The sequence below is a fragment of the Cervus elaphus genome, chromosome 13 (assembly GCF_910594005.1).
Source record: "Cervus elaphus chromosome 13, mCerEla1.1, whole genome shotgun sequence".
Lineage (NCBI taxonomy): Eukaryota > Metazoa > Chordata > Mammalia > Artiodactyla > Cervidae > Cervus > Cervus elaphus.
The window spans coordinates 44,825,387-44,897,475 of NC_057827.1; the positions used below are offsets into that span (position 1 = coordinate 44,825,387).

Below are 72,089 nucleotides of genomic sequence, written 5' to 3' on the forward strand. Positions count from 1 at the left end.
CCAGCATTTTCTTACTTTCCAGAGCACTGTCCTCATTATATATTGTGAAGATAAAACTAGGTATCTGTTGAAGGTTCTTGGAGCACCTTGGGCCAGGAGAGCTATAGAAAGACATAGTACAGTTATTTTCAAATCTACTATTTCTCTTGCTTTTTCCCTCTTGTTCTAGCCTCCTGGGAAATGAAACAAACTTGGGTGTCATCTTCTGCTTAATAACCTTTCATGTAGTTGAAATTGCTATTCTCCACAAGTACCTCAAGCAAATTTTTTTTAAAGGAGAATTGCCTGAACTATAAAATAGCAATCTAGGGCTGTGAGTCAGCATTTCACCCACACACATCAAAATGATTTAAAATAGGTAACACATAATCTTTTTGAAAGACATACACTTCTTTGGAGAAACTCTGAGAAAATTGGAGTTTGCAAGTTTTTGAATAGTTTATTACATTTCAATAAGTGTATTGTGAATCAATAAAGCAAAAGTTCAGGACAACGAGCTCACTACCAAGCCAATTATTGATCCTCAAGTTCCAAAATAGAATAGTACAGGAAGGGTACAGAGAAAATAGGACTTTTTTCTTAAGACACTTTAAGAATCTAAGGAACCCAATCCTAAAGAAATTGTATAAGACACAAAGAATTTTCAACAGCTACTTAAGATATTTACTCAACTCAATTTTTCATCTTTTGATAATTAGAAACTCTATTTCATTTTCTGTCTTTAAAATATCTGATTCAAGTCAAAGGAGTTTGCAAAAAATGAATAATACCTTTTATTGATTCATTTGTTCTTTCAGCTTCTTACAGATCTTCCTCTCTTGGCTTTGAAAAGCCTACCTTACTGGCTATTTATATCACTGTCTTAGCTTGGGCTGTTAGAACAAAATACCATACACTTACGGTGGCTTAAACAACAGAAATTTATTTTCTTATAGCTCTGCAGGCTAGAAGTTCAAGATCGGGGCACCAGCATGGTCAGTTTCTGGTAAAGGTTCTCTTCCTCGTTTGTAAAAGGCCTCCTTCTCACTTCATCTTCACATGGCCGGAAGAGAAAGGGTGAGTAAATTCTCTGGTGTTTCTTCTTCTGAGGACACTAATCCCATCATGAGGGCATCCATTCTCATGATGTGTTAACCCTGATAACCTTCCAAAGGCCCCATCTGAAAATACCATCACTTGGGAGACTTCAACATATGCACTTTGAGGGGGAAGGACACAGAAATACACTAAAAGAAAAAATGACACTGGGTCCAAATCACTAAGTCAATAAAATGGAAATAAACAAATCAACTTGTTATCAAGTAATTCCAGTAGAAAGCTTCCCTTTTTATTCCTGTTATATAGCAATCTAAATCAACAAGAAAAGAACTTCCTAAAAAATTTATGAACACTAATTTAATTAAACAGTAACTTTTAAAAACCAAAGACAAACAATATGACACACACTGTTTTGTTAAAAAACTGAGAAACAGAATATTAACCAAGAATATTAAACAAAAACAACTTTTAGTCCCCCATCCCCTGTTCCTATATCAACTAAAGATTCTTAAAATAACTTAAAAGCACTTGGATATTCTTGGAAAGTAATATTAAAATGTACAATAACACTTCTGCATTTTCATAGATAGAAGAATAGTAAACTGCATATTCGTTTATTCAAAATACGGAAATCTGAAATATTAAAACAAATTTGACAGAATTATAATTTGTTTGTACTGGGTTTTACCTACCTTTAACACAAATAGTGATTTTTATTACATACCACATATATTTGAAGGCATAAGAAATATATTTTTCTTGATCATACAAAATGCTTCACTGCAAAAAGCTTAAATACAACTCTCTAGGAACATTTCCATGTTCTTACCAATGACCATAAAGTGAAGAGAAGGATTTTTCAAATTTCTGAGTGTCAGTGTAGGGGAAAGTGGGATGGAAGATGACTGAGATCCACAGTTTAGGTGACTGGCAAGGTCATCCAATTAGGAGGCTGCAGAGTTGTGGATGGAACCCAGGATTTTCTTATCTAAAAATGCTGCAGATTAGTGTACTCAAGAATAAGGGGCTTTGGAATCTAATTATGGCTGTCAAAACGTTCAAAACTCAATTAGGTGTGTGTATGGTCCATTGGTGTCGAGTTTTAACACCTGCCTATTACCGTAAGTACCGTGTTTCACGACAACCCCAGCTTCAGCACACTTGCTATTAGCAGCTAATTCTTTTTTACAGAGATTCACAAATTGGGAATAAAGTTCTAATCCCTCTTCTTTTCCAGAGTTACAGTGATACTGCATGCTTCTTCCTTTTACTCTACCCCCAAGGGTGGCTTGAGGGATGATAAGAATGTTGCCAGGTAGATCCAATATAGAGACGTGCTTGCCATTTTCTGTTTCACTTAATTTCACATTTAACAGTGTATTAACTGGGTGAGGAAGAAAGGGAAAACATTTTAAAGTAAAAAACAAGCATGAAAAAAAAAAAACAGTTTTCTACTCAGCAAATTTCATGTTGAAAATCCAGTTTGTCAGCTCATGCTTTTAACCCAAAGTCTCTATTTAGATTTCAAAAATGGCTTCAGTAAGCTAAATGATCTAAGCATGAAAAACAAGGAAGATTTCAAGCAGAAAATGGCATAATGTTTTAAATGTGACTTGGCAGTTAGGATCTTCCTGCAATAAAATCATCCAGGAAAGACTACAGAATTAAGCATATACCAGAACTTAAAAATATTGCTTCCCTGAGGGATATATGAGAAGATTTTGCCTTTTTGTTCCTTTTTTTAATCTTAAAGCAAATCCTACTGGAAAAGACCATGACAGATCCTCCACACACATATTATGCTTTATAACAAAGAATATTAAATAAAAACCTTAGTGCATTTATTATTTTAAACTTAGTTGCCTAGAGTTCTAAGCTGAAACAAAGATTCCAGGTTCAATTCTGTTACAAACTAGCTGATTTTGGAGTTTTATAACCTCAAAGGCATTATTAACATAGACTAATCATTTCATCAATACAAACATCACCAGTGGAGAAGGATCAAGGTGAAAGGTATAATTATCAGAAATTCATTGTCAAAAAAATAAAAGAAAAGAAATTCATTGTCAACTGGAAAAGTAAACCCAAAGGCATAGAGTTACTGGCATTATCGTCACATACATACAGGAAAATATGGGATTATTACTTTTAAGCCATTTACCAAAGTACACTCACAGCTAGTAAGAAGTGTCAAAATAACCATAAATATTTATGTGAGCTAAAAAAAATGTAAACTTAGAGAACTTTTATATTTCAATACTGGCCAGTTTTCAAAACAATAAGCAAAAGATATGCCTAATATAAACACTCAGGGTCTTTCTACCTCTACAAAGGGTATAAATAACTTCTGCTTATAAAGAATAGTCCTGAGAGGGCACAAATGGTAAAAGAATTACTGAAACCTCACATTCCTTTGTGAATAATCAGGCTTGAAAAGCTATGGTTTCTGGTGGGGTATCAATGGTTTCAATTTTAGAAAGCCTGTAGCAAATATCAGCAAGGATTCAATAAGGCTTTTACTCTACAAATCAAGGAATTAACCTGGTGAAAACCTGCCAAGGTGAACACCCTTGCATGCTAAGCTATGCATTAAGCACTATCAATTTTCATTTAACTAATACCTATTTTAAAATACTTCTAATTTTCTCTATTATAAATAGGACTTTGCTATATAGCCAGCGGTCCTTATTGATTGCTTTTAAGGAAACTCTAATTCTCCAGAGCATTTCATTCCACAGAAATCACTACCCAGCTATCCAGGCCTCAGGCCAGTGACAGACTAAGAAGGCAGTTTTGAAATAACAGGCCAGAAAGGTAAATATAATTTATTATACTTCCATACACCTCCCTCTACTGGCTCTGAGAATTCAATTAGTGCTGTTGGCATACAAACATGGGCTTCCCCTATGGCTCAAGCAGTAAAGAATCTGCCTTCAATGCAGGAGACACAGGAGATGGGGGTTCAATTCCCCAGTCAGGAAGATTCCCGTGGAGAAGGAAATGGCAACCTACTCCAGTATTCTTGCCTGGAGAATCCCACAGACAGAGGAGTCTGTCCAGAGTTGAAAAGAGTCAGACATGAGTAAGTATGCATGCACTGATGATTGATAACACAAATATCAGTTGTTACTGTTGTTTAGTTACTAAGTCAACGTCTGACTCTTTTCGGACCCCAGGGACTGTAGCCCACCAGGCTTCTCTGAGCATGGATTCTCCATGCAAGAATACTGGAGCTGGTTGCCATGCCACGGGATCTTCCCAATCCAGGGACTGAACCTGTATCTCCTGCATTGCAGGCAGATTCTTTACCACTGAGCCACCAATATCAGCATGTAAAAGTAAACACAAATACAAATGTCAGTAACTGGAATTAAAATGAGATGATGAATTAATGGCATCTTGGGGCTTCCCTTGGGGCTCAGCTGGTAAAGAATGTGCCTGCAATGCGGGAGACCTAGGTTCAATCCCTCCGTTAGGAAGATCCCCTGGAGGAGGGAAAGGCTACCCACTCTAGAGAATTCCATGGACAGTACAGTCCATGGTGTCGCAAAGAGTCAGACACAATTGAATGGCTTTCACTTTCACTTCGCTTTCACTTTTCGGAAACTCAAGTATCATCTAATGATGAATATGGGAAGCAAAGCTTTGACAGGGCCCCTGAATCTCTGTCCAATTATACTGAAGATGAATTGAGGAAGATGATGCACATTTCTACGTTAGTCATGCTATTTCAGACTTTATGGCTGTAATTGGTTGTTATGTTCCCAAGAGGTACATGATTTGATTGGAAAGATCTGAATCCATATGATAAGTATGAGGTGGTCTGTTTAAGAGAATCCCATCACACTGGCTTACTTTGCCTCCTAGAATAGAGGGAAGTATAAGCTACTTCTATCAATAATAGATAGACTTGTTTTGCTTATAACTCACACCAGTAGAATGTGATTCTTAAGAGTCACAGTTCTTTACTGAGAATCATGATATATAAAAGCTTTGTGTTACAGACTGTCCACTAGAAGAGTTAAGGCGGACTTTTAACTGACCACAATCTCACGCACGTATTCAAAGTAAACTCAGAAAGACATACACGAATGTACACAGGATTTAATTACTACATAACAAAATGTGGTTTGGGTTTGGCTGGTTCATTTTGCCTTATTATAATTATGATCCATTTAAGAATATATAAAAACAACTTTAGAAAGTCAACATTAAGTCATGAAAAAAATGCCCTTCCTGTTTTTGAAGATTTCTACTATATACTTTTTATGGTCAAGAAGACCTTAATTCAAAGCAGAAACAGACAGAACGCCCAATATCCAAGCATTAAATCCCTGCAATCATCCTCTTTAACAATAGACCTCATTTTATTTTCTCTTTAAACACTTTAAAGCTCCCTATTATCCTCCAGATTCAAATTTCAAACTATTACAGTTACTGGCTTTCCATCCTTACCTGTCACAGGCCCTTCTCAAGTCTAGTTTGCAACTTCTGACAAAGTTGTCAAACATGTTTGATGTCTCAGCATAAAATCTCCTTCAGAAGCTTTAGCCCTTTCTTCAAGTCATTCTTCACTGGGCTATTAACGCTTGAGTTCCACTGTTCAAAGCTCTTCTGGGTTAATTAACTTCTGCCTGCTTCAATTACCCATCTGTACAGTTTATGTGTATGTGTTAGTCTCTTAGCCATGTCCAACTCCTTGTGATCCCGTGGCCTGCATTGCGCCAGGCTCCTCTGTTCTTGGGATTTTCAGGCAAGAATACTGAAGTGGGTAGCCATTGCTTTCTCCAGGGCATCTTCCTGCTCCAGGGACTGAACCTGAGTTTCCTTCATTGCAGGCAGATTCTTTACCATCTGAGCTACCTTCTTATTAATCCAACTAATGGGTATTGCCTTTACTAATGAAGAGAAAGATAACCTGTCCCCAACTTTAGGGACAGTTCCACTATTTCAGGCTTTTTTTGGGACAAAATTATTCTATCAAGTACTGTCTTGAGATAGCATGTGGTTTGATTTGGTATATCTGAACCTATGTAATTATCAAAAGAATGTGCAATGGTATAGACTATTCAGAACACTGGGAAGATGGAGGCAGGGAAATTACACCTGCAGAGATGCCTGAACACTGACTCTGTTTTCTCTGCCCCTAGAGGAGGTGTGACTATGATGACACCAAACTTGATTCAAGAATATTTATGTGCATTTCCTACAAAGAATTTACAGAATGTAAATTCTTCCATAATAATGATATAAGCCTGATCTACACAGATTTGAACCACATCTTGCACACACAGTGCCACCTACATGCCCCTGTTAGGGCCTCTAAGAGATCAGGAAACTATATTAAGAAATGCAGCATCTGTCTCTCTCTGTGTGGCCACCCTGCTTCCACAAGTTTCTGTATTCTTGGCTAAATCTCGCTGTGCTGTCTCTGTGTTTTTGTACACTCTTCTAAACCAGTCCATCAGCCATCCAAAAAGCAGCAGATATTTTAAAAGAATTCCACCACACTTGCTTACATTAAGCTTTGGAACCGGAACATAAATAAAGTGAACCACAGCACACAGAGTTAAGTCATTTATAACTTACACACCTGTATAATATAAGATTGTACTCTTTGCCCCTGCTGGTTCATCTATTGGTATTTACTCTCACTCTTATAAAACAAATGATACTAAACACATACCCATTTTGGGAAGAAGTTCTTTATCAGCTCCCTTGAAAAAGCACACGTAGATCACTAATCCTCTTTGAACCTACGAGAAACCACAATAAACTCAGATCAGAAACTTCTATAGAGAGATACAGAGGAAAATGAATAAAATTTTACAACTGTTATAGGTTAAGAGGTTAAACGCAGAAGAAGAGAAATAACTTTTTACAAGAGACTTGATTGCTTAAATATGTGAGAAAATAAAGTATTTTTTTTATATTCAATCACCTCAGTTATCACTTCTTTCAAAAATCAAGCTAAAAATACAGTCAAGGTAAGTATTTTCATAAGGTAAATTCCTAGAAGTAAGATCCCTGGGTGCTTTTTAAATCCAGATAAATCTGGTGAGCTCAACAAACTTTTAAAAAATAAATTGATGGCACCTAAAAAAAAAAAACCAAACAGCCAACAGCAGTGAAGACCCCAAGTTATACCTTTAAACTTTTAATCAAAATCATTAGGATTATGAACTAGACTTCCCCTCCTCAAGTAAAGCTGACAGATTTACAAACATTCAGTTTCACAGAGGCTTATTCATTCAACATCAAATGAATTCACATAATATCAGATATGACTGATGTCTAAACAACATTGTGTCTTTTGACATCATCATTCTTCATTCTTACTAATCCATTTACTTGTAGATAATAAAAATAAGGGTCTGATTCTATTGCAATAAACTCCAAGAAATTTCCTATTATTTTTTTGTTACTTTTGTTAATTCTTTAAATACACACAGTGATTAAACCTCAGAAATCACATTCATATTAAGTTCTACATCAAGAGGTTGTCTGTTATCAGGAATGTAAGCTTATTTTATGTAATGACTTGGACATTTCTTTCTTAGCTCTTTTAGGAGAGAGACTATATGGAAAGAAGACACTTGATAAATGACTTTGATTTTGCTGCAAAGTGAATCATTAATTTTTTTATTTTGTAGATTAACCTTTTGAGTCCAAGAGCTATTATGAAGATTAAAGGAGTTAATATCTGTAGAGTACTTAGAACAGTGCCTGGTTCATAGTAAGAGCTATATAATTGCTTATTAAGTACGTGAAAAGAAATTGAAGGACTGAAACACAATTTATTTTACATCTTAACTCCCAAAGCACTTCATAGACTGTTTTGTACTTGACAGGGGCTCTGTTGAGTGCATTTAAGTTCAACTTTATCTTATAGGCTCTATGTGTTATCTACATAGTCTTCTAAATAAATATAAACACGGCTCTGCACTCACACCTGATCTATCTGGATAGGAAGTAACCTTCTACAAGTGCGACTGTCTTTCAGAGGACTAAGGTGAAGCTGGGGAGAAGGAAGACAGATCTCATTGTTCTATTAGCCCTTTGACCCTCTCCCAAAGCTCCTCAATAAAATAGCTTCATCCTTCCCACCAAAAAAAAAAAAAGTTCTTGGAACAAGCAAGTGCCTCCAGTGCACACCCATAGTGAGGACGTGGCAGGTGGAATGATACAGATACCTGCACCACCGTCACAGCCCTCTCTCCTGGGACTGTTTTGGCACAGTGCGAAATTTTTCAAGCACATTCATATTTGGGCACCTGTTATGCCACGAAGCTCAGAGTAGAGAAAGCTCAGAAGCTCCGGTTCAATCCCTGGGTTGGGAAGATTCCTTGGAGAAGGAAATGGCAACCCACTCCAGGCTTCTTGCCTGAAAAATCCCTTGGACAGAGAGGCCTGGTGGGTTACAGTCCATGGGGTTGCAAGAGTCTGACATGACTTAATAACTAAACAACATCAGAATTAAGTACCTAATTACTTGCATGAATAAACACCTGTTCTTACCACTCACCATATACCACTCCTCATTAAGGTATTTTCTTTTAGTTTATCGCAACAATAGCTCTTAAATTGTGACCTACAAATTCCCCTCTTCAAGACAGAATCACTTTCCTCATAGCTTCTTTTGGTATAAACAGAGCATTTCAAATATATAGAGAAGTACGGATAAATTCTCACTGTAGGTTAAAAAAGTTCATGCCTCCCAGGAAGAAAAACATTACTGAGAGAGCAAAGGTCTAAATGAATGAAACCAAGAATATGCAAAGTAACCTTCAAATCTTTGTGACATTTAAAAAAAAAGCAGCTTTTTAAAAATTATAACTTTTAATAACAGAATGGAGGATGCTTGAGAAAGAGGAAGGAATTTACTCTCTAATTACTTGTCAACTCTTTATACTAATTTAACCATGTGTGGAAGTGGAAGAGAAAACTTTAAAATAGCTTTTAAAGTTTATAAACACACTGATAGTTTGGCAGGCTGCAATAAACTATTTGATTTTGCATAAGGAGATGTGACATGAAGCATATAAAAAGATAAAGAAGCAAGAAGAAATCTAAATGATTAATAGTTTGGGATTTATAATCCCTTGAAGCAAATATAAAAATAGGCAACTCTTTGGAAAAAAAAAAGTTTGGGATTTATAATCCCTTGAAGCAAATATAAAAATAGGCAACTCTTTGGAAAGGTTGGCAAAAAAAAAAAAAAAAATTTCAAAGTAAGGAAGATAAATTTTTAAAAGGCCATAACAAAAGAAACAAGAAATGAATTTTTGAGAAAGAAAAAGGGAGGGCAAAAATACAGGAATGTTTATGCTTATAAATATTCAGTATTTCCAAATTACCAGAGGGTAACAGATTGTGATATAAGAATAATCATCCACATACGGTCTATGTGTTGTATTTAAAATAATAACTAGGATTGTGTTACAGAGTGCTAGATCTGGGATGGAATTCAGCAGATGAGTGAATGAAATGATCCATTAAAGTTTCTTAGTACCTCCAAAAGTTTTATTTCTTACTATTACAATTTTTTCCCCTTCTGCGAGCGGTCCTGCTAAGTCACTTCAGTGGTGTCTGACTCTTTGTGAGACGCCATGGACGGCAGCCCATCAGGCTCCTCTGTCCATGACATTCTCCAGGCAAGAATACTGGAGAGGGTTGCCATGCCCTCCTCCAGGGGATCTTCTCCACCCAGGGATCGAATTTGCAAATCTTACGTCTCCTGCATTGGCAGGCGAGTTCTTTACCACTGAGCCACCAGGGAAGACCTCCCTTCATTTCAGCTTACTCCAAAAATAAGTCAGGGCCTCAAAGAACATTTGTTTTTGCATGGAATTTTGCATATGGGCAGACTGTCTTAAAAAGGCAAATATTTAAAAAAAAAAAAAAGGTAAATATTCAAGTCGAAGGACATTTGGTGTAAATGTTTAAAATTCTTTGGAGGAAATGTGTTTGATAACAATGCAACTTTTATTTATTTTTTTGATAGGTATATTACTTTATTTTTTTTCTCTTTCTTTTTTATTTTCTTTATTAGTTGGAGGGTAATTACTTTACAATATTGTAGTGGTTTTTGCCATACATTGACATCAATCAGGTATGGATTTTCATGTGTTCCCCATCCTGAACCCCCCTCCCACCTCCCTCCCCATCCCATCCCTCTGGGTCATCCCAGTGCACCAGCCCTGAGCACTTGTCTCATGCATCCAACCTGGACTGGCGATCTGTTTCACACTTGATAATATACATGTTTCGATGCTGTTCTCTCAGATCATCCCACCCTCGCCTTCTCCCAGAGAGTCCAAAAGTCTGTTCTATACATCTGTGTCTCTTTCTCTGTCTTGCATCTAGGGTCATCGTTACCATCTTTCTAAATTCCATATATATGGAATTTTAAACTTTTAAAGTAGTGACCTTTGTTCCTAGTGTGAAATAAGTCAAATTTTTAAAAGTTTCTTGAGAAAGGAAGTTTCATGGGGCAATCTCATTTCTGTGCTAACACCTAGCTGCACCCAACAAAAGACGGAATTCGACGGGATTTGGAGTACAAGTCAAAAACAGATCTTCAGCGTTTGCAACAAGTCTAACCTAGAAGCTCGAACCAGACCACCCCAAGTCACCAGCAGCCCGAGCAAGGCGCCGGGAGTGACAAGGCTTTTAGCTCTTCTGAAGCAAGAGGTCTGAGACTACTAGGCCTAAAGTCCACCGAGCTCAGGTAGGTCGTTTGAGAGGAAGCTCAAATTCCCGGGGTCCCTCTTAATCTCCTCTGGGAGTCCGAGGGAGAAGGGGCCGGGGCCGGTGATGCAAGACTGAGGGGAAAGGCGAGGCCAGGCAGGCATTAGCGGCAGCGTCGGGAGGACGGGCCAGGAGTCCAGCGCCGACCATAGCACCTGCCAGGCGCCAGGCGGCTGGCTCGGCGGGAGCGCGGGGTACGAATCTCCCGGACAGCGCGGTGAGAACCGCCCCCTGCGCGCCACAGGATAACCGGAGCTGCGGGGCCAACGTTACCTCCACCCATTCGGCCTCGACGTCCCCCTCGGCCGGGCGTACTTGCAGCCGGGCGTGCAGGCACTGCTGCAGGAGGGCCCGGGCCTGAGGCGTTCTGCCACTGTCAGCCATGGCTCTAGCTGCGTGGATATCCCACAGGTTCCGGCCTCGCGCCGCACAGGCCGCCCCCAGCGCTCAGGGAGGATGAGGCGGGGCGCGACGAGACGGAGGAACATCCCGGTCGCTCGTGGCCCCGCCTCCAGGAGGGCGGGGCCTTTGCCTGGCTCTCCGGTGACCCGGATGTGCGGGCTTCAAAGCTGTCTATACAATCTTCTACCCCAACCTACAACTCTGTAGAAGACGCTCAGTGGATACTTTTAAAAGAGTTTAAGGACCCAGTGGTTCTCTTCCCTGCATACCTTTTTAAGAGACATTTTTCATCTTAGAACGCGTAAGTTTTCAAACGTTGAAAAAAATTAAATCTGCATAATTCCATATTATGCCCATTATGAAGATAGGTAAATAGAATGAGTCAATTGAATCACAAAACAAGCATAGGTGAAACTGAAAGGTATAATAAATCTTTCAAAAATTTCCTTACCCCAATCAGTAAAGCAACGCTGCCGCCTCTTATCAGGAATACTATAAATCATTCTGTTCTCGCGATTGTGGAAAGGTATTGGTAGGCTATATGAATACATATTTGAACATCAGTCTTTTAGAGAATATCCTCGCTAAAAACATTCTTATCCAAGAAAGCCTGTGATTGTTAATAAATTTTTAAACATGCTCCTAATTGTAAAAACTATATATTCTGTGGTGTTTCCTCTAAGTACATGTTAGACTGTATGTAAAATTAAAGTACTTGATTTTCTTTCCCACATAACGTATTCCGTGTACCTGCATCAGATTAGCATTATTTTTCTGTGGGCTTGGAGGATTTAGATGAGGAATAATAGTGTTACCCTGGCTGCATTACCCAGGTCATTGATTTGGGCTCAGCTGGCACAATATGCCTATACATTTCTGTCTGTTGTTTTAGAGGATGACATCACTGACAGTATTGCTATCCATACAAAGTAGTGTGATTGAAGAAAATAATCCGTGCGTAATCAAAGGTCCTTTCTACACAGAATTGAAACTGCCAGTTTGCTGGTTATCTGGCAGGCTTCCTTACACTTTTTGTAAAAACAGCAAAATCTCATATTATCTCTGATTGCTGCATTGCAGAGATTCATACATTTGTTGACATTTGTCTGCAAAGCACAGACAAATTGCGTTGACTGCACTTTTATGTCTCTATTCTCTTTCACTCCCAGGCTCAAGTTTTACAGGGCTTGAAGGAATTTTGACATAGAGGTGCTTAACCTTGACCTTGAATGAGAGAGCACTTCATGTCCATTTGTATATGGATGTCGGAGATAGGGAAGTCTCTTGAAAATAGTCTATGGTTCCCAGAAATTTTTACACAATGAAGGGACTTCAGCAAAGTGGGAAATCTTCCTGTGACTAGATACAGTCTAGTGGGTAATGGTTAGCCTCTCAAAAAACACGTTACTTTTAAATCTTTATGTTGGGTGCTGATCTTATTCTTTCCTTCTACCTGCAGAGGGCAGTAGAGAGTAGGCACCAAAGAGAAAGTATTTATTTTCTGTATTTTATTTATTTTTTTGGAACCTCTAACCTCATTCCACAGAGAATTTAAGAAAGTAAGCTATACCTGCAATAAAATAGTGAAATGTGAATAAAAATAAAGCATGCGAAGTAACGAAAAATGGAATTATGTCAGTTGCAATGTGGGAAATTGAAAACAGACGAGAGTGTTTTTGACTGGAGTGCTGAGCTGATAATGTAGCAAAGTTTTCACAGATATGTAACTGTAATTTTTGTTATGAGACAGTTATGTTCATCATAATTCTGAGGTGGGGCATGTTGTACAATTTCCTTCAAGTTAGAAGTAAAAGGCAAAGCACAACATTAAGTTGACTCTAGAGGAAGGTTCACTGGAATGTTAGAGAGCTTTGCCTTGTGAGAATACAAGAAATCACTGGGCAGAAATAGTTCTGGAACACAGCACTGAAAGGAGACCATCTGGATAGCATGTTAGTTATGAATGCATTCCAGGCCCTCTGAAATGTATAATAATTTAGAGTTATTTTAAGTGATTTAATGCATTCAAGTTGGCTGCACCAAATTTTAACGCTCAAAAGTGTTTCACAAACAAAAAAATTGAGAACCACTTCTGAAAGATCTCTCGCAGCTGATAGTCAGCTTCCTGATTGCAATGAGGAGTAGTCTGTTTCATCGTTCTTGGAATGAGCAGAGCTTTTCCTAAGATTTAGCTCTAAAATGAGCCTCTCGCCTGAGTCTTTACATGGAAATGTCAATCAGTAGAAAGGCAACACGAAGAGGGAGATGTTTCATTTCAGGGAAAGCTGGAAGAAACCTAAGCCCCTACTTCAAAGCTTAGAGAAGTTTCTTTTTTCCTCAGTGCCTAGGGAGGTGATAAGGTTGTGAGAAATTGGTTCATACTAACTAAAATGCATGTAAATTGGGATAGAGCCAGAATACTAATTGATTTATTTGTATAATAAGGAATATTGCTGTCGTGGAGTGCAAATTCTCACATAAGGCATGATCAGCACATTTTCCCCTGTGGTCAAGCAGAGTTTACTAGATTATATTCAGAAGTATCTTTACTAATTTACTGTAAGAGACAGTCACTCTTCCACCAAGGCATCTAAAACTGAGGTGTGAAAGACCCATGTGAATTTTGGCTTCAATGCACTTGGCACATGCATTAGTACTGTGAGGAAAAAGGAAACACACATATTTAAATAAGAACTTTAAATGAAAACTCCAAGGGCAAATGTTCCAATCATAGCCATATATTTTTGTCACCATATATTTTTGTCATGGCATTAATTCAGTTGAAATCTCTCCAAGATGAAAATATGAGGCCTGGGAAGATGATAGTTCCCACCTAAGAGCTGTGTGTGCTGTGCTGAGTTGCTTTAGTCGTGTCTGACTATTTGCAACCCTGTGGACCATAGCCCACAGGCTCCTCTGTCCATAGGATTCTCCAGGCAAGAATACTGGAGTGGGTTGCCATTTCCTTTTCTAGGGGATTTTCCCAACCCAGGGATCCAACCGGTGTTGCTTATGTCTCCTGCTGAGTCCCTTCTTAACATGAATAGTTTGTACAAACAGGTAGGAAATGGAATTGAGTTTGGAACCTAATATTGATTGTTCTTTTGTTCATCTTGCTTTTTAAAATTCTTATTTTATTACTGCACCATTTGCTGGTGTGTTGCCTAGGTAACATAACATAGCAAGTGCTTTTAACTCTAAGGCAATGATGTATATCTTTGGCAGTCTGTAGAGTTTCCCCAGGGCAGGCTGATAAATTATCTTCATCTTTGGGTTATTTTTCAGTTCACAGTGTTCTGATAACTTAGCAAAGCATTGCATAACCTTTTGAATATTTGTATACTTCTGTCAAATCAGGCCAGCCAGTTGTAAGGGCTTTTTAAAATAATTTTGACACCTGCCTCCTTTATAGAAAAAAATTGTAAAAGATTTTGAAATGGGCAAAGAGATTTCTAGGTATCTTTTTAACAGAATGCTGGAGCATTTGGGATTCACCTATCCCTAGAGGGCCATACAGGATTTGTTTTTGTTTTTTTTTTTAGGATTTGTCTGTGACTAGATTATCTTATAACTCTGTAGAAATAGAAGTTAACTCATTGCACACTGATAGTAAGCAAATCATTCCTGTCTGTAAAAGTGTAAATTTTGATTATTACTCTGTGGATATGTTTTGCCAGTTTTGCATCTGTTTGTAAATTCATTTCAGCATTCTTTTTCTGAATATAAATATAGAGCACCTTGAGTGGTTTTTTTCTCTCTCTTTCTAAGAAACTTTAAATTTTAGAATAGTACCACAGAAACTGATTTCTCCTGTTATTAATATCCTGAATTACTAGAGTATATTTGTCACAACTAAGAAATCAGCACTGGTGTGTTAATTAAACTCCATACTTTATTCAGATTTATTAGTTTTTTTCTAAATCCTTTTTTTGTATTCCATCCAGGATACCCCATTGTATTTAACCATCATGCTTCCTTAGGTCATGAGAGTTTCTCAGACTTTCCTTGGTTTTGATGACCTTTAAAGTTTGGGTAGTACTGATCAGGTGTATTGTACGATGCCCCTCTATTGGAATTTGGTGTCTTTTGTCATGATTAGAGCAGGATTATGGGTGTTTGGAGGATGACCATAGCGATGAAGTGCTTCTGATTACATTGTATCAAAGATACATGCTGTCAGCAGGTCTTACCAGTGATAATGTTAACCTTAAATACCTGGCTAAGGTAGTGTGTTTGCCAAATTTCTCCACTGTAAATTTATACACATGCCCACTTCCATGATTTATTCTTTGGAAGCAAATCACTAAACACAGCCCACACTCAAGGGGTAGGGAGTTACAATCTATCTCCTTGGCTAGGAAGTATCTACATAAATTATTTGGAATTCTTTATTTGAGAAGATTTGAGTTCTTTTTTTGAGCTGGTTGTAATATATCACTGGCTTCTTCTATGTTAAGAATGAATAAAATAAAAGTTTTTGACACATGCTAATTTTATGTTTGTTATGAGAATTGTGATTGTATTCTTTTTCTAAAAAATTTTCCTCTTATATCTTTCTACTAAGAAATGTTGTGGAAATTATTTTTTATGTAGTTCTTTGAAATCAATGGATAAATGCCATAAAGAATACATTATCTGGAAAAGAAGTTAATGAAGATTATTTATAGTCAGAGAAAAAATGTTATTTTATCACGCAGTTCAATCAGGGATCTATCAGCAATCAAATAACATAGTCTAAATAGGATAACCTTAGAAGAGTTTTACTGACAGAGGCACTATTTACAAAGGTGTAGGTGTAGGGGATCCATAGTGTGTAGCATAGTAACTCAGGACTTCAGTTGATCAGTGGTGTCCAACTCTTTGCAACCCCATGGGCTGCAGTACGCCAGGCTTCCCTGTCCTTCACTAACTCCCGGAGCCTATTCAAACTCATGTCCATCGCATCCGTGATGCCATCCAACCATCTCATCCTCTGTCATCCCCTTCTCATCCTACCTTCAATCTTTCTCAGCATCAGGGTCTTTTCTAAGGAGTCGATTTTTCACATCAGGTGGCCAAATTCTTGGAGCTTCAGCTTCAGCATCAGTCCTTCCAATGGATATTCAGGACTGATCCTTTAGGATGGACTGGTTGGATCTTGCAGTCCAAAGGACTCTCAAGAGTCTTCCCCAACACCACAGTTCAAAAGCACCATTTCTTCACCTCTCAGCTTTCTTCATGGTCCAACTCTCACATCCATACATGACTATTGGAAAAACCATAGCTTTGACTAGATGGACCTTTGTCGGCAGGACAAACTCAGGACTTAGTAGCAGCTAAGATGTTACCATTCCCTTGGCCTGAAGGGAGAAAGGGAGGGAATCTCGAATCCAGAGGTACATAGACCCTTAAGAGGAGTGGACCATGTGCTAAGAAGCACAGTTAACTTTAAGTGACCCTTTAGGAAAGGAGCTAGGAAAATAAACACCTGACTGCATTCTCTACCTCCCTTCCGTTTCTTGCCAGAGCTCCCCCATCATAAAACCCAACCAGAAACTCAGAAGCAGGGGATCTGTTGATGTCCCAACATCCAGGGCAGAAAGCAAGGTGGAGAATGCTTGGTGTGGATTGGTAGGCAAGTGAAAGGTATTTGGCACCCTGACTTAAGAGGTTGTAAAGGCCACAGTGAGGACTCTTGTCCCCTTTTGGCGGGAATATAACAGCTGAGAAGTTAAAGAGAGACATAGCTGCTGTTAATGTTTCTAGTGGAAATATTTAATTTTTCCAAGAGTTTAGCGAGGTGAAGTTTGACTTAGTGAGTTATCAGTGTAAACTGAGCCAAAGTCTTTTACTCCTCCTCTGGCCTTTTTTTCCCATCCTTTGGGAATATGGCAAGATATCAGAGGAGAGTGGTTGCTAGGACCCTTGCCTTGGTGAAAATGGCCAGCATGCATGGCAGGAAGATGTCAACAAAAATTTAATCAGTTGATCTAAGAAAGACATGGAAAATTTTATTTGAGCCAGATTTGAGGATTATAACCCAAAGAGCATCTCAGAAAACTCTGAGAACTATTCCATCCTTTAGAAGTCAAGGCACAGTTATATCAGTTTTTTGAAACAGAAGGCTATACATTAAATGACATATTACTGATAGTGTATACAATCCAGAGCTAAGCATCTTGTGACCTCTTGCAAGAATAAAGAAGAATGTCATCTTTTAAAAAACATTTAATTTGTTGATGTATAATTGTGTTTTTTGGTTGTTTCTTTATTTTTAAATATTTATTTCTTTGACTGCACTGGGTCATATTTGCAGAATATGGAATCTAGATCTCTGATCAGGGATGGAATCTAGGCCTCCTGCATTGGGAGCATGGAATCTTAGCCACTGGACCACCAGGAAAGTTCCAAGAATTTTATCTTTTAAGGAGTTGTCTTGATGATAGAAGAATGTTATTCTTTATGGTTAAGAAGGTATGCAGGTGGGGGACGTTTGTTTGATGCATAATGCAGATACACAATGGACGGTAACTGGGGAGAGAGGAGTTCAAAAGGCAAAGAAAATTTTTATGTTTAAATTTTCCTTATTTTGCCATAAAAGAAGAATTTTATTTCACAAAGGGAGGAAGACACTGCCTTCAAGGGATCTTGAAGACTTGACTAAGAGGCATGTTAGAGGGAGCCACTATGGACTTATAGCTCTCTTTTGGACCATGGGGGAAGAAAATTTGGAATCAGATTTGATTTGATACTGAAAAAATAATGAACCATTTTCATTGTCTTTGAGTGCTGTAACTAAGTAAACCTCATACTGACTCCAGCAGGAAGTAAATAAATAATTTTGATAATGAATTGTTCATATACATCTAAATCTTCAATTGCATTTACTTGAGATAAAAAAGGGAACCAGTATTATCAGATGGCAGCTCTCTGATTGCTCCTTTTGGCAAATGAAGCAAAAGAAATACTGTGGAGCCTTAGCATGCTTGAAGAAGGACAATATAAAGACCCCACTAATAGAGAATAATTTCAACTCTGGAATTAATTAATAAGTGCATTCACATATTTAGCCAATTTTTGGTGTAAACATTTATTTATCATGCCAGACACCAAACTAGGTGTTGGAAATATATGAGGAATAAGATGCTGTTCTCACCTCACAGAGCTCAGAATTTAGTGAAGACACAGGAAAACAATAGGGAGCATTAGAAAAGGATTTGTTTTACACTATTGTGTTCTTAAATACAGTGTTATCAAACCCAAATTCATGAATCTGATGCACAGTGAAGTCAAACAACTGCAAACTTTATAGTGTGGAGCAGAGAAAGATTTGTTGCAGGGCCAAGCAAGGAGAACAGGCAGCTCATGCAGAAGAAACCCTCCTGAACTCCAAGATGGTTTTCAAGGAAGAATTTTTAAAGGCAACATTTGGGGGGCGGGGTGTGCCAAAAGGCTGTGGGGTATGTGATTTTCTTCTGATTGGTTATAGTGACCTAATAGGGTGGCGATCCAGAAATCTAAAGCATCAGTCTTCTCCTTCAGACTGATCTGTAGTCTCAGAATGTAGTCACATCCTCCACCCTGGTGGAGGTCTTAGTTCCTGCAGAACAACTCAAAGTATGTGTCAAATTGTTATAAATATTCCTGGAGGAGGAACTAGGACTCTGTTATGTAGCTGAGCTGTTATTGTTTCTTGACTGCTATCCCTTTGTTTCTGCATTCCTCACTTCCCTAATTAGTAACTTCTTGAATCTCCTCTTTGGAACCCAGGAAAGACCTAGGAGACTACAGCCTTTTTCTACCAAAAACAAAAAAAACCAAAAAACCAAGGTGGAGATGTTAGGGGAACCACTGACTGAAACTGTCCACCATGGCCAGGCACCACAGTAACCACTTGCATGAGTTATCTTAAACAGGGGTTTCTGGTAAGGGATGTGGAACTAACAGGCTACCACCAACCAGAAGAATTCAAGAAAGGCCAAAAGGAGAGAGCAGACTCCAGTCCACATATCCTGCCAACTTCCCAGAATCCTTCTTGCTGGAATCCATCTTGGCTGAGTGATGTGTGCACCACCAGGAAGAACCCTAAATCAGAGTGATTGGCCAGAGACAACTCAGAAACTAACCCGACTACCATAAAACCCCAGACTGCAAACCACGTGGTAGAGTAGTACTCCTGGGTTCCCTTAACCTCCTACTCTCTACCCAGGCTTCCCTTTCCAGTAAAGTCTCTTACTTTGTCAGCATGTGTGTCTCCTTGGACAATTCGTTTCTGAGTGTTAGACAAGAGCCCACTCTCAGGCCCTGGAAGGACTCCCCATTCCTGTAATAGGGGCACTGAGGGACTGTTGTATCTAGGAGCACCGTGCAGCGTCCTGCTGGGTTTCACCAGCAAGGGAAGGACAGGACTTGGAAGGGGAGCCACCTCCTGGAAAGCCTGAACTACTCCTTTCCCAATTTGGAACCAGTCTGTTATTCCATGTCCAGTTCTAACCATTGCTTCTTGACCTGCATACAGATTTCTCAGGAGGCAGGTAAGGTGGTCTGGTATTGCCATCTCTAAGAATTTTCCACTGGAAAAGCCATAACTTTGACTCCATGGGCCTTTGTCAGCAAAGCGACGACTCTTCTTTTTACTATGCTTTCCAACTTGGTCATAGCTTTTCTTCCAAGGAGCAAGCATCTTTTAATTTCATGGCTGCAGTTATTTTGGGGCCCAAGAAAACAAAGTCCGTCACTGTTTTCATTGTTTCCCACCTATTTGTCATGAAGTGATGGGATCAGATGACATGATCTTAGTTTTCTGAATGTTGAGTTTTAAGCCAGCTTTTCACTCTCCTCTTTCACCCTCATCAAGAGGTTCTTTAGTTCCTCTTCACTTTCTACCATTAGAGTGGTATCATCTGCATATCTGAGGTTATTGATACTTCTCCTGTTAATCTTGATTATAGCTTGTGATTCATCCATCCCAGCATTTTGCATGGTATACTCTGAATACAAGTTAAATAAGCAGGGTGACAATATATAGCCTTGATGCACTCCCTTCCCAATTTTGAACCAGTCAGTTGTTGCATGTCCAGTTCTAACTGTTGCTTCTTGACCCGCATAAAGGTTTCTCAGGAGACAGGTAAGGTGGTCTGGTATTCTCATCTCTTTAAGAATTTTCCAGCTTGTTGTGATCCACACAGTCAAAGGCTTTCCCCTATGCATGTTTTATTACCTTTAAGGTCTCCAATATCTGCTTCTGGCTTGACCTACAACTTCAAAAATAGATTCTCTTCCTGTAGGCCACAGTCAAAAGTCTAATATTGTAAGTACTGTGTTTAGCTGCACTCTGCTGGGCATGAAGCTGATTAAAGTAATTCACATTAACTGGTGAGTGAAATATAACCTTCTCAAAAGGTATATTTGCATTTCAATAGCAGTCCTTTAACACAAATTCATCTCTAATTGATAAAATGTGTGAGATTTCCTTTCCATGGGAAGGAGGAGGGGGAATAACACCTTAATTTTCTAAATTTAAGACAGTTACTACTCTTAGAGCCTCGATTCTCACTTCCCAGTCACTCCTCAGCAGAATGCAGTTTTGCTTCTCTTGCTGAGGCTAATCACTCTGAAAGGCTTTTAGGGTAAAGTCAGTGGACACCGTCACCTTTTGAATAACTTTTATGTTTGGGGAAATTCCCACATGATGAGTATCCTTTTTCCATGTAGATATCAGTTCCCTAGCCTCCTTTGCAGCTAGGATGCAGGCATGCTGATTAGATGCTACATGCAAGATTAAGGTTGCAAGTGAGCAGTGTGAATAAACAGTGCTTGGGGCTTCTGCATGGGCCTTCCATTTTCCTGATGTCATTGTTGGCAGGGCTTTCAGACACAGGAGGTTCAAGATCAGGTGCAGAAGTGGCATTGGTGGCAGTAGCAGTTGCACTGAAACCTAGTTGCTGGCATTTTGGGCCCAGAGGTAGCAACAGCAGTAATTGGTACTGTTGCAGGAAGGGGGACCTCTTCCAGGACCTGAGAGTGGGCTCTGGTCTAAAACTCGGAAATGAATTTTTCGAGGAGACACATGTGCTGACAAAGCAAGAGACTTTATTGGGAGGGGACACCCTGGTGGGGAGCAGGAAGGCAAGGGAACCCGGAAGAACTGCTCTGCCACATGGTTCGCTGTCTGGGGTTTTATGATAATCCAATTAGTTTCCGAGTTGTCTCTGGCCAGTCACTCTGACTCAAGGTCCTTCCTGGTGACATATGCATCACGCATGGATTCCATGTGAGAAGTCAAGATGGATTCCAGTGAGAAGGATTCTGGAAGGTTGGTAGGACATGTAGAGAGTCTCCTCTCTCTTTTTGACATTTCCTGTATTCTTCTAGTGGGTGATAGCCTGTTAGTTCTGCAGTCCTTACTGAAAGGTTGTTGTTGAGCCATGAAAGACACTGGGATTCTTGGCCTCCGGAGGAGAGGAATTCAATATGAGGCCAGTGATGGGGCTTGATCGTTCAGAGGTTTTGTGTAATAAAGTTTTATTAAAGTATAAAAGAGAGAAAGCTTCTGACATAGATGTCAGAAGGGAGCAGAAAGAGTGCCTCCTTTACTAGTTTCAGCAAGCTGTTTTGTGTCTGTTAGAAAGCTATCAATCAGATAAGAGACACACCTCGAGGCTGACAGAGGCTTACCAGGCCCCTCTCCCACAATATGCATTTTTGAGATAGGATGGCATGAGGTGTTTGGTATGAATACTGGTTTGTTGAGCTATTATCAGCCCAAGGTTTGGGAAAAGGAAGAAAGTTAGTTTTAGGTGGAACCATTTTGAAGAAAGCAAATTCCAAAGCAAATAAATAGTTTCATTAACATAGCTTAAGACAAACATTTCCATGAGAAAAACGCACTGGTTAGCTCAAAGTTGGAGAAAAGTTCAGGTGGAACCAGGTGTCGTCATGGCAACACAGAATTTTAAGAGAAAAAAAGTCTGACATTTGTACTTTGTTTCCTCGTGCTGTGTAAGGGAGAGATAAAAAATGTCTGACACTTGCAGCCTGTTTCGTCTGTTTGGAGACCCCCTGGCCTTTCTGCCTGTTACCCTCTCATTACCAAGACCTCCTGTTTAAGATAATTCATGCAAGTGGTTTCTATGGGGCCTGACCAGGGTGGGTGGTTTCAGTCAGTGGTTCCTTTAACAGTATCATTGAATGAAACAGATTCCTGACCTGAACTGCTTGGTGGCATGTGGCATGCACTGTCCCTGGAATCTTAGCCCTGAATGTTTCTCCAGCTAGTCCAGTAATTTTATGAACTGCTTAATATCCTCTAGTAAACTGGTGTTTATTTAGTCACTAAGTTGAGTCTGACTCATTTGAGACCTCATGGTCTGTAGCCCACCAGGCTCCTCTGTCCATGGGATTTCCCAGGCAAGAATACTGGAGTGGCACAGTGGTGTGCCATTTCCTTCTCCAGGGGATCTTTCCGACTCAGGGATCAAACCTACATCTCCTTCAAGTCAGAATGAAATCTACTGTTTGCATCCAAAAACACTAATAGATAAAAGAGTCATCCTCAGTTTTCCCCTTGGCCTTGACCCCTTGACCAGAAAAATTTATAAGACAAGACTGTCTACTTTCTCCAGTCCCTTCTTCCACTTCTTTGTTCAGGCCACGTCATGTGTTACCCAGTTTGCTGCAACTTTATCTCATTTGATCACCCACCTCCAGTTTGACTTGTCAGATTGGTCTTTCTAAAATACAACTCTAATTCAATCACTCTTTGGCTGAAGACCCTTCAGTGGCTCCTTATTGCTTCATGATAAAGTCTAGGATCAAGTCCAAACTTCTTAGCAGGAGCTTTTGGGATCCAGGCCTGGTTGACCTTTCTATGTCATCTTGGCCATACCTGCTTCTCACACTTGTGATCCAATCATGCTGTTGCTCTGGATCAGCAGCAGTGAATCCCCTAGGGTCCTATTGGAAATGTGGCATCTCAGCCCTTCTCCAGATTTAACTGTGTCAGAATCAACATTTCAACAAGATCATTAGGTGATAACCAAATTTGGGTAGTGCTGCTTGTAGCACTGTGTTCTTTCCCTCTGGGGCTTTTACACCTTCTGCTTCCTCTATCTTCCTGTCCTTTGCGTACTTCAGATGTTTAGCACTGTTCTGCAGCACTCAGCCGGGAAAGCCTCTCTGATTGGTGAAGACTTGGTTAGAGGCTTTTGTCTGTTACTGCAAATATCTAATTTACTCCTTTGTACTGTAATGATCTTTTTACTCCTTTTTCTTTGCCACTATGCAGTGGTCTTCTCTCCTGGTTGTATTTTAGAGTTAACTTGTGTGTAGTCGCTAATTTGTATCTAATTCTTTGTGACCCCATGGACTATAGTCTGCCAGACTCCTCTGTCCTTTTCCAAGCAAGAATACTGGAGCAAGTTGCCATTGCCTTCTCCAGGAGGTCTTCCTGGCCCAGGGATTCAGCCTACATCTCTTGCATTGACAGGTGGATTCTTTACCACTGTGCCACCTGACAAGCCTTTGATATAGATAGAACTAACTAATATATAAAAGATAATCCAAAAAAAAAAAAAAAAGATAATCCGTCACTGATACTATGTGGTCCTGTTGTGCTGTAATAATTTTCAAAAACTTGAAGCAAAACTTGAAAACTAGGGAAAACAAGTTAATTTTGTTATTGCTATTTTAAAATTAAATGTACTCTGACATTACCCTGGAAGATTCTCAAACATTTATAATTGTGCTAGCTCCATATTTTTGTGACAGCTTAATCCATAAATATTAAAAAGACATTTAAGGTATCTTTATATAATACTTAAAACATTAAGGTATACATTCTTTATAGTGTATTCTTTGGGGTTTCCCCAGTGACTCAGTGATAAAGAACGCCTGCAATGCAGGAGACATGGATTTGATCCCTAGGTAGGGAAGATCCCCTGGAGGAGGGCATGGCAACCCACTCCAGTATTCTTGCCTGGAGAAGCCCCATGGACAGAGGAGCCTGGAGGGCTACAGTCCATAGGGTCACAAAGAGTCAGACACGACTGAAGCAACTTAGTATGAACGCACGCATTCTTTATAGATAAGTGTCTTGTGATCTCCATGGTAAATTTTGTTCTTAACAAATAATGTAGGTGCTATCCGAATAAACAAAGGCCTTCGTCTAAATGTCTATTTGCTAGAGAATTCTGTGATAGAAACTTCAGCTTGATAGATGCTATTACCTTAGTGACCTTCCTAGTCTAAACCTTAGGTGTGATGGGCCCTTCCCTCCTCCTTCCCTGGCGCAGGCTCTTGTGTGTTCATTCATGCTCTGTTCCCGCATCACCTCGGTCGGGACTACAGAGGCGCCAGCTCCGGGGCCACCTCCTCCGTGGAGCTGACTGGTGAGATCTGAGGCGAGGTGATCCTATGGCGCCTGCTGCCTCAGACAGTGATCCCAGTTAACAGACATGTGAACTGCCACTGTGTGGTCACTGTGGTATCCACTGTCTGGGCCTGGGCACCTCGATCCACCGAGGGCTGGAAGAAAACATTGCAGGAACGGCTGGGTACTTCTTCAGACTAGGCTGCTTTCTGGACTTGCCCCTTTTTGCTCCAAAGTGCAGTAAGAGCACAAACTATAGTGGCCCGGCTCAGCCATTGGTCAGTGTCACAGTGACCCCGCCCGCAAGCGAGCTACCCTTAGTGGTTCTGATCAGCCATTGGTTGGTGTGGCAGTAGGCCCCTCCCTCCTACGGTGACTAAATTCAGACTGAGGGGATATGGTTTTTTGACACACTAGTCTGCCTTCTTCTCACTCTGCGAAATGAAGTGAAGTGAAGTGAAGTGAAAGCAGCTCAGTCCTGTCCTACTCTTTGCAACTCCATTGACTGTCCATGGAATTCTCCAGGCCAGAATACTGGAGTGGGTAGCCTTTCCCTTCTCCAGGGGATCTTCCCAACTTTCTGACAAAAGTCGTTATTCCCTGTTCTGTCAACTTGTCTCCCGATTTATTGGCCTGTTGTGTGTGAAGAATGAGCTTTGGCTTGGCAAAATTATTGGTATTCAGAAATTGATATTTTTATAGCCTCAAAAGTCAAAGGTTAAGTATCACAATTGCATGATTTCATAACTAGGGTGGCTATATTTGAAAACAAAGGAAAATAGTAGGGATTGTACATGAACCATGAGCTTCTAGATGTTCAAGCTGGATTTAGGAAAGGCAGAGAAACCAGAGATCACATTGCCAACATCCTCTGGATCATTGAAAAAGCAAGAGAGTTCCAGGAAAATATCTATTTCTGCTTTATTGACTATGTCAAAGCCTTTGACTGTGTGGATCACAACAAACTGTGGAAAATTCTGAAAGAGATGGGAATACCAGACCACTTGACCTGCCTCTTGAGAAATCTGTATGCAGGTCAGGAAGTAACAGTTAGAACATGGAACAACAGACTGGTTCCAAATAGGAAAAGGAGTATGTCAAGGCTGTATATTGCCACCCTGCTTATTTAACTTATATGCAGAGTACATCATGAGAAACGCTGGGCTGGATGAAGCACAAGCTAGAATCAAGATTGCCAGGAGAAATATCAATAACCTCAGATATGCAAATGACACCACCCTTATGGCAGAAAGTGAAGAACTAAAGAGCCTCTTGATGAAAGTGAAAGAGGAGAGCGAAAAAGTTGGCTTAAATCTCAACATTTAGAAAACAAAGATCATGGCATCCAGTCCCATTACTCATGGCAAATGGATGGGGAAACAGTGGAAACAGTGGCAGACTTTATTTTGGGGGGCTCCAAAATCACTGCAGGTGGTGACTGCAGTCATGAAACTAAAAGACGCTTCTTGGAAGGAAAGTTATGACCAACCCAGACAGCATATTAAAAAGCAGAGATGTTACTTTGCCAACAAAGGTCTGTCTTGTCAAGGCTATGATTTTTCCAGTAGTCATGTGTGGATGTGAGAGTTGGACCATAAAGAAAGCTGAGCGCTGAAGAATTGATGCTTTTGAACTGTGGTGTTGGAGAAGACTCTTGAGAGTCCCTCAGACTGCAAGGAGACCCAACTAGTCCATCCTAAAGGAGATCAGTCCTGGGCGTTCTTTGGAAGGACTGATATTGAGGCTAAAACTCCAATACCTTGGCCATGTGATGTGAAGAACTGACTCATTTGAAAAGACCCTGATGCTGGGAAAGATTGAAGGTGGGAGGAGAAGGGGACGACAGAGGATGAGATGGTTGGATGGTATCACCAACTCAATGCACATGAGTTTGGGTAAACTCAGGGAGTTGGTGATGGACAGGGAGGCCTGGCATGCTGCAGTCCATGGGGTTGCAGAGTCAGACACGACTGAGAGACTGAACTGAACTGAACTGAGAGTATGGAGAAACCAAAGCTTTTGTAAATTGCTGGTGAGAATGTAACATGGTGCGGCTATTGTGGAAAAGGTGGCAATTCCTTAAAACTTAAAGAATTGCCACGTAACCCAGCAATTCAAAATAATTTAAAATTTGAAAACAAAAACTCAGACACTTGTACACCAGTGTTCATAGTAGCATTATTCACAACAGCCAAAAGGTGGGAACAACTCAAATGTCTCTCAACAGAAGAATCGATAAACAAAATGTGGTATATTCATATGAAGTGAAGTGAAAAAGTCTTTCAGTTGTGTTCGACTCTTTGCGACCCCCTGGCAATACAGTCCATGGAATTCTCCAGGCCAGAATACTGGAGTGAGTAGCCTTTCCCTTCTCTAGGGGATCTTCCCAATCCAGGGATCAAACCCAGGTCTCCTGCATTGCAGGTGGATTCTATATCAGCTGAGCCACAAGGGAAGCCCAAGAATACTGGAGTGTATAGCCTATCCCTTCTCCAGTGGATCTTCCTGACCCGGGAATTGAACCAGGGTCTCCTTCATTGCAAGTGGATAGTTTACCATCTGAGTTATCAGGGAACCCTATAATAGAATATTATTTAGCCATAAAAGAATGGAGTTCTGATCCATGATACAACATGGATAAACCTTGAAAACATTATATTAAGTTAAATAAGCCAGACACAAAAGGAGAAATACTGTATGATTCCACTTACATAGAACATCTAGAATAGCAAATTCACAGAACTAGAAAGCCGATTAGATGGTATGAGGGGTTGGGGGAAGGGGGAATGAAGAGTTACTGCTTAACGGGTACAGTTTTTCTTTCTGGTGATTAAAAATTTTGGGAATAGATAGTGGTGATTATTGCAAAATACTGTGAATTTAATGCCACCATAATGTACAATGAAAAATAAATGGTGTTATATGTTGCATGTATTTTACCACAAAGTAAAAAGAAAAAAAATCACCTTTTCAACATTACCCACCACATTTTCAACATTACCTACCACATTTTATAGTCCTTATAATATTCATAAATCTAACTATAGTACAGTCCATGTGTCTCTCTAATATAGACAGTATATCATACACAAAAGCTGAGTATTTGTCTCTGATGATGTCTTTGACTAAGAGCCCACTGTTTGCTCTGGGATCCAAAATTTACATGTCGGCTTCTGAATTTAGGTTTTCTGTCCTTTCTGACAAGGAATCCTCACTGAATGTTGACTCAAAAAGAACAAGGACAGACTTCTTGAAAACTTTTCTGAAGTTCTCCCCAATAAAGAGGTAGAGTGTGGGAGAAAACACAGTATTGAAGGTAGTAGTTACCACTGTGAGTAAGAGAGTCAACTGGAAAAACAGAGATCTGTTTTCAGTGAGAAGTAAGCCTTGGTATACATGATAGGGCATCCAACACACAAAGAAGGAGACAATGGCTGTCATCATGACTTTGAAGGGCTTGCTGGATTTCAACAGTCCCCTCTCTTTCATCTTTTTGGCTACTCTTTCATAACAAAAGGTGATGATGAGGAAAGGCAGAAGGAAGCCCAGCAAGAAGCGACTGCTGAAACAGGCTACATGAATCCATTTCCTTAATGTTTGCATCTTTTTGCTCTCCCAGTTAGTAGACACAGCATAGTTGTTTTGGCAGGTCACCCTTCCTCTATGGTCAGTATGTGTCTCCCTGAAAACCACATAGGGCATGCCAAGGGCAGCAGCAAAGATCCAGATTCCCAGGATGATGCTGGAAGCCCAGCGTGGGGTTCGATGCAGTTGTGACCACACCGGGTGAAAAGTGAGAAGGTAACGATCAACACTGATGGCTGAGATGAAGAAGACAGAGGCGAACATTGCTGCATACAAAATGCTGTTGAAGATCTTGCACGTGGCCCTTCCAAAGCTCCAGTGATTGTCTTGAAGGTGAGAGATGGCCAAAAATGGCAAAAATAATATTGAAATAAAATAGGAGAGAATGAGATGAAAATACAAGAGAGTATTGACAGTCTTTTTCATTTTGAATTTTAGCACCCATAGATAGAGACCATTGGTGATCGTGCCAATTAAAAATGACATAAACAAAAGAACTACAACAATCACTGTTGAGGCAGAAGCTGAGATGTGAGTTCTGTTTCTTATTAAAGTAGAGTCATTGAGGAGGTAATCAGTAGAGTTGGTCAGGTCCATAATTGGAATGAGAAACTGGAAATGACAACAAAAAAGAAGCAAAGGACATGATTAAACATGGAAATTAAAATAGTAATTTTTGCATATTAATATTCAAAATGGCTGTGTTTTTAAAATGACAAATAGTATTTCTGCAATAATACAAATTAGATATTTTTCTTTATTTTTGTATGAGGAATTAGGATCAGATTAATGTGAGCACCAAATATAGAAACACTATAGATGCAGTGAATTAATGTGAAACAGAAATAACATTTGGAATATTTTTACTTTGTTAAGTGATTTAGGTAGCTAAAAGTATTCTAATTAGGTATTAGCCAGAAGTCTGACCCTTCTTGATGGGCACAGGTTCTTGAATAAGGCAGTGTAGAAACAGTTTTACTTGGCTAGGACTTGGTTAGGGTAATGTTGCTAATGAAACTGAATAACAAATATAACAATGGCTGCAAATTAGTAATCATGTTGGAGCTATAGTTAGACTTCTTCCATGAGCTAATTATATATAATAAATGTTATTAGCTATTAATAGTATTTAACACTCAGTTCATATGGGAGCTCTCTGGCACTGAGAGATCATGAAGGGCCTTCCAAAATCAATGAAAGAGGAGGGTGTATTGTAGAACCTCATAGCTGCTCTTTCTTTCTTGGAGAGGAGAGAGAAGTCAAGGAACTTATATTTATCCAATACTTGTTGTATGCAAGGAGCTTTATATAAAAATAGTTTTTTTTCCCATATAAAGGCAAATATTTAAACAGAGGAGAAAATGAAGGAGGGGTTTAATTTCTTATTCATCAACATCTCCCACCATACCTCCACTGTGGTAGGTGGGGAGCCCTACCAGTGTTTTGTTATTTCTTGGAAAATTGGAAATTCATGTATAGTGTTTTTTTAATTAAAAAAACTTTATTGCAGTATAGTTGATTTACAATGTTGTGTTAGTTTCAAGAGTAGAGCAAAGTGAATCAGTTATATATATACACATATCCACTCTTATTTTTATATATTCTTTTCCCATATAGGCCATTATAGAGTATGGAGGAGAGTTACCTGTGCTATGCAGCTGTTTCTTATTATTATTTATTTTTTATATAGTAGTGTAGTGTGTATATGTCAGTCCCAATCTTCCAATTTATGCCTCTTCCCTTTTATCTCCTGCTAACCTTGTTTTCTACATGTGTGACTCTACTTCTGTTTTGTAAATAAATTCATTTGTACCTTCATTTTTTTTAGATTCCACATATAAGAAATATCATATGATATTTGTCTTTCTGTGTCTGACTTTCTTCACTCAGTATGACAATCTCTAGGTCTATCCACATGTGTAGTATTTTAATGGTGTTCCATGAATCAGTGTCTTTGATGATTCAGAATATCCTATTTCTTGAATAAATGCCCCTATAGTATTGAAAATATAGACCTGAGAGTATTTTGGGAAATAGCTATTATAATAGAATCATATCAACTAATTGGTTTTTGATAAACTGGGTAAAGCAGTAGAAATTACTAATAACTTTTTTTCACTAAACAAAAACATTCTAAGAATACAGAGAGAGAAGAAATAGCATAATTGCTGTTAAAATCACAACTGCCTTAAGTTAATTCTGCCTGCTAAGGGAGTTGCAAGATTTTCCCTGCCAAGTAGAAAAATGATCCTGTGCGGGAAGATACCTTGGTAGTCTGCTTTGGGAATAAAAAGTGAAGTCTTGGGACATGGCATGGGTGAGCAATGGTGAGTGAAAGAATTGGAGCCCTAGGAAGAGGCTGGGTAAAGGTCCTGGGACTATGGGAAGAGGGAGGAGGAGTGAGGATGTTCTCCAGAGAGGGGCCACATGAAAACACAGCAGGAGGGTGGGAGGCTTACAGGGGAGGAAGGGCCAATGAGATATTCTGAGAAGCAGAGATGACACAGGGGATTTAAAATGAGGAATGTCTTAATATTTAACCTTAATCCACTTGCTATGCTTTGGCATGGTGTCATGTCTCCCTTATCCTCATTAATCACAACTTTCTTGTGTTGGTGGTTGCTCTGGGAAATGGAAAGAAAAGAGCTGTGTTTTCCCTGTTTGGGAAGGAGTAGGACAAAGAGAAGAGACCGGTGGTGGGAGATGAGTTGTTAATGAGATGATGAATATGGTGGAAACTAGACAGATAGTGGGGCGTGTGTAGACCAGGAGAAACAAAATCCTATGGAGGGTTTCTGATATTGTGTGTGTAGACCTATGTGTATCTATTTGTGTGTGGTGTGTGTGTGTATACCTGTGTGTCTGTGTGCCTGTGGTCTGTCTTTATATTTGTGGTGCATTTGTGTGTATGTGTGTGCATACATGGTGTGTGTGTCTCTAATGGTGTGTGTTTGAATTCATGGGAGGATGTGTGTGGAGGTGTGTGGTATGTATATGTATCTGTGATCTGAGTGTGTGTGGCATATTCTTATGGTCTCTGTGGTATCAGCAGTCCGTGTGTGTATTTATCTGTGTAGTGTGTATATGTTTAGTGTTTGCCTGGTTGTGTGTATGATAGCTCTGTATGTGCATATGAGAAACTGAATTATAGAGAAGTTTTTATTAAAAATTGTGTGGCTGGGCTCCATCTAGAAGGGTGACTGAAAGTAATGTAGGACTTGAGGAAAATCAACATTGGTAGTGATTCTGAAGAGCATATAAAGTTTTCTGCGGCTGCTACGGCTAAGTCGCTTCAGTCGTGTCCGACTCTGTGCGACCCCATAGACAGAAGCCCACCAGGCTCCCCCGTCCCTGGGATTCTCCAGGCAAGAACACTGGAGTGGGTTGCCATTTCCTTCTCCAATGCATGAAAGTGAAAAGTGAAAGTGAAGTCACTCAGTCGTGTCCGACTCTTCACAACCCCATGGACTGCAGCCTACCAGGCTCCATGGGACTTTCCAGGCAAGAGTCCTGGAGTGGGTTGCCATTGCCTTCTCTGATAAAGTTTCCTAGGAACCCTGATTTATTGCACAGGACCAGGAGATTTCTTCATCCTTAAATATCTTTTGAAATGGTTTTAAAGTAGTTACTTATAAATTGGGCCTTCCCAGGTGTCGCTAGTGGTAAAGAACTCGCCTGCGAATGCAGAATATGCAAAAGATGCAGGTTCAATCCCTGGGTCGGGAAAATCCTGTGGAAGAAGGAATGGCAACTCTCTCTAGCATTCTTGCTTGGAAAATTCCAAGAATAGAGGATCCTGGTGGGCTACAGTCCAATGGACTGCGAAGAGTAGGGCGTGACTGAACACAGCACAGCACAGCATGGCACTTATAAACTAACGGGGCAGAACTGGGGCTCTGGCATCCCACCGAACTGGGTTTCAATCCTGTCTCTACCACTTACCAGTTCTATGATTTTGGACTCTTAACTCCAAGCCTGTTTCATCTTCTAAACCCCAGTGACTTCTTATGAGGACTAAGTGAGATAATATATTTGGATCACTTACCTCCCTTCATAGCATGTATTAAGCATTCAATAACTTTTTACCTGTTTGTTGAACTTTTTTTTGCCTCACTGCATGGCATGTGGAATCTTTTTTCCCTGATCAGGGATCAAACCCACACCCTCTGCAGTGGAAGAATGAATTCTTAACCACTGGCCTGCCAGCGAAGTCCCCTCAACTTGTTATATTAAGGGTAGCTGGAGCCTCATTTTGCCCTTTTAATGTCATATTTCTCTTTCCCAAAGCCCAACTACTAAATTCTAGAGTACCACTAGGGATTTCTGAAAAAATCTAAATTTTCATCTATTGGGGCAAGGGCTGTCAGAGTTATTATGAAACCTTACTATAGTGGTACCTTTGGCATAAATGACTTTCAGGCAGACCCCACCTTAGCTTGGAAACATCAAGCTACTGTGGAGGAGGCGACCACAAGAATCTCTGGAAGCTTGATCTGGAGTGAGCCTAGAGGGTCTATTCAGATGATAGCTCTAGGATAAACCTGCTATCTCAGGGAACCTTACCTTGAAGTTGTATCTTCACACCAGACGGTCTTGGGAGGGTCAAAGGGATTCTATATCAGCAGTTTCCTCTCCAGGGACAGAGGCAAAAGTTAGTGACAATTTGCCTGCCTTTCAGCTGCTTTTCTTCTTGCCTATGCTACTCCCCAGCCATGAACCTACTATTTAAATATTCAGCAAGACTTCCTCTTGCTGTTTCCCCTTCCTTTTTCTGTGGAATGTATACTCTAAAGGTGTAGGCAGAGAGTTGAGTATTTCTTCAAATCATTTCTCCATTTTAAGGAAAAATTGAAAAAATTCCATAAACAATGTTATGCTATTCAGGTTACTCTATTTCAGTTCAGTTCAGTTCAGTCGCTCAGTCGTGTCTGACTCTTTGTGACCCCATGGACTGCAGCACTCCACGCTTCCCTGTCCATCTCCAACTCCCTGAGTTTACCCAAACTCATGTGCATTGAGTCAGTGATGCCATCCAACCATCTCATCCTCTGTCGTCCCCTTCTCCTCCCACCTTCAATCTTTCCCAGCATCACGGTCTTTTCAAATGAGTCAGTTCTTCACATCAGGTGGCCAAAGTATTGGAGTTTGACCTTCACCATCAGTCCTTCCAATGAATATTCAGGACTGATTTCCTTTAGGGTGGACTGGTTGTATCTCCTTGCAGTCCAAGGGACTCTCAAGAGTCTTCTCCAACACCACAGTTCAAAAGTATTATTCTGTTTAACTATCGTTATTCCATTAACAAAGCTTGTTTCTGGTGTTAAAACACATTAAAAATCACCTTCTCAAAAAAAATTACCATCTCATATTTGGTCATCCCACTAGACACCTACTCTGCCTTGATTCTAGCTTGTTAATTAGCATATGGATTCATGATGTTGGGTACATAGGGAGGTTATAACTATTAAGCATGGAAAAGTTAGAATCTGAAAATGGTAGAATCTCCTGCTGGAGAGACAGTGATCAGAAAGGAAAATTCAAATATCGAGTTTCACAGTAAAATGGAATGTATGATAACAGGCCAAAAATTACTATTGTTTAGTGACTGACAGGCAGAAAGATCTGCATTTGTACAGTTGTTGAGAATGGCTAGAAAGAACACAGAAGCGGTTACCATATCCAAGAAGACAATCGCATTATAAGAAAATCCTACAATGCGTGTAATGTATTTATGACTGACTGAGCCCTACATTTTCTATTTGCTTCTCTTTAATCCACCTCTGAAGTTTTTAGGATCAGCCTCTATGCTGACCTCAGTGTCCTGATTTCTCTCCCGCTTGCTTTCCTCCTCATCTCTGCACTGCCAGTGGAGAAAAAACACATCAAAACTGCTGTGTGGCTTCAGCAGTGAAGCTCAGGAATCCATTATTTGTGTTAGAATTGTAAAGCCTTCATTGCTACTGTAGCCTTATGAAAAATAGACTTACATTTTAGTTCTTAATTTCATTTGAAGCTATGATCTTCAACCTAAGAACTGATCTTCTTTGCTTCAAGATAAGTTTTCAAACTTGCTAATCATGAGAAATGCTGGACTGGATGCAGTGCAAGCTGGAATCAAGATTTCCAGGAGAGATATCAATAACCTCAGATATGCAGATGATATCACCCTTATGGCAGAAAGCGAAGAACTAAAGAGTCTCTTGATGAAAGTGAAAGAGGAGAGTGAAAAAGTTGGCTTAAAACTCAACATTCAGAAAACTAAGATCATGGCATCTGGTCCCATCACTTCATGGCAAATAGATGGGAATCAATGGAAACAGTGGCTGACTTTATTTTGGGGGGCTCCAAAATCATTGCAGATGGTGACTGCAGCCATGAAATCAAAAGACGCTTACTCTGTGGGAGAAAAGTTATGACGAACCTAGACAGCATACTAAAAACAGAGACATTACTTTGGCAACAAAGGTCTGTCTAGTGAAAGCTATGGTTTTTCCAGTAGTCATGTATGGATGCAAGAGTTGAACTATGAAGAAAGCTGAGCACCAAAGAATTGATGCTTTTAAAATGTGGTGTTGGAGAAGACTCTTGAGAGTCCCTTGGACTGCAAGGAGATCCAACCAATGCATCCTAAAGGAAGTCAGTCCTGATTATTCATTGGCAGGACTGATGCTGAAGCTGAAACTGTAATACTTTGGCCACGTGATGCGAAAAACTGACTCATTTGAAAAGACCCTGATGCTGGGAAAGATTGAAGGTGGGAGGAGAAGGGGACGACAAAGGATGAGATGGTTTGATGGCATCACCAACTCAATGGACATAAGTTTGAGTAAACTCCGGGAGTTGTCAATGGACAAGGCAGCCTGGTGTGCAGCAGTCCATGGGGTCCAAAGAGTCGGACATGAATGAGTGGCTGAATTGAACTGAACTGAACTGAACTGCCTTTTAAAAGGAATTTCTTGCTAGGTTTTCATACCCTGTGAGCTAATTCACAGATTTGGAACAAGCTGAGATATTATTTGATCCACACCTACTAATTTTGAAGATTAGCAAAATGAGATTGAGAGAAGCTGAGTGATTCACAATAGGTTTCCACCAAAAAAAGAACTAAGGGCTCCTTCCACTGCCCTTTACTATTTCATTAGTACAAAATGGAATTTGGGCCAGGTTCTTCCTCCTCCCCACTCCACTCTTCATTTCCAAACTCAACAGTTAATAAAATTCATAAATAATTAATATATTTGGGACTAGTGTTTAATTCCTTACCCCCACCCCTCCCCCCCAAAATTTTCACAAGGGCTAGTACCACTATTACATAGCCTAAAATTTCATTCTTCCATTACTCCCCTGTGAAACACTCTCATTAGTGAGAATTTTTTATCTAATAGGTAATTACATCAATGATATTATCTCTGTTGAGAAAGATGCAAACTGTTTGAGGAAGGAACTTTTCTTCTGCAGCTTTGGTATGACTTCATTCATTTCACTTTTTATATTTCAAAATAAGTCTGGTGGTTTCAAGAGGAGGATTCATGGAAATGGAAACTGTTTTATGTTGTTTTGATGTGATCACAGTATGAAATAGAAATGCAAAAAGAGATGGTGAAATGCTTGAAAGTCTATGAACTCATATATGTATATAATTTTAGAGCTGAAGGAAATCAAGCAGTTAACTTCATCTAATTCCTGGTGCTGTAGGTGAAGAGACTAAGATCCATCAAGATACTTGGAAACTTGTCCTAGATTCCATTATTAGTTAATAAAAGATTTAGGGAAGAAATAACATACACTAAAAATACTGATGCACTACTTATAGGCACTATATTGATTGCACAAAACAATATAGGATAGAACACAAAGCCATAGTTTTAAATTCTAACTCTTTTACTTACCATATATATAAAACCTTCCTGAGTCTCAAGTTTCCTCATTTGTATGTGTGAAAAAAGAAAGAAAACTCCTCTCCTGAAGTATTCTTTTGAGAATTAATACATTATTAAATATTGTTAAGAATTATTAATAACAATTCTTTGATACTATATATAAGGGGTTAGCACAGTACCTGGCACATGTATGTTAAATACATGATCATTAATATTAGTATATAAGCTGTATCAGAGGACACTGGCAAACCCAGTGGGCTGGAACAAATCCAGGCAGTGCAATTCAAGAAATATTTATTGAGTATCGAATGCATGCCAGAGAACGTTCAAGACTAGGGAAAGCAAATAATTAAAAAACATTGTCTTTTCCACATCCCAGCACAGTGGGAACAACAATACATCCATTAACCCAATGGTTTTCATTCTGACTGAAGTTAGAACCATTTGGAGGTCTTTAAAAAATGCAACGTATTCCTGAGATTTAATTCATTTACTTAATATTTATCATCAATGTTTTTGTCACTGGGGTTATAGAATAAATAAGAATAGTTTTGTTCTAATGGAGCTTACATTCTAGCTGGGAGAGATGTACAATAAATCAACAATCAAATGTCAGCTAGCACCTACAGTATTATTCAGAGTGTTATTAATTAAGACATAGCAATGTGATGAGTAACTAAGTGACTAGACAAATGGGGCTGCTGGGAAAAGTCTTTCAGTAGGTGACATTTAATGACTTTGGATGACCTAAAGGAGCCAAGTGTACAGGGATTAAGAGAAGACCATTACCCTGGACCTAACTCGCTTCTTGCTCCCTGTCTGTTTCCTCTTTATTGACCCCTTTCTACTTTCTGTCTGCTCTTGCTCTCTGAATTAGGTCTCCCCACTTATTAGAATCTTTGGTTCATGACCTTTCAACCTCATGTCATGATTTATGGCTTGTGTTCTCCTCCTTGACTGGGTCCTTGTTCTGATAGCATTCCTGGAAACAGAAATTCAGCCTTATTCAGGAAACTATCTCCTGGGTTCGTCTGCTCCTAGTCTTATTGGATAAGATCCACCACATCAGGCTCCAGATGCTCTCCATGTCTGGACAGCATTCCAGGAACTGCAGGTAGGATGTATCTTCAGGAGAGGCAGAATGTGAGGCTGGGAAGTTGGTCTGCATCTTGTTTATGGAAAGACTTGGATTCAGATTCAGTCTTGGAGGAAAAAGGTTGGGGTTTTGGAGCACAGGTGGGGAGATGGGCTTTTGACAGGATAATACAATTGAGGCCTTGATAGACTTGCTTCTCTGCAAACTCAGCCTCAGTGTAATCTGCTGAAAGTGAACAAAAGAAGGGTGATGGAAAATAGTGAAAATTTAGAATTTCTAATGGAAGTGATGAGACACATTTAAATTATTGAGCTATGATTTGGGTCTATTTGAAATTAGGATCACTTATTTGTGGATTCCCCCTGGGAATGGGGAAAAATACCTCATTGTGAAAATTTAAAATTTTCAACCATCTACTCTGTTACATTTACTTTCAGCCTGGATGTAGAAGAAGCAGATTGTCAAAATATTCTTGGCTGATGGTTTCCATGCTAATACTACCAGAGCGGGGGGCCAACCGAGTTGAGAGTGCTGATAATATAGTAGAAGTGATATTTCTAGGAGTTTAGGAAGAATAGCAAAACCATTGTGAGATTGACAGAGGGAAAGAAAGGGTGGGGTTGAGGGACTGGAGGTCTGGTACAGGTATAGTCGTGTTTGTATGAATATAGACTGTGGTTGAAGTAGGATACTAGAATTTGCAATGTTCAAGGTGCAGAAATTCTATTTTTTACAAAAGCTTTTGATTGAAGTGTAGTTGATCTACAATGTTTTGTTTGATGGTAAGATCTCTAAAGTGTGGCAAAGGAACTCAGGTAGTAAAGTAATCATTGGAATCAACATCTAGAAACTTCAAACTAAGGTATCAGATAGTCCTTATCCTAAAAGCAGTGGAAATCACTGAAAGGTTTTAGGTAAGAAGTGATATGATTCTGGTGATAGTTTAAAAAAATAGTCTGGCTTTTAAGGTGGAGAATGGGTTGGTTAAAGATGAGTGTGGCAGTGGGAAAACTAATTATCTCAGTTTGTGTTCCATAGACAAGACATAGACCCATAGACAAGGATTCTAAAGTAGGTGGTTTTTTTCTGAAATGACCCCAGGAAACTCTGGCAAGGGATGAGGAAGAGAGGGAAGGGCAGGAGCAAATGAAGGGTGAACCAATAACAAGGTATTGCGCTGGGCTCAGTCACTCAGTCGTGTCTGACTCTTGGACGCCCTATGGAATGTAGATACGGTTGTGGGTAATTAATGCTTAATCCCACTGAGGAACTCTGGAAAATGGTGTAGAGCATATACCACTGGGTTACCCCAGCCAAGGGACAAGGAGCTTGGGTGTTTATACACCAATTCCTGTCAATTTTTGGTTGATGGATGCTCCCAGAAGGTATTAATTTCTTGGTACTTCCTTTTTCACAGATGTGGTAGAATGAGATCCTTTGATGAGAGAAAGTTTTGGGCTTAAAAGAAAGTGGATCCTGGCAGAGGAAATTTGGCCAGCAAGAACTGACACAGTAATAACAGGGAGTTATGGGTGGGCATCAGAGAGGTGCTGCTACATCTGTTCGAGACTATTCTGTTACTTCAGACAAGAGACAAAGGCAACTTGGACCAAGTAGTGGAGACGAAGATGGGGGTAAGTGAAAGGATTTAGGAGGTACAGATATATGTAGGTGCACATGAGTTTCATGCTTTTTATTTTGTTAACCATGTATGTAGATTTTACGTTTCTGATCCTTTTTTAAGGTAAACTGTAAGCTTGAGATATCCCAAGAATTTAGGAATGAAGTTTAATATTCTCCCGATTTAGTATCCTAAAATTACTGAAAAGTGAAGGCAGTGCTGTCCAGTAGAAATATTATGCAAGTCATATTAAAATTTTCCAGAAGTCAATTTAAAAAGTAAAAAGCAGTAGGTAGAATTCATTTTAATGATGTTATTTCATTTAACTATGTATACAAATATTATAATTTCAACATTTAATCAATACAAAATTATTGAAGTATTTGCATCCTTTTTTGAGGGTCTTTAAATCCTGATGTGTTCAGTTCAGTCGCTCAGTCATGTCCGACTCTTTGCAACAGCATGGACCGCAGCATGCCAGGCTTCCTTGTCCACCACCAACTCCTGGAGCTTACTCAAACACATGTCCATAGCATCGGTGATGCCATCCAACCATCTCATCCTCTATCATCCCCTTCTCCTCCTGCCTTCAATCATTAGGGTCTTTTCAAATGAGTCAGTTCTTTGCATCACGTGGCCAAAGTATTGGAGTTTCAGCTTCAGCATCAGTCCTTCCAATGAATATTTAGGACTGATTTCCTTTAGGAAATCAATTCCTTTAGGATTGACTGGTTTCATCTCCCTGCAGTCCAAGGGACTCTCAAGAGTTTCCTCCACCACCAGTATCAGTTCTTTGGCACTCGGCTTTCTTTATGGTCCAGCTCTCATATCCATACGTGACTGCTGGAAAAACCATGGCTTTGACTAGATGGACCTTTGTTGGCAAAGTAATGTCTCTGCTTTTTAGTATGCTGCCTAGGTTAGTCATAGCTTTTCTTCCAGGGAACAAGCATCTTTTAATTTCATGACTGCAGTCACCATCTGCAGTGATTTTGGAGTCCCCAAAAATAGTCTCTCACTGTTTCCATTAATTCCCCATCTATTTGTCATGAAGTGATGGGACCAGATGCCATGATCTTAGTTTTTTGAATGTTGAGTTTTAAGCCAGCTTTTTCATGCTCCTCTTCCACTTTCATCAAGAGGCTCTTTAGTTCTTCTGTGCTTTCGGCTGTAAGGGTGGTATCACCTGCATATCTGAGGTTATTGATATTTTTCCTGGCAATCTTGATTCCAGCTTGTGCTTCATCCATCCTGGCATTTCACATGATGTACTCTGCATATAAGTTAAATAAGCAGGGTGACAATATACAGCCTTGATGCACTCCTTTCCCGATTTGGAACCAACCTGTTGTTCCATGTCCAGTTCTAACTGATACTTCTTGATGTGCCTACAGATTTCTCAGGAGGCAGGTAAGGTATACTGGTATTCCCATCTCTTGAAGAATTTGCCACAGTTTGTTGTGATCCACACAGCCAAAGGCTTTGGCGTAGTCAAAAATGCAGAAATAGATGTTTTTCTGGAACTCTCTTGCTTGTTTGATGATCCATGGGTGTTGGCAATTTAATCTCTGGCTTCTCTGCCTTTTCTAAATCCAGCTTGAACATCTGGAAGTTCATGGTTCACTTACTGTTGAAGCCTGGCTTGGAGAATTTTGAGCATTACTTGGTTAGCATATGAGATGAGTGCAATTGTGTGGTAGTTTGAACATTTTTTGGCATTGCCTTTCTCTGGGATTGAAATGAAAGTTGATCTTTTCCAGTCCTGTGGCCACTGCTGAGTTTTCCAAATTTGATGGCGTATTGAGTGCAACACTTTCACAGCATCATCTTTTAGGATTTGAAATAGGTCAGCTAGAATTCCGTCACCTCCATTAGCTTTGTAGTGATGCTTCTTAAGGCCCACTTGACTTTGCATTCCAGAATGTCTGTTTCTAGGTGAATGATCACACCATCATGGTTATCTGGGTCATTAAGATCTTTTTTGTATAGTTCTTCTGTGTATTGTTGCCACCTCTTCTTAATCTCTTCTGCTTCTGTTAGGTCCACACCATTTCTGTCCTTTATTTTGCCCATCTTTCCATGAAATGTTCCCTTGGTATCTCTAATTTTCTTGAAGAGATCTCTAGTTTTTCCCATTCTATTGTTTTCCTCTATTTCTTTGCCTTGATCACCGAGGAAGGCTTTCTTATCTCTCCTTGGAACTCTGCATCCAGATTCATATATCTTTCCTTTTCTCCTTGGTCTTTTGCTTCTCTTCTTTTCTCAGCTATTTGTAAGGCCTCCTCAGACAACCATTTTGTCTTTTTGCATTTATTTTTCTTGGGGATGGTCTTGATCACTGCCTCCTATACAGTGTCACAAACCTCCGTCCATAGTTCTTCAGGCACTCTATCAGATCTAATCCGTTGAATTTATTTCTCACTTCCACTGTGTAATCATAAGGGATTTGATTTAGGTCATACCTGAATGATCTAGTGGTTTTCCCTACTTTCTTCAATTTAAGTCTGAATTTGGCAATAAGGTGTTCATGATATGAGCCACAGTCAACTCCCAGTCTTGTTTTTGCTGACTGTATAGAGCTTCTCCATCTTTGGCTGCAAAGAATGTAATCAATCTGATTTCGGTATTGACCATCTGGTGATGTCCATGTGTAGATTCTTCTCTTGTGTTGGAAGAGGGTGTTTGCTATAACCAGTGCATTCTCTTGGCAAAACTCTGTTAGCTTTTGCCCTGCTTCATTTTGTACCCCAAGGCCAAATTTGCCTGTTACTCCAGGTGTTTCTTAACTTCCTACTTTTGCATTCCAGCCCCCTATAATGAAAAGGACATCTTTTTTGGGTGTTAGTTCTAGAAGGTCTTGTAGGTCTTCCTTCGGCTTCTTCAGCATTACTGGTTGGGGCATAGACTTGGATTACTGTTGTGTTGAATGGTTTGCCTCAGAAACAAACAGATCATTCTGTTGTTTTTGAGATTGCATCCAAGTACTGCATTTTGGACTCTTTTGTTAGCTCGAGGGCTACTCTGTTTCTTATTAGGGATTCTTGCCCGTAATAGTAGATATAATGGTCCTCTGAGTTAAATTCATACCTTCCAGTCCATTTTAGTTTACTGATTCCTAAAATGTAAAGTTCTGATGTGTATTTTACAGTTAAAGCACGTCTTAATTTGATCCACCCATACATCAAACAAGTGCTTGATAAATGCTATATTGGACAGCACAGGTGTAAGATTTAATTTAATAAATGTGTTCTTTTATGTTATAATAACACTACTATGGATAAATAGTCGAAGGAAAATATTTTACGTTGAAGTATTGAATTCTGAAACTAAAATTTACGGTGTAATATTAACATGGCTTTTGGTCTTTCCTCCATATATATTATCTTGAGACTTCCAAGTTAAGTGTGAGATATAGTTTTTAAAGTTAGTAAAGATTTCTACTAAGGAGAACTAGACAGGTAGAATGACAATTTCCTTAACTTTTTTGACCTTAAAATGGCTGGTAAGGGTGATTCCTGAAGATAAATATTTCTTACTGTTTGCTAGTTAGACAGGAAATTCTCTTTAAGGTTTTGATATAAAAATCAGTAGTTTTCCAGCTCATTTTAGTTTCATGTCTCTTAGGCAATATCCTCTGCCCTCTCTTCTTTTCTTTCTTTCAAAACCACAATTATCAGAATATAATATAAGACTAGAATTCAGAGTTCCTTGTCTTATGAATCATTCTCCTTTTCTTTCTCTGTCTTCACAATGGAAATGAGAAATTTCTGTTGCTCAGTAAGTGAAATAATGTAGAACAATATAAAGTGGTCCTTGACTAAGATTATAATCTGATAATATCAAAGGTCCTGAGATATCTAGAGGAATGAAATTAAATATTTTAATATACTTATAAAACCGCATCCTTTAAAGTATACTTATGAAAGCCATAGTCAAATGTGGCTTATTTATGTTTTTTCCCCAAAGTTGTGGATATAGACAGTATAAAAACCAAGGCAACTTAAAAAAAAAAAAAACCAAGGCAACTTGGGCCTACTGTGGCTTAACCAATGTAAGTAAGGAGTCATCATGACTGTAGCCAGTTTGTAAATGAAGAGTTTTCTCATGGCTACCTGAAACTTGGGCTTCGCTGGTGGCTCAGACGGTAAAGAACCTGCCTGCAATGCAGGAGACCTGTGTTTGTTCCCCTTTCAGTTTTCTTGCCTGGAGGCAAGAAATGACTGAGCAACTAACACACACACCCCGGAACCTTGTTTTTATGAAGCCTTAAGTACTCTTGCCTGGAAAATCCTATGGATGGAGGAGCCTGGTAGGCTGCAGTCCATGGGGTCGCTAAGAGTCGGACACGACTGAGCGACTTCACTTTCACTTTTCACTTTCATGCTTCGGAGAAGGAAATGGCAACCCACTCCAGTGTTCTTGCCAGGAGAATCCCAGGGATGGGAGAGACTGGTGGGCTGCCGTCTATGGGGTTGCACACAGTTGGACATGACTGAAGTGACTTAGCAGCAGCAGCAAGGGAGTCTAGTGTAGGTTTCTTTACTTCCAAATAAGGATTCCTCTGAGGGCCTGCAGCACTGCTTAAAGGGTGACCAAAAAATAACCTAACAAAAGGGTAAAAAAAAGCTTTGACTTCAGATGCACCTGAATTCAAATCTTTTACTATTTTTTTTATAAGACTTGGCCTCAGTCCTATCACTTAGAGTCTCTAAGTTTCAGATGTCCCCTATTTATCTTAAAGAGCTTTTAAAAAAGTTTAACTAACTAGTTTTTGTTTTTGACTGTGGTATATAGATCTAAATATGTATTACATTTCCATAAAAATGGGACCCACTATGAATCCTGTTTGGTAAATGTTTCCATTTAATGTGTTATACATGTCTTTCATCTTAATAAACTAATATATTAATGAATATACATCTACATCATCATTTTTTTTACATCATCATTTTTATACCTATCGTTTGATAATCCCTTGCATCATTTGATAGTCCCTTGCAGGCTATTTTTAAGATTTTAGTACGAGATAAAAATATGTGACCATAGCTGGATGACACCACCCTTATGGCAGAAAGCGAAGAAGAACTAAAGAGCCTCTTGGTGAAAGTGAAAGAGGAGAGTAAAAAAGTTGACTTAAAACTCAGCATTCAGAAAACTAAGATCTTGGCATCCGGTCCCATCACCTCATGGCAAATAGATGTGGAAACAATGGAAACAGTGACAGACTATTTTTGGGGGGCTCCAAAATCAATGCAGATGATGACCGCAGCCATGAACTTAAAAGGCACTTGCTCCTTGGAATAAAAGCTGTGACCAACCTAGACAGCGTACTAAAAAGCAGAGACATTATTTTACCAACAAAGGTCCACCTAGTCAAAGCTATGGTTTTTCCAGTAGTCATGTATGGATGTGAGAGTTGGACTATAAACAAAGCTGAGCACTGAAGAATTGATGCTTTTGAACTGTGGTGTTGGAGGAGACTCTTGAGAGTTCCTTGGAAAGCAAAGAGATCCAACCAGTCCATCCTAAAGGAAATCAGTCCTGAATATTCTTTGGAAGGACTGATGCTGAAGCTGAGACTCCAATACTTTGGCCACCTGATGCGAAGAACTGACTTATTTGAAAAGACCCTGATGTTGGGAAAGATTGAAGGCGGGAGGAGAAGGGGATGACAGAGGATGAGATGGTTGGATGGCATCACCGATGCAATGGGTATGAGTTTGCGTCGGCTCCAGGAGTTGGTGATGGACAGGGAAGCCTGGCATGCTGCAGTCCATGGAGTCACAAAGAATTGGACACAACTGAGTTACTGAACTGAACTGAAGTGGCATATAGCAATTTAAAAATAACTAAACTACAAATGGGACTGAATTTAGGTTTCTCACAATCAGCCTGCAGGCTGACCTTTTCCCGCTTATCTTTGCTAGCCAGCCACCATCATGCAGGCAGTCCCTGACTGTCTGCAAGCAAGACCTCCACACATAATTGCCTCATACATCAGGACCAGGAACCCTGTGTCTCAGACATCACTGGAGGCATCAGAACGAAGGTGGCTCAAGAACCCACATTGAAAATGTAGGTCATGATGACTTTCTGTGATGGAAGATCATGGAATATTAGGGCTCTATAGAAAAAAAATATATACTTTACTGATTCAGGACCCGAAAGGCCAGGAGACTCCCAGAGGAAAGAAACACTTAAAGGATAGCTTCTCAGAGCATAAAGTTCATTTTCATCTCTGTGAAGTTCTTCATTTCTAGCACCATAGGAATGTTTGTTCTCTTCCTTATGGAACAAAATTCAGCTAATGACCTCCCACTTCAGTGAGATTATCAGAACATGAAAAACACTCCAGATTCCTATTTGAAAATGTGTTCCTCCTACTACATTCTAGGTTTAAAATGCTCCCTTAACATTCCAAGAATTATTTTTGTAAATGATGTTGGCTGCAGTTCAAAACACTGTTGTATGGAGCATTTACTAGGCTAGTTCACAGTCCCTCTCTGAATACCAGTTTACAGACACACTCTCAGATGGTCTGGGATCAAGACAGATCCTAGGTCTTCTCCTAAGTCACTTGGAGCAGAGTCCACAGGAGGAACTTTGAGGTCTGTTGTTTGCCATCCCTCCTTCAAACTAAACCTCTTGAAACGGATCCTCTGAGCTGAGGATGCTGGTGAAGATAGAGCCTGCTGGGAGGAGGGCTGCATATTTGGCATCTTATGGTGCTGTCCCAGTGGGTTCTCCAACTAACCCAACAGAGGTTTCAGTTCCTCATCAGAGGAGGCTGTAAATATGAAAGAGAGTATAGGTCATGTGGTCAACTATATTTCTATGTGTCAAGTACTGTGCTGGCTCTACAGATAGAAGAGTAAACAAGACAAGAGTGGTTCAGCTATTGGGGAGCTTCTGAATTAGTGCGGGGAAAACAGGACACATGAGGCAGATAGAGTCAACTGTGTGTAGTGATGTAAAGGGACAATTGACTTAGACCTGATGTTAGGGAGATTTCCTTGAGGGAATAACATTTGAGCTGAGACTTGAAGTTAGATGGGTAATCAGAGTGAAGGACTAACATTTCCAGCAAAAGAGACACCTTGTGGAAAGGTCTCAGGTGTGACTGAGAAGTTCGATAAGGTCTCCCTGGTGAGCTCAGTCGGTAAAGAATCTGCCCGAAATGAGGGAGACCTGGGTTTGATCCCTGTGTTGGGAAGATCCCTTGGAGGAGGGCGTGGCAACCCACTCCAGTACTCTTGCCTGGAGAATCCCCTTGCCTGGAGAATCCCCATGGATAGAGGAGCCTGTGGGCTGCAGTCCATGGGGTTGCAAAGAGTGGGACATGACTGAGTGACTAAGCACGAGACAGAGGGCAGGACCTGTCTCATGAGGGATGAGGAGAGGGATGAGGGAGACGGATGAGGCAAGACATGTTCATAGGGCCAGATCACGTAGGCCTTTTCAGGCCATGTTAATTGTACTGCATTTTATTTGAAGGGTGATGGGAAGGGGAAAATACCACATGAATTAATTTGCTAGGCCTGCCGAAACGAAACACCACAGACTGGTGTCTTAAACAACAAGAAGTAATAGTCTCACAGTTCTACAGGCCAGAAGTCCAAGATCAAGATGCTGGCAGAGTTGGGTTCCTCTGAGGCCTCTTTCTTTAGCTGGCAGGTGGCCCCATTCTTGCCACCTCTTCAAAGGGTCTCTTCTTCAAGTGTATGCCCCCTAGGCTCTCTCCTTTTTTAAACTTTTTATTTTGTGTTGAGGTACAGTTGATGAACAAACAATATTGTGACAGTTTCGGGTGAACAGGGAAGGGATTCAGCCATGCATTTACATGTATCCTTTCTCCTCCACATTCTCCTCCCCTCCAGGCTGCCAGATAACACTGAGCAGAGTTCCATGTGCTATATTGTAGGTCCTTGTTGATTATTCATTTTATTTTTTAATTTTTTTTCATTTATTTTTATTAGTTGAGGCTAATTACTTTACAATATTGTAGTGGTTTTTGTCATACATTGACATGAATCAGCCATGGACTTACATGTATTCCCCATCCCGATCCCCCCTCCCACCTCCCTCCCCACCCGATTCCTCTGGGTCTTCCCAGTGCACCAGGCCCGAGCACTTGTCTCATGCATCCAGCCTGGGCTGGTGATCTGTTTTACCCTAGATAATAGACATGTTTCGATGCTGTTCTCTCGAAACGTCCCACCCTCGCCTTCTCCCACAGAGTCCAAAAGTCTGTTCTGTACATCTGTGTCTCTTTTTCTGTTTTGCATATAGGGTTATCGTTACCATCTTTCTAAATTGCATATATATGCATTAGTATGCTGTATTGGTGTTAATCTTTCTGGCTTACTTCACTCTGTATAATGGGCTCCAGCTTCATCCATCTCATTAGAACTGATTCAAATGAATTCTTTTTAATGGCTGAGTAATATTCCATGGTGTATATGTACCACAGCTTCCTTATCCATTCATCTGCTGATGGGCATCTAGGTTGCTTCCATGTCCTGGCTATTATAAACAGTGCTGTGATGAACACTGGGGTACACGTGTGTCTTTCAGTTCTGGTTTCCTCAGTGTGTATGTCCAGCAGTGGGATTGCTGGGTCATATGGCAGTTCTATTTCCAGTTTTTTAAGAAATCTCCACACTGTTCTCCATAGTGGCTGTACTAGTTTGCATTCCCACCAACAGTGTAAGAGGGTTCCCTTTTCTCCACACCCTCTCCAGCATTTATTGCTTATAGACTTTTGGATAGCAGCCATCCTGACTGGCATGTAATGGTACTTCATTGTGGTTTTGATTTGCATTTCTCTGATAATGAGTGATGTTGAGCATCTTTTCATGTGTTTGTTAGCCATCTGTTTGATTATTCATTTTAAATATAGCAGTATGTACATGTCCATCCCAAACTCCCTAAGTATCTCTTCCCCTCATCCTTCTCCACCACTCACCTCCCTGCCCTGGCAGCCATTAGCTCTTTCTTGAAGCCTGTGACTCTGTTTCTGTTTTGTAAGTAAATTCATTTATATCATTTATTTTTAGAGTCCACATATAAGGGATGTCATACATTATTTCTCCTTCTCTGACTTACTTCACTCAGTATGACACTCTCTAGGTCCATCCATGTTGCTGCAAATGGCATTATTTCATTCTTTTTAATGGCTGAGTAATATTCCATTGTACATATGTACCACATCTTATTTATCTGTTCCTGTACTTATGGACATTTATATTGCTTCCATGTCTTGGCTATTGTAAATAGTGCTGCAATGAACACTGGGGTGCATGTATCTTTTTGGATCATGTTTTCGTCTAGATGTATGCCCAGGAGTGGGATTGCAGGGTCATATGGTAGCTCTATTTTTAGTTTTTTTTTTTTTTTTAGTTTTCTAGGGAACCTTCATATTGTTCTCCATAGTGGCTGTACCAATTTACATTCCCACCATCAGTGTAGGAGGGTCCCTTCTCTCCACACCCTCTCCAGCATTTATTATTTGTGGATTTTTTTGATGATAGCCATTCTGACTGGTGTGACACAGGTGATATCTCATTGTAGTTTTGAATTGCATTTCTTTAATAATTAGTGATGTTGAATATCTTTTCAAGTGCCTATTGGCCATCTGTATGTCTTCTTTAAAGAGATTTCTACTTAGGTCTTCTGCTTATTTTCTGAGGGGGTTGTTTGCCAGCCCAAGTTTTCTTTGTTTATAAGAACACCAATGAGATTAGATTAGGACCCCCATAATGGTCTTGTTTTAACTTAATTACCTCTTTTTTTTAGCATTTAGGAATTTTTTTTTAATCAAGGAATAATCTACATATGGCATTATATTAGTTGAAGGTATACGGCATAACGATTCGATATTTGTATATATTGCAAAATGATCACCATGAAAAGCCTAGTTAACATCCTTTAATTACTCTTTAAAGGCCCTATCACAAAGTAGTCACATTTAAGGTACTAGGGGTTACAATTTCACCATGTGAATTTGGGCGGACGCTTGGAGAATCCCAGGGACAGAGGAGCCTGGTGGGCTGCCGTCTATGGGGTCGCACAGAGTCGGACACGACTGAAGCGACTTAGCAGCAGCAGCAGCATTCAGCTTATAATACTATTTATGTGCCTGTTGTGTGAAGAATATATTAGAAGGAGGCAATAGTGGAGACTCTGTTGGAAAAATGATAGTGACCTGGGACTTCCCTGGTGGTCCAGTGGTTGAGAGTCTGCCTTGCAATTCAGGGGATGTGGGTTTGATACCTGGTCGGGGAACTATGATCCTGTATGCTGCGGAAAAACTAAGTCCACAGGCCACAACTACTGAGCCCGCGCTCTAGAGCCCACGAGTCACAACTAGAGGGTTCATGCACCACAATGAAGAACCCCAAATGACACAACTGAGATCTCATGTGCCACAACTGAGTCCCAACACAGCCAAATTCTTTGATTAATTTAAAAAATGATAGTGGGGATGATAGCCAGGATGTATATTCTGAAGATAGAGCAATGCAATGGGTTTGAGAAGCACTTCTAAGGAGGATTCATGGAATCTGAGGGTGAGGGAGAAGGAGGAGTCAAAGATGACTCCTAAATTTCTGGTTCTGCATCTGGCTGGATGGTGATGCAGTTTGTTTAGAAAAAGAAGAACGGAAAAAGAGAACAGTGATTTGTGGGGAAGATGATGGGTTCATTTCTGCTCATGTGGAATGTGGGTGCCTGTCAGACATCCAGTGGAGATGAGGAGCAAACTGTTTGCTGGAGAGGAAATCAACCTCCATAACAGAGCAGATTGCCGTCTAGATCATCCACTATAAGAGACAAAGTTGCTGTTGAAATTGCACAAGTCAGATGGGATTCTGATGGGAACCTATCCAACACTCAGACTGGGACTTGAACCCACTGGCTGGAACTCAAACCCACTGTCTTTTAATTGGAATTGCACAGTTGGTCTCAGGACTTAATGAAGCTCAGGTTCTTTATGTCCCATCCCAGAAGGAATTCAGTGAGCTTCAAAGTGATAGGTAAGAAATAGATTTATTGAGAGAGATACACACTCCATAGTCAGAGTGTGGACCATTTCAGAAGGTGAGAGGCCCACATTTCATAGACAGAATGTGGTCAGCCTCAGAAGGCAATAGAGGCCCTGAAATACAGGGTGGTTAGTTTTTATCGACTATGTAATTTCATGGGCTAACAAGTGGAAGAATTAGTCCAAGTGTCTGGGGGAAGGAGTGGGGATTTCCAGGAACTGGCCCAACCTCACTTTTTGGCTTTTTGTGGTTGGCCTAGGAACTGTCATGGCCCCTGTGGGTGAGTCATTTAGCATATACTAATGTATTGCAATGAGCATATAATGAGGCTCAAGGTCTACTGGAAGTTGAATCTTTTACCACCTTGCGCCTAGTTGGTTCTAACCAGTTTATTCAGTCATATTCACAACAGCTGTGTCATTCTTTAAGTGTTGCACCCTGTCCCCTTCCCTCCTGTTTCACTGTTACCTGGTCCTTGTATTTTACTTTTCATGGAAAAAAAAAAAATTTAATGCCCTTTTCAAAAATGTGCTCTTGGCATCTTTAGAAATTCCTTCTCAAAATTTGCTAGGCTATAAGGTTCAGTAGTTTTTTATAGTTAACATTGTGGAATATTTCTTTAACAATTTTCAACAGTTGGCTTGACTTGTGACTTACTATGCCTGAAGGAATCACCTAATGTTATTAACCTCTTCTTGAGGATAGGAAAGCTCTTTTCATTTCCTTCCTGCATGCAAAGCTCAGTAAAAGATGAAGTCTTGTGCTAAAAGTGAAGTGTGTAAAACTCTTAAGTAAATGGCAGAGCAGAAGGCCTTTTCATGGCAGCACAAAGACCCAAGTAGTGCATTCATGTGTGGCCTCGAAGTGGAAACAAGGGTGTTAATGGTAGAAGGGGAGCAGAAAGGCTGTGTCAGGAGGCAAAATGTGTCATGGCACCAGGGTCATGGTCAGCAGTGTCCTTGGAATGAAGGCTGAGCCCTGGGGCAGTTGGAGGCAGGCTGAAACTAGGTTAGGGGTCAGGAAAGAGTTGCTGCACTCCTGGTAGAAGAGGTTCTCATTGAGTGACCTGCCCCACGTTACCTAAAGGGCCATGAAGGAGATGCCAGCTTACTGGAAGCTGGCTGTACGGAATTAGGATGATTAACCTGCTTGGTTTGCCTGGGCCTGAGGGGGGCTTCCTGAGATGAAGGACTTTCAGTTTCGAAACTAGGTAGGCCCTGGAAAAACTGAGATGAGTTGGTTACTCTATGTAAGGGTTCTAATAGACGTAGGGTCTTTGGTCCTTGAGTTATCTTAGAAGAAGTAACTTTAGCCTAGAGCAAATAAATCTGCATGACTCACTGTAACCTTCTTAGTAAAAGAACTGCTACAACTGCTTTCTATTTTTAATAAATTTAATAATTTATGTTTGTAATAAGTTAGAGATCATTAGAGTGTCTGAATGCTCCAATTTGTCTGGGACAATCCCAATTTATACTTGTTGTCCAACATAATTAATAGGGTCTTCTGCAGTCTCAAAAGTGTTCTGATTTGGATGACAAATTGTATGGTCACTCTATCTTTAATAAAATGATCATTCTTAAACAGAAGTACTATTTTGTGAATCTTGGCAAAGCAGGCCAATTTTCATATAATAATATTTGACAGCATTCCTTTTAAGATGATTCACTATGTACTACTTTTAATAAATACATTTTAAAATTTGAAAGTTTTTCCATTCAGAGGTACTTGACCATAGTTTCACCTCTGAAATCAGAATTCATTACACACACACACATATTCCCTCTTTATCTCACTCACATCTGACTATCTTATTACTTCAAAAAAGTATCATGGAATTTTAAAATTTACTTCTATTTAAAGAAGGTTTTCATTATACTTTAAAACAAGAAATCAGAAGTTGAAAGGGGAAACATTATGTAATAGCAAGGAGTCAATGCAGATTGTGTGGGGGTGGAGGAAGGATTATCCTATTAAGGAAACATTAAAAGAATTAAAATTATCTAGTAATATACTTATTACTCAAATATATCAGATAATTTGGTATGAAAACCAAATTATTTCTGGACCTATTTCTGCATAGGAAATTTATTATACAGAATGTCTGAAAATTATTCATATAAAATAGAAATAGATGTTTTTCAAAAAATAAGTATAAAGAATATTTATGTGTGGTACCTAAAGAAACTGTATCCCAAATAAACCTCTTCTAAAGTTATGAAACATCTGTTTGAATACATTACACATTTACTTACACCAGAATTGAATGTTCACCTTCCACTTTTCACCCATGTTTAAGATCACCCCTGTCTGATTCTCCATGTCAATGAATGTTACTGACCACTAGAGGGAGAAACAAGAAAGGCTTTGAAAATTTTGACAAATCTGAGCGATTAGTAAAATGTACTAATTGTAGTGAAATTCGAATTCAAGAAAGGCACTCACCGGTACAGTTGTTGTTAGAAATCAGTCAATTCTGTGGACTCATAGAAACAATGTAATAGAAAGATGACGTGACTTCTCTAAAGCTTGATGAACAGCACATGCCAAGCTTGACCAGCTCAATTATAGTTTTGTTCGGTTTGTGAGTGTGTGTGTGTGTGTTCACTCATGTCCAACTCTTTGTGGCCCCACGGACTGTAGCCCGCCAGTCTCCTCTGTCCATGAGGATTTCCCAGACAAGAATACTGGAGTGAGTTGCCATTTCCTTCTCCTGGGATCTTCCCGACCCAAGGATCGAACCCATGTCTCATATGTCTCCTGCACTCCAGGCAGGTTCTTTACCACTGAGCCACACTGGGGAAGCCCCCTTGTTCAATTTATGCCTTTGCTTAAAGAGTTAGTGCAATAAATAGATATTTGATAAGAATGAAATGATGAAAGGATTAACCGCTTCAGACTTTAAAAGTGAGAAAAGTGGCAATAAAGGAAAAATATCATAATCAAAACAATTCCCCAATACTTTTCAAGTGAATCTGACAATTAATACTTAAAATTACGTTTAAATGTATAGAACATACTTGTTACAAAGTGACTGAAGATTCTAACCAGCTAAAAGGTGTGTCTTCTTAGACTACTCAATACATGGATTTATCAAGAGACAGTTTCTTGAACTCTATTACTTTGTAGGAAAATGTCTTTGAATTATTTGTTATCCAAGAAATTCCTGACTCCTTAGGCTGTAAGGAGAATATATAAAATATATTAGTTCAACAAATAAATGTTGAACAGCTATTCAGTGTAAGATATTCATGAGATTCAAGATTGAATTGGACATGAATTCTTTTCTTAAGAAATTTATAGCCTAAAAAATCCTATTCAGAAATCTGTAAAGCAAGGTATATATGGAACATGCCATTAGAGAGGCAGAGTCAGGGAACTTTGAGAAGGAAAAGTTACTTCTAGTTTGATGTGTGTGGGAGGAGTGGTCTGCATAGGGAGTGTGAAGGCAGGAGGAATCAGAAAAGATGTGGCATTCGAGTAGGGCCTAAATGTAATCAGAATTTAGAAATAGGGCAATTATAGGGAAAGCGTTTAGACAGAGGGAGCAGAATGAGCAAAGGCATGAAGGTAAAGTCCTGCAGGGCAAATGCAGAATGTATAAACACACAAACATATAGTAGAGAAAAGAGTACATGATCTAAAAAGACATAAATGAGTCTAACGTGTGAAATATATTTGAGTTAGCCTATAACTGTGATGGTTAATTTTATGTCAACTTGACTGAGCCATGGGGTGTCCATATTTGATTAAACATGATTTGTGTATTTCTTTGAGGTGTTGGGTAAAATTTAACCAATTTAACAGTTAAAACTGTAGACTGAACAAAGGAGCTTGTGGACTTACCTAGTGGTCCAGGGGCTAAGACTCTGCATTCCCAATGCAGTCAAACCTTGGTTTGACTCCTGGTCAAGGAACTAAATCCCACATGCTGCAAATAAGAGTTTGAATGCTGCAGCAAAGGTAGAAGATTCCATGTGCTGCAACTAAGAACTGGTATGGCCAAATAAGTAAATTAATTGAATAAGTAAATATTTTAAAAACACACCATTATTATTTTTTAAAAAGGAGGTTGCTCTCCATATTGTGTGTGCACGTCATCTAAATAATTGAAGGCCTGACTAGCACATTATGCTGACCCTCCCCCCGATAAGAAAGAATTCTCTTGCCTATCAGCCTTTGGACTTGAATGGGGATATCAGCTCTGCAGATTTTGGCCTTGCCAGTTTCCATAATTGTGTGAGCCAGTTTCTTATATCTCTTTCTTTTTCATAAATATATCCTATTAGTTCTGTTTCTCTGGAGAATGTGGATTAATACACTTAATACTGCTTAAGAATAAATATCTAATAATCTGCCAACAAATATCTATTTGGTAACATTTTGATTCTAGTGTTATTTTGAACAATGGGATAATAGTAGAATAGTATCAACACACAGAAAATATATTTTATGTATCTGAGAACTACTTCAAAGAATAGATAGATGTGCTCATAAAACAGACTGATTTAAAAATAAATATTCTAATTTTAAAAAACATCATTAAAGGACAAAATTGTAACTCAGAGGAAAGAAAAATTATAACCACAATGACCTAATACAACTACTGTTAACATTTTGGTACAATTTCTTTCAGTAATTTTTTCCTTTGTGATTTTTAACATATATGTACCTTTAGTGCATATAAAATCATGTAGTCAATTTTAAAAATTTAACATTTCTCCATATTGTTGCAAAGTCTTAAGAACTATAATTTTTATTGCCTGTACAATATACAATCTGCAAACTAATTTTCATAATTATTTCCTTAATTTTGGATATTATGGTTGTTATACAGATTTTCCCTCTATTTTTAAGATCATTAATATAAATATCTTCATAATTATAGCTTTTCATGTTTTGAATTATTTCAGAATAAATTCCCAGAAGCAGTACTATTAGATCACCAGGTATGAATACTTTTACAGTTAATCCAAATTGCTTTCCATAAATGCTGTACCAACTTTTAAGGCCACTGAAATAAAATGTTGCTTTTGCCTTCATTCTCATCTTCATTAATAAATGACTTTCTTTGGTAGGAATGTGACATGTTATAGAAACCTCACTTGCTCAAACTCCCTTGCAGCTGGGTATGTCTATATGACTGTGTTCTGGTTTATAAAGGTAGTTGGGTTGAGCTTCTAGAAACAATTTTGTTTTCCCAATTAAAAGGAAATAACTGGCACACACATTTCCCTTTTTCCCTTCTTTTCTCCTTGACTGACTGGAAGTAGAGCAACCTTCTTGCTACTGAGAGGACGAAATGGCTTCCCTGGTCCACTGGAGGAGGAAATGGCAACCCACTCCAGTATTCTTGCCTGAAGAATCCCATGAACAGAGGAGTCTGGCAGGCTGCAGTCCATGGGGTTGCAAAGAGCAGTCCATAGGGTCACAAAGAGTCAGGACACAACTGAGTGAGTGAGCATGCACCCATGCTACAAGTTAAGATGGTAGAACAGGAAGCTAGAAGGAGCTTGTGACTTTCTTAAACATTGGTACCAGCTGGATTCTTTCCTCTGGAATTCTTGTTACAAGAATAAATTAATCCATATTTAGTTAAGAAACTGTAGTCATATTTCTGTTGCATGAGACCAAAAGAAAATCTAACAGTAATGTATAGTAACTATAGGTACATAATTATTTCTCCATAATAATAGATATTGTCACTAAAATTGGAGAGATACTATATTGGTGATCTTAATTGCAAATTAAAACTAAACTAGTGTAAGCAAACAAAAAAAAAAAAAAAAAAAAGAAAGAGAGACATCTATTGGTTCTTGCACTGGGGGAAACTCAAGGGTTAAACTAACTTTTGGTTTAACTAAGTGGCATCAGTGATCCTATTAGATCAGGTCTCTTTCTCCCTTCCCCTTCTCTCTCTCTTACACTGTCTTCCCTCTGTTTTCCTCTACTTGTTGGCCTTTTCTCTCCTATAGAAAATGGACTTCTTCCATGCAACTGGAGAAGTTGGCCAACAAGCAACTCCAGGCTTATGTTGGTCCAAAGTCAGTGAAAATTGTGGAAAGAGATGACTTTCCATGTTTGTCCAAAAATCGGTTGTGGGGAAGGATTCTGACTGAGGAGGCCTGAGTTAAGTGCTCATTCTGGGGGGGAGGGAGACAGGACAACTGTGATTGTCAATCTCACCAAGATCCCTGGAATAAGGAAAGGGAAATTACTCAAAGAAAAGGTTGAGTGTTGACACCATAATATGGTAGAAACCTAAAACAACCTGTCATTAGGATTCCCTGCTGGTCCAGAGGCTAAGACTCAGTGCTCTGATGCAGAGGGCTTGAGTTTGATCCCTGGTCAGGGAACTAGGTCTCACACGCTGCAAATAAGACGTGGTGCAGCCAAATAAGTAAATATTAATAAAACAGCTTATCATCAATAACCATCTTTTACTAATAAAATGATATTCATTACTTTTCTAATTTGGCTTTCTTTGAAGTTGAAGATTTTGTCTGTTTATAAATTTTATTTTGTTTTTTGAAAATTCCCTCTTTTAAAGACATTGACATGTCATTGAGAATAAGTTTATACCTGACAAATCAGAAAGTTGAATATTCACTTTATTTTGAACATGATGTCAATTTTGTGCTTGTAATCTAATATTCTGTTGGCATCTGGAAATGCCATCTTCAAAGAATAAGAAATACCTATTCTTTAAAATGTCTATGTAGACATAATGTAAAGGTCCTAAATCTAGTGAGAAGAGTGGCAATTTGGTGAAACAAATTTAATCAATAGATGTATGTGAGTCATGTAGTATACTATGGAGAGGTTAAACATATAGTAGATTCCTCTTCTGGGAGCTTATTGAATTGATTTTAATATATTATTTTGTGAGAATGCTTCTTTAGCTCTTACACTGGCTTATTGACATTATGGGTTGTTTCCCCAAACTCTGAATTATTCAAAATGAGATTTAAAAGCACATTCAGGATTAAACTTTAGATTAAGGCCTCAGTTCAGTTCAGTCACTCAGTCGTGTCTTACCCTTTGCGACTCCATGGACTGCAGCACTCCAGGCTCCCCTGTCCATCACCAACTCCTGGAGCTTACTCAAACTCATGTCCATCAAGTTGGTGATGCCACCCAACCATCTCATCCTCTGTTGTCCCCTTCTCCTCCCGCCTTCAATCTTTCCCAGCATTAGGGTCTTTTCCAAGGAGTCAGTTCTTCGCATCAGGTGGCCAAAGTATTGGAGCTTCAGTTTCAGCATCAATCCTTTCAATGAATATTCAGGACTGATTTCCTTTAGGATTGACTGGTTTGATCTACTTGCAGTCTGAGGGACTCTAAAGAGTCTTCTCCAACGCCACAGTTCAACAACATCAATTCTTTGGTGCTCAGCTTTCTTTATAGTCCAGCTCTCACATCCATACATGACTACTGGAAAAACCATAGCTTTAACTAAATGGACCTTTGTTGGCAAAGTAATGTCTCTGCTTTTTAATATGCTGTCTAGGTTGGTCATAATTTTTCTCCCATGGAGCAATCATCTTTTAATTTCGTGGGTGCAGTCACCATCTGCAGTGATTTTAGAGCTCCAAAAAGTAAAGTCTGTCTCTGTTTCCATTGTTTTCCCATCTATTTGCCATGAAGTGATGGGACCGGATGGCATGATCTTAGTTTTCTGAATGTTGAGCTTTAAGCCAACTTTTTCACTCTCCTCTTTCACTTTCATCAAGAGGCTCTTTAGTTCTTTTTCGCTTTCTGCCATAACGATGGTGTCATCTGCATATCTGAGGTTATTGATAGTTCTCCCAGCAATCTTGATTCCAATTTGTGCTTCATCAAGCCCAGCGTTTCTCATGATGTACTTTGCATATAAATTAAATAAGCATGGTGACGATTAACAGCCTTGATGTACTCCTTTCCCGATTTGGAACCAGTCTGTTGTTCCATGTCCAGTTCTAACTGTTGCTTCTTGACCTGCACACAGATGTCTCAGGAGGCAGGTCAGATGGTCTGATAGTCCCATCTCTTGAAGAATTTTCCACTTTGTTGGGATCCACACAGTCAAAGGCTTTGGCGTAGTCAATAAAACAGAAGTAGATGTTTTTATGGAACTCTCTTGCTTTTTCGATGATCCAATGGATGTTGGCAATGTGATCTCTGGTTTCTCTGCCTTTTCTAAATCCAGCTTGAACATCTGGAAGTTCACGGTTCACCTATTATTGAAACCTGGCCTGGTGAATTTTAAGTATTATTTTGCTAGCGTGTGAGATGAGTGCAATTGTGCAGTAGTTTGAACATTCTTTGGCATTGCCTTTCTTTGGGATTGGAATGAAAACTGACCTTTTCCAATCCTGTGGCCCCTGCTGAGTTTTCCAAATTTGCTGGCATGTTGAGTGCAACACTTTCACAGCATCATCTTTCAGGATTTGAAATAGCTCAACTGGAATTCCATCGCCTCACTAGCTTTGTTCATAATAATGCTTCATAAGGCCCATTTGATTTTGCATTCCAGGATGTCTGGCTCTAGGTGAGAGACATCATCATGGTTATATGGGTCATTAAGATCTTTTTTGTATAGCTCTATGTATTGTTGCCACCTCTTCTTTAAATCTTCTGCTTCTGTTAGGTCCATACCATTTCTGCCCTCTATTGTGCTCATCTTTGCATGAAATGAAATTAAGGCCTAAAGTAAAGAAAAAAATTTTATTTAAATTATCCAGGAAGATCTTTTGGCAAACTGTAAATATGTTATTACTTTTTAAATTTACTAAATGTTTATTCAGTGGTGTTTATGGCAATCGTTTCATGTATTGTTGCAGTCCAAATGAGACCTCCCTGGTGGTGCAGGGGTAAACAATTCGCCAGCCGATGCAGGAGATGCACGTTCGATCTCTGGGTCAGGAATATCCCCTGTAAAAGGAAATGGCAACCCACTCTAGTACTCTTGCCTGGGAAATCCCATGGACAGAGAAGCCAGGAGGGCTGCAGTCCATGGGGTCACAAAAGAGTCAGACACGACTTAGCGATTAAACGACAGCAGACATATGAGATCTTGTAGTTTTGGAGAATCATTAGATTCTTGGCAGTGGCACAGATTCTCCGGTTCTTTACTTTCAGGCTTTGATGTAAGCGAGCTAGGCCTAGTGTATCCCATAAGGCAAAGGGATGAGAAACTAAGTCATCACTGGGCACAGGTTAGCCCACATAATCCCACCCAGCTGGATTTAAATGCCCTTCAAAAGAGGGATGATTAAGACATAAAAACAAGTGATGTATTGATTGCACCATGTACTAAATCAGCCTGAGGCCCCTCTTTCTTGAAGAAAATGGGCTGGCAGTAGACCTGAGAGAAAATTCTCTTTGCCCTCCTGATCTGCTAATGTGTCTGCTTTTTACCACTTTCAGTCAAGCACTCTGATATGCTATTTGTGCTGAGGAAGAGCTTTGTTATCTCTCAGAGTATAACAGCAGTAACAGGTTATAATACCTGAGACATACTGGTCTGACCACAAACATTAATTTCATCTGATTTACACAATAAAATCTTCTTCAGGGAAGGTTGCAAACTTGCCCTTCAGGCAACTGCATTTCAGATGGAGCCCAGAGCAAGTGATATTTCACTTATAGCAGTCATCTCAGGTCCTAATTAGGGCTACAGGCAGCTTAGAGCATCTTGATAGCCATGCAGCTTCACATTCATAACTTTGGTTATATTTTGTCTCACCTGCCTGAAGTTCCATATTTTGTCCTTTGGGCGTTATCACGAGTTAGTATTTTCTTAGAAGTTTTCTGATCACATTCATTCTGATGAGAGTTAGGTGCCCCTTGTCTGTACTCACAGAATATCTTGTTAATAATTATACAGTAGAGCTCTAATGTAATTGCTTTTCTTATCAACTTGTCCCACTGTAATTTAGGGCTGGTTTCTACTCTGTTCTATTCATGTTTGTAACCCTATTGTCTAGCAAAATACCTTGCCCAGTGGGTACTTACTATGTATTTATTGAAAGGATGAAAATAGTTGAAGTTTATCCTTGGGGTTCCCTCATCTCCCTTCTTGTTCCCCATTTTTTCTTTTGTATTGCCCCACGCTGCCTCACCCAGCCTCACCATTTTTCCATCTTCAGTCATCCTCTTCTTGACCTGCTAATGGCTCTAATTGCAAGATCCCTTTTGGGATTGGAAATAAGTTTACTTATGTCATAAGCTGCAAACCACTAGAGAGTGGAAAAAGTGTTGATATTCATTCAGGTGTTGAAGCCTTCAGGAATTAGCACAGTAGTTAGCTTTTCACACATCAGGTATTTACAATTGTAGTTTAAAGTGTTTTGTTTTTGTCTACATATAAAAGTAATACATATTTGTTGTAGGGAACTTTTAAAAACATAGAATATTATTAATAGTAGAAGTCGTCCATCACCTATAGAAAAATGCCATTGATACTTTGGTCCATTGATACATATACCAGTTCTTTCGTGCGCATTTATACTCTTTCTTTTTGCAAGATTGAGATCATACTGTTTAGACTCTTTAGGTGCACTTTTTCCATTTACCTTTATATCATTTAGTATTCTTTAAAATACTAAATTAAGTATTCTTTTAAATACTTAAAAGTATTAAGTATTTAAGTATTAAGGCATTAAGTATTCTTTTAAAGTGTCACTTATTTAATACTTTTTCTTATTTCTGAACATTCGCATCCATCACTTGTTGTGATGAAAAATGATATTCACATCACAAATTTGCTGTGATGAAAAATCTGTGAATAAATCTATACATTTTGAATATTTCCTTAAGATAAATACCTAGAAGAGTTATTTGATCACTCTGTCAACATTTTAAGATCTTTCCATACTTTTTATCCAAAATTCCAAAAGTGTTAGTTATATCACTTTATCATGTATTTGCTTACTTAACAAATATTTATCAAGCCTTTACTAAGTGTTTGGCACTGTGTAGGGCTAGGATTATAATGGAGAAAAATGTACTCAAGGTCCTTGCCCTGATGCTCCTAGAGGGAGACGAATGATAAATAAGTAAATAATGGAAAAAGATAAAAGACAACAAGTTGTTAGTAGTGCTCTGAAGGGATCTCTGATAGAGTGGGGCCCTGCTTTGACTTGAGTGGTGAGGGAAGGTTTTTCTTAGAGATTGCATTTAATTTGAAAACCTGAAGGACTGAGAAGTCACCAGCCATGGAAGTGGGGGGGAGGGTTTGTTAGGGAGAGTAGAGTGGCAGGAAATGAAGTTGAGAAGCGTAAGTAGTGGGTGAAGGACCAAACCATGTTTCTCTGTTAGGTGATAGGATGCTGTTAAAACAAACCCATCATGATAGTGAATTTATGGGTACCTGCAGGTCAATGCTTTAACACTTCTACTGCATTTTAACAAAAGTCTCCCAGAGATAATCTTCTTAACTTAAAAGAATGCTCCCACTGGTGGAATATTGGGCATCATAGTAGGTGAGTTTCTGAGTATTTAATTTCAATATATTTGCCACATTTACAGTTTTGCTGTACATAGATAATGTATATTAGATTTTATATATACATATATCAGATAATCAATTATTATACAATAGTTATATATTACATATAGTTGATATATTAAATAGATAACTTATATTGGAGATATAATGTATATTGGAAAATAAGTGTAATCTTTTGTATAGAGAATTAAGAAGGAATTAATTATCTAAAAGTTTCATAGTTATCTCTGAGATAGAGATTGAGATTCAACAACAGGAGTTGCTTCAAATTCTAAATCCTTGGCTTTAATTAGTTTGTTTTTGTATTAGGAGTCAGGCTGTGTATTCAGCTTTCAGATTTAGTTTTAAGTATTATGCATTGATGTTTACTGAACATTTTCAGATTTATACATATTTATAAATGAAAAGCTTATTTATTTTGGGGGGTCTGGATTTTATTTATTTCTTACTCATCAAAAATAAAATGATGGTTTATTAGAATTCAGACTTTTTAAAGACCGTTCCAAAATCAAACAAGATTACAGTGAGGGAAGCATTCTTTCAGTCCTTTGTCTAAAAACAGGTCTATACAATACTATTCAGAGTGTTCGGTTTGACAAGATATATTATGATAAGCAATGAAAACAAAGCTGCTTTGCATAAAATCAGTGAAATCAACAAATATTTACTGAGTATCTATAGTGTACCAGGACTTGAGTAGTCACTGTGCGGGCAAGAGAAAAGTATTGTGTGTAATCCTTGCCCTATAGGACCTTACAGCCTAACAGGAAAACAAAACCCAAGGATGTGGGGAAAGGACTAGGTCACTGACATGTATGGACCACCTACTTTGTCTTAGGCATTGTGCTAGGTGCTTCCATATAAATTACCTCATGACAACTGAGGTCAGTATGATCCCCCCAATTCTTTAGTATTCTCTTTCTTATTCTCCACCTATCATCCAGCCTTCAGGTTATCTTCAGTCTGGACCACCCTGGCCCACCTCGCACATCCAGTCATCTCTAACTCCTGTTCCTGGACTCTTCCCATGGTCTCCTGACTGGTGTTATTGCCTCTGTTCTCCTCTCTTATTAGTCCATCCTCCTTCTGCATTGTGGACATATTTGCTCTAAAATGCAAATATGATTAGTTGCAAATTTTTGAGATGCAAAGAAGGACACGGTAATTGAAACCATGCTGTTGGAAGAGAGGAGAAGCAGTTCTCAGAAAAAGTAAGGCAGATAAATCAGGAGATATTTCTTGGATAGGCTAAGCATTTGAGTTGATTAGAATATATGACGGAATTAGGGGTAAAAAGAAATAAGGTTGTAAGATGATAGTTTGGAGGGAAATTTTTAAGACTCTCTATGTAAAGCTCAACAGTTTAAGCTTTATAGACATTTGTATGTTATTGGAGTTTTTTAAAGGGAATGACATAATGCAGCAGTATTTAGGATGATTCTGGTGGCTCAGATAGTAAAGAATCTGTCTGCAATGTGGGAGACCCAGGTTCAATCCTTGGGTAGGAAGATTCCCTAGAGAAGGGAATAGTTACTCACTCCAGTATTCCTGCTTGGAGAATTCCATGGATAGAGGAGCATAGTGGCCTCTAGTCCCTGGGGTCGTAAAAAGTTGAACAAAATTGAGCAACTAACATTAAAAACAATTTTGCTAAAAAAAACCTTTAGGTAGATTAGGTGGATTAGAATTGGTGGAAACTGGAGCAGAACCCACTTAGGAAAATGTTGCAGGAGTCAGGATGAAAAGGGCCTTGGAAAGATGTGAATAAGATATTCAAGAAGACACACATTACTTGAACATAGTGGTGAGTTTTTGTGATGTGGAATACAACAACAACAACAAAAAACCCCAGACCACATGTTTCATAGTTCATAGGGCTGAATCCATGTGGTTTTGATAATATCATGTTTCTGGCAGTTTCAAAATTTCTTTCCTCTGGGAGATAAGGGCCAGGTTTTTCCCCCCATTCCCACCCAAGCCTAACATGTATTGGGAGGGTGTTACCAGAAATAGAAATGAAGCTGGGAAACTCTAAGGGGCTAGTAGTACAGAGATGTAGGGATAGTGAAAAAAAAAAAAAAGATGAATTGTTTTCAACTCAAGGTTGGAATTCCTATAACAAGGAAAAATAAACAGAGAACTACCTGGAATGTGTGAGGACAGTGGATGGTGGAGAAATGAGGGACTTTAGGAAGTGTTGACATGAATTATGAGTTTTTGCCTTGGTATTTGCACAGTATAAGTAAAGGACTTGTCTTTTTTGAACTCCTTTTAGTTCTTGAATTGTGTTCCCTTGATGATACCATTCTGGGATAGACTACCTGGGTCACAGCTACCTACGTTTTATATTTATCTAGTGATAATCTGTGGAGAAGGAAATTGCAACCCACTCCAAGTGTTCTTGCCTGGAGAATCCCAGGGACAGGGGAGCCTGGTGGGCTGCTGTCTATGGGGTCGCACGGAATTGGACATGACTGAAGCAACTTAGCAGCAGCAGCAGTGATAATCTGTGAAAGGAAGGAGAAGGAAAAAGAGAGCCAGAGAGAGAAGACAGTGAGGGGAGAGGAAGGAAGGAATGGAGGGACCCTTTATTGTCTGATTTCATAAAGGAGTCCCTGAGTGTAAGCCAGAGAATTCCAGGAAAATATCTACTTTTGCTTCATTGTCTATGCTAAAGCCTTTGTCTGTGTGGATCACAACAAACTGTGGAAAATTCTGAAAGAGATGGGAATACCAGACCACCTGACCTGCCTCCTGAGAAGTCTGTATACAGGTCAAGATGCAACAGTTAGAATTGGGCATGGAACAATGGACTGGTTCCAAATAGGGAAAGGAGTATGTCAAGGCTGTATATTGTCACCCTGCTTATTTAACTTATATGCAGAGTACATCATGAGAAACTCTGGGCTGGAAGGAGCACAAGCTGGAATCAATATTGCCGGGAGAAATATCAATAACCTCAGATATGCAAATGACACCACCCTTATGGTACAAAGCAAAGAGAAACTAAAGAGCCTCCTGATGAAAGTGAAAGAGGAGAGTGAAAAAGCTGGCTTAAAACTGAACATTCAGAAAACTAAGATCATGGTATCCAGTCCCATCACTTCATGGCAAATAGTTGGGGAAAAAGTGGAAACAGTGAGAGACTTTATTTTGGAGGGCTCCCAAATTATTGCAGATGGTGACTGCAGACATGAAATTAAAAGACACTTGCTTGTTGGAAGAAAGGCTATGACCAACCTAGACAGCATACTAAAAAGCAGACATATTACTTTGCCAACAAAGGTCCAACATAGTCAAAGTTATGGTTTTTCCAGTAGTCTTGTGTGCATGTGAGAGTTGGACCATAAAGAAAGTTGAGCGTCAAAGAATTGACGCTTTTGAACTGTGATGTTGGAGAACACTCTTGAGAGTTCCTTGGAAAGCAAGAAGATCCAGTCAGTCCATCCTGAAGAAAATCAGTCCTGAATATTCATTGGAAGGACTGATGCTGAAGCTGAGACTCCAATACTTAGGCCACCTGATGCGAAGAGCTGACTCATTTGAAAAGACCCTGATGTTGGGAAAGATTGAAGGCGGGAGGAGAAGGGGACAACAGAGGATGAGATGGTTGGATGGCATCACTGACTTGATGGAAATGAGTTTGAGCAAGCTCCAGGAGTTGGTGAAGGACAGGGAAGCCTGACGTGTTGCAGTGCTTGGGGTTGCAAAGAATCAGACACGACTGAATGACTGAACTGAACTGAACTGATGAGTGTCAACTGTATACCTTGATTTCCATTTTGAAACCAGTTCTTCTGAATTATATATTAATTTCTCTGAAATAAGTGACATTTCCACTCAGCTATAAGGATCTGAGTGAGATTAAGTGAGAATTAAAAGCATTAGGAGAAATTTATTTGGCATTAAGAAATTCAACTGATCTTTTATTATAAAGGAAATGAACAATGACCAGTAAATCTCATTAAAGAAAGGAAGCATTTAATGTCTTAAAAATACTTCAGGTGGGAGGGGGGATCGGGATGGGGAATACATGTGAATCCATGGCTGATTCATGTCAATGTATGACAAAAACCACTACAATATTGTAAAGTAATTAGCCTCCAACTAATAAAAATAAATGGAAAAAAAAAATACTTCAGAGACTTCCCTGTTGGTCCAGTGGTTAGGACTCCACACTTCTACTGTAAGGGTTTGATCACTGGTCAGAGAACTAAGATCCTACAGGCTGCACTTTGCAGCCCATCACAAAATAAAGAACTCAAGTTTTAGGTTTAAAAATAAATTTTTTTGTAGTAGAGGCCAAAACTTTTTTCCCCCAAGGAGATTTCCTTCTTAAAAGCCAGTATTTTTATATAGGAGCATGATTCTTAGAATCAATAAGATATGTTTTTTCCTAAATGACAGACATAATTAGATATTGAAATTAATGTAATATATTGAGCTGTACCCTGAGGAACTTGAAAATGGTTAAGGGTCAGGACTTCCTTGGTGGTCCAACAGTTAAGACTTCATGCTTTCACTGCAAGTGGCAAGGATTCCACCCCTGGTCAGGGACCTGAGATCCTGCATCCCATGTCATACGGCAAACCTACCCGCCCCCCCAAAAAAAGTCAATAAAAATTAAATGAATTTCAGGAATGAATTAGTTTTTAGCAGCATGTATAACTACTACTGTTATGTAATATAGTTCTGAATGAATATATTACAAGTGTGCATGAATAAGCTAAAAGCTTACTGTTTCTTGATTTTCACATTTTAAAAAGTCAGGATATGGATTACAGAATCATAGAATTTTAAAACAGAAAGGGACATTTGAAATGATCTTGATCAACCCCCTCATTCTCTAGATGATTAAAATGTACTATTTAGATAGCAGCAAAGTAAAAAGCCTTTAAAAATTGTTCTTCATTGGGATAGCTACTCTAGCCTAACCATTCCTTCACCAGCAGAGAACAAAAGAGACAACATTGATGAATCTCTGGCATTCATAACATCCCTTCCTGCTGAGCAAACAAAACCTTGAATCAGCAAGGCAGTTGTCTGTATAAACTGGGTTTGCTTCTATGTTGTAATGGTGAATATAGACACACTAGGTGAGAAGTTGAGATGGCCAGAAAAGAATTCTTATCCTCATGAAATATGCCTCAAACACCTCTTACCAGGTGGTTCAGGAGGGGCTTTTGTACAATGTTTTAGTGGAACCATTGCTGTCAAATTTTTTTTTTTTCATTGCTGTCAAATGAAATTGGATAAGATTGACAGCAGAATAGGCTGCTGTGTCCCACTGACTCATCTATGCACATAATAAGATATATGCTTCTCCCGTGAAATAAATGGGTGAAGACAGTTTTATGAGCAAAGTAGCCTTCAAATATCTGCTAAGGCGTGACTTCCCCTTTCCCTAAGGCTGTCATTGGAATTAGTCAAGCACAATTGCAATTGTTCATTTACATGTCTTTCTAGAATACTGAAAATAATTTCCTTGGGAGTAGGAATAGTCTTATTCCTCTTTGTATATGAAGCACCTAGCACGTGGCAGAATATTACACAAATCTTTTGGAATTGAATATGTTACACTGTTATTTTTGGTTTTGTAGAGCCTCAGCATCTACATCTGGATGAGGATATATGAAGCAAATTTTAAAACAATAATAATAATAACAAAACAATTAACAATGCCTTTAATGTCAATGCTTTGAAAGGTACAAACTTGAATATGACATGGATTCTCCTTCAGAGGGTCTCTTAAGATAGGGAAGTATATTAGCGTGCTAGAGCTGCCATAACAAAATCCCACAGACTAGGTGGCTTAAACAACAGAAAATTATTTCCTCACAGTTCGGTAGGCTAGAAATCTAAGATCAAGGTGTTAGCAGGCCTGATTTCTTCTGAGACCTCTCCCCTTGTTGCAGATGGTGACCTTCTCCCTATGTCCTTACATGGTCTTTCTTCTGAGTGTGTTCATCTCTTCATGTGTTCAAATATTCTCTTCATATAAGGACACCAGTCAGATTGGATTAGAACCCACTCTAAGGTCTTCATTCTAACTTAATCACCCTTTCAAAGTCCTATCTCTAAATACAGTCACATTCTGAGGTACTGGGGGTTAGAGCTTCAACGTATGAATTTGGAGGAGACACAGTTCAGCTCAGAATGGGAAGAAAAAGATAACAAATAGTTTTAATATTAATCAGCTCTTATGAGAGAGATCTGGGAAGGCATTCTGAAGGAAGGAGACCCTGACAGGATGTAGACCCTGACAGCAAGTAGAATGAAAGTCGGAGTACCGTTGATAAACTAGACAGGACAATCTCCTGTTATTGAATATGAAGTGACTTAGTGAGAGATGAGAAATCTAGTTAATAAATCTGGTCAATCTTTTCTGACTAATTTAATTAACTAATTAGCAAATTTAACTAATTAATCTTTTCTGACCAATTTAATTTTCTGTGTTCCTTTCCGAACACAGTTGGTGTTTTAGCAATCTGACCCTAATTCTCCTTAATAAGTTCTATCATCCTTTTTAAGTTGACCATCTACTTAACAGAGTTGAACTATGATGCTGATGGATGAGGTAGAGTTTTTCCTCCCCCCGTTTTATTGAGATGTTATTGACATATAGCATGTGTAAGTAGGCAGAGTTTTTGTATTTAAATCCAATAAACCTAATAAATCCAATGGTACCCATTGTTAGAAACAATCTGGTAAACCGTGTGTTACAAATAAATGACTCAGAAGAGCATTTCTACCTTTGCAGTAGAAATCTGAAATAGAAGTTTGAGACTTGAGTTCTCAGGGAATAATCAAGACAGTCTCTTGAAGTTGTTTTACAAAAATCAATTTGATTTTTGAATATATTATGGGGAAAGCCATTATCTATCTGGGTGTGATGACCTTGCATGAAATACACTGACTTACATCTTTTAAGAGAAAATATCCTCCATGAATATACAGGGCGGTAGTTCATTAGCACCAGTTTTGGAATTAGACTCTCCTGGTTTGACTCTTGTTTCTGCCAGCTCCTCTCTCCTGTTGTTTATCTTCAAGCAAATGGCTTATTATGAAGTCTCAGTTTCCTTTGTTGTCTGTAAAATAGTGATTCATACCTTATCTTTGTGGTCTCTGGCAAGATATTTAACCATTTGACAACTCATTCATCTATGGAATAGAAGTAACATCTACTTTATAACATTGAATATTAAACAGATTAAATAAAGGAGTATATGTAAAGCACCTAATATAGTACCTGGCATGTAGTAGGAATTCAGTAGACATTAATCATCATTAGTATGGCACTGGGTTAGCTGTGCTTAATAAACATTTGTTAAGTGGCTGAATGACACTAATCCCAAGTAATAAAAAATTGATGACATTCTGTAACTATGCATATATCCAAAATTGTATGGTGAAGGACCACTGGTAGGGAACAGTGACTTCTGCTAATAAAGTGCTAGCAAAGGTCTAGTAATAACTTTCTGATGACTTCTTAAAATGTATGCTGTGGAACCCCCTTTTCCAGTAAGCAATTGTTGCTTTTTGAGGGGAAAAATTCCTGGAGAAATCCGATAGCTCCGGGAGGCCATAAAACTCTTGCCTGGCACAAAATGAAGGGCATATACCTTATTCTGAGCTGAAGAAGGTACAATGAAGTTTTTATTTCATGTTTTTCTTTTGTCTTTGGTATTATAGAAGGGTCTACTGGTGCCCGCCCAACATCCCTTCCTCCTTCTTTCTTGCCAGCAGAGTCCTGATTTTGTTTTGATATCTACTCCTCACCCTCTTGACACAAGTAAATCCTGATTAGTCTAAGTCAATTATACCAACTCACTCCCACCTACCCAAACACCCACACCAAGTCTGATTTAGAGAAGGAGCATGAGACATAATTCTGACCAATGAGGAACGACAGGAAACCTGCGACGCGGGCTTCTGGGAAAGATTTTCTTACTCTTAAAAAGAGGCATACAGAATGAAGCACCCTCTTTTTCTGCTGTGTCCTACCATTATCACATTGGAATATTTGGAATTATGGCAACCATCTTATAAGCTAGCTATCAAAATGTAAACATGTTTTCTCCTTAAAATCAAGGAGATTAATCTATGGCAGATACTTAAGCATAGATGTGAAATGACTTCTTTTTTGTCTTATGTAAAGTTTGTCATTATCTGGTGATATTAGTCTAGATTTTTAGACTTTTGGTCCAGTGTATTCAAATATGTTGAAAAATTTTAAAGATAAAAATATACTAGTGCTGCTTACTTTAAATCTATCACCTTATATTCTCATTTCCAGATATATCCTTATTCAATCTCTCTTTTTAAAAAAAATCACTTTATTGAGATGTAATTCACATACTAGTTGGCCAGTTTAAACTACAGAAGTCAATGGTTTTTAGTATATTCATTCACCCAGTAATGAGTCCATCACCACAATGAATTTTAAAACATTTTCATCACTTCAAAAGAAACCTCATAACCATTAGCAGTCATTCCAAATTTCTATCCAAATCTTGCAAACTTAGGCAACCACTAATTTACTTTGTGTTTCTATGTGTTTATTCAAATATTTAAAACTTCATTCTTTTTTCCTGACTGAGTAGTGATTCATATATATCTTATTCATCCATTTATCTGTGGATGGCCATTTAGTTTGTTTCTGTACCTTGGCTACTGTAAATAATATGGCTGTGAAGAATGGGGTGCATCTACCTTTCTGAATTAGTGTTTTTGTTTTCTTTGAATGTATACCCAGGAGTGGAATTGCTGAATCATATGATAGTTCTATTTTTAGTTTTCTGAGGAACCTCCATATTGTTTTCCACAGAGCCTGCACCAATTTACACTCCCACCAGCAGTGTACAAGTGTTCCCTTTTCTCCATATCCTTGCCAACTTTTGTTATTTGTGGTGTTTTTGATGATAGCCATCCTGACAGGTATGAGGTGATTCCTCATGGTAGTTTTAATTTGCATTTATCTGATGATTATTGCTTTGGGATTGTTTATTACTAATACAGAGAAATATAGTTGATTTTTGTATCCTGAAATCTTATGAATTGTTTTATTGGGTCTAGTAGCTCTTAGTAGATTCACTAAGATTTTCTATGTATGAGATAATATTGTCCTCAAAAAGAGATAGTTTTGCTTTTTTACTTTCCAATCTGGATTGGTTTTCATTTACTTGGCTACATGCCATGTATAGAACCTCCAGGACAGTGTTGAATAGAACTGGTGAGAGCAAACATATTTGTCTTGCTCCTAATCTTAGGGAAAAGGCATTTTGTTTTTCACTGTAGGTAAGATGTTAGCTGTGAGTTTTTCATAAGTGCCCTTTATCAGGGTGCCCTGGTGGCTCAGACGATAAAGCGTCTGCCTACAATATGGGAGACCCGTGTTCAATCCCCGGGTCGGGAAGATCTCCTGGAGAAGGAAATGGCAACCCACTCCAGTATTCTTGCCTGGAAAATCCCATGGATGGAGGAACCTGGTAGACTATAGTCCATGGGGTCGCAAAGAGTTGGACATGACTGAGCGACTTCACTTTCTTTCTTTGGAAGAAAAAAGACAAAAAGAAAGCAATGGAAAAATAGATGTTGGTGTGTCTCACATTGAAGGTTTTGGGCCTTGCCTTTTGGACAACCCCCAAAGAGAGGGTATAAAGTGTGTTAGTCTCTCAGTCATGTCCAAACTCTTTGCGACCCCATGGACTGTAGCCTGCCAGGCTCTTCTGTCCATGGAATTCTCTAGGCAAGAAAACAGGAGTAGGTAGCCATTCCCTTCTCTAGGAGATCTTCCTGACCCAGGGATTGAACCAGGGTCTCCTGCATTGCAGGCAGATTCTTTACCGTCTGAGCTACGAGGTATATACCCATGACTATTTGAGACAGGCACGAATAGGGCCTGACTGTGCCATGCTGCACACAGGCAGAATAAGGGTTAAAGATAGAAACTAAGTTAAGTTGTAGAAAAATAAAGTTATCTTTCTTGCTTACTGAAATTTTGAACTGACTCATAATCACTTTATGATTGATCAAGTATATTTTTTATGTAGGGTCTTGGAGAAGGAAATGGCAACCCACTCCAGTATTCTTGCCTGGAGAATCCCATGGACAGAGGAGCCAGGCCACAGTCCATGGGGTTGTAAAGAGTTGGACAGGACTGAGCGACTCACACACTTTTTCACACATAGCTAGAAGTGAGCATATAAAATAAATACTTTCAAGTAATATGCTTTTTTCAGATGCCAGTCCTGTTCAGTATGAATCAATTGGGTATCTTAGTGAATAAAATTTTAAAATGCCAAAACATTTTTTGGAATTAGCATTGATTCGTTAGGGAGTCTCTTGTGGATTATAGCAGGGTATCTTTAATTGATTTGGAGTCAGAGAATAATACTGTTATGGAAAAACCAATCTCCTTTTACACAGAAATCAATGACATTTTAGTGTGTAAAGGCTGTTGGAATGCTGACTGAAGATTTGAATTTTGAAACATTCTCTTTTACACATTCAAAGGAAACATGTATTCATCTGTATAAAGTTAAAAATTATACTTTCTTATTTGTAGGACTGTTGTGTAATCAGAAGCAGGATTTCAGGCAAAATGTGGACACACGTTATAATTTTCCTAGCGAGATAATTACTATACTGCATTTTAATGAAAGGAAAAATCCATCTGAGTTCTAGAATTTGGCACTAGAATTCAAAATAAGAAATACTTGAAGTACTGTTTTTTTTCCCCCTACTTTTTCAAATATTTACTCATATTATCATATCCATTTGAGTACTTAACTTCATTTCTCCTTCTTGAAAACTTAGAAGAGCACTGATATTATG

At 39.1% G+C, this 72,089-nt stretch overlaps 2 protein-coding genes across 2 annotated transcripts; both read right to left on the bottom strand.

The window, feature by feature from the left end:
- Positions 1-646: 646 nt before the first annotated feature.
- On the bottom strand, positions 647-11,282 carry DTD2 (D-aminoacyl-tRNA deacylase 2). The gene is made up of 3 exons (XM_043921447.1): positions 11,062-11,282; positions 6,725-6,794; positions 647-2,422 (listed from the first exon to the last, which is right to left on the bottom strand). Exons 1-3 carry the CDS (start codon positions 11,170-11,172, stop codon positions 2,097-2,099), a joined length of 507 nt encoding a protein of 168 aa, XP_043777382.1. The 5' UTR covers positions 11,173-11,282; the 3' UTR covers positions 647-2,096.
- A 16,388-nt stretch (positions 11,283-27,670) lies between these two features.
- GPR33 (G protein-coupled receptor 33) lies at positions 27,671-32,734 on the bottom strand. Its single transcript, XM_043921370.1, has 2 exons — positions 32,687-32,734; positions 27,671-28,735 (listed from the first exon to the last, which is right to left on the bottom strand). Exon 2 carries the CDS (start codon positions 28,718-28,720, stop codon positions 27,698-27,700), a length of 1,023 nt encoding a protein of 340 aa, XP_043777305.1. The 5' UTR covers positions 28,721-28,735; positions 32,687-32,734; the 3' UTR covers positions 27,671-27,697.
- Positions 32,735-72,089: the final 39,355 nt, after the last annotated feature.

Coding starts and splice junctions, on each gene's coding strand:
- DTD2 (XM_043921447.1), bottom strand. CDS start 11,172: ATGGCTGACAGTGGCAGAACGCCTCAGGCCCGGGCCCTCCTGCAGCAG. Junction 6,795..11,061: donor TCGAGGCCGAATGGGTGGAG/GTAACGTTGGCC, acceptor GGTTTCTCGTAG/GTTCAAAGAGGATTAGTGAT. Junction 2,423..6,724: donor AGAACTTCTTCCCAAAATGG/GTATGTGTTTAG, acceptor TTCCTCACCCAG/TTAATACACTGTTAAATGTG.
- GPR33 (XM_043921370.1), bottom strand. CDS start 28,720: ATGGACCTGACCAACTCTACTGATTACCTCCTCAATGACTCTACTTTA.